Below are 72089 nucleotides of genomic sequence, written 5' to 3'. Positions count from 1 at the left end.
ATATCAGAATAGTAAACAGGAGAAAGAGATATTTGCAAAACAAATGATTACACAGCAAGATAAGAAAGATAGTGCTAAATACAGATCTGCTAAATACATAGCCAGATTAACTAAAATGCAGAGACAAAGAAACTATATATCAGCCATTAAACTAGGTTCATATAGAGCAAGTACGACCAATGAGGTGAAGCAGGTAATGTTTAAATATTTTAAAGAACTGTATACAAGTACTTCTGTGGATACTCAACGTAAATTGGAATTCTGGGAGCAAATAGAAACTAGGAAACTTGGAAAGACAGACAGAGATAGGCTGAATCTCCCGATACTGGAGGAGGAAGTAACGCAGACGATAAATCAGTTAAAAAGTAATAAGGCGCCGGGACCTGATATGATACCAGACGAATTCTATAAAATGTTATCCTCTGAGATTACGCTTTCTCTCACTAATCTTTTTAATAGCTATTTTTTAAAAGGGGAAATGCACTCTAAATACTTTGCGGCATCTTCTATCACATTAATTTTGAAAAAAGGTAGAGATTCGGAAAACCCTGGATCTTATAGACCGATATCATTGCTAAACAGTGACTATAAGATTTTAACCACTATCATAGCAAATAGACTTAAAAAAATTCTACATAAAATTATACACATAGACCAAGTAGGTTTTATGACTGGACGCAACCCAGCTAGAAATATCCGAAAAGTACTTATTACCCTAGACCAATGCTATCAAGAGGTTAAACAAAATCTAAGTAAAGATACTCCAGATTTAGCTGTATTGGCGATAGATGCTGAAAATGCTTTTGATGCCATAACCTGGGATCATCTATTCACAGCTTTAGAGAAGTTTGGAGTGCAAGGGAATATTGAATCTTTCATAAAACTCATATATAGGAATCCGATATATAACCTAATTATTAATAATGAAACTACACCAGATATTACGCTTAAAAAAGGCACAAGACAAGGGTGCCCATTATCACCCATGCTCTTTAATCTGTCAATAGAACCATTAGCTATCAGGTTAAGGAAAGAACTAGAAGGTATCAAAATTTTCCAACAGAAGATAGTATTATCGCTATTTGCAGACGACCTTTTACTTTTTATCTCAGATACCTCAAAGAGTATTAAGCAACTCTTGGAGATCATAAGTCAATTTAGCTCATTCTCGGGTTATAAAGTGAATGTAGATAAATCAGAGATTATGTGGCTTCGAGGCGCAAATCAGAATCATAAAGGATGCCCTTTCAGAGAAGTAGATCAAATCAAATATCTAGGCCTAATCATTACTAAAAACCCGAAACAATGGTATGATAAAAATATTACACCATGTCTGGATAAATGCATCGCAGACTGCAAAAGATGGAGAGAGCTGCCCATTAATATTACAGCTAGAGTGACGCTAATTAAAACAATAATCTTCCCACGTATACTATATCTTATGCAGAATATTCCTATTATAGATAAACAGAAAGACTGTGTTAGGTTTAATAGGATGTGTAGTAACTTTATATGGGCCGGAGGAAAAACAAGATGCTCAGCAGAAATATTAACTCTCCCATTTAAAGCTGGGGGATTAGCGTTACCCAACCTTCAACTATATAATTTAGCTGCTGTAGCGAAATATGCTGTAGATTGGATCATTGAGGGGGATTTTGTGACATATGGAGCACTAGAGGCAAATATATGTGCCCCATATATTCCTAAAGCACTTTTACACTGTGAGATAAAAAATCTCCCAAAAGGAATCTCGCAGAGGCCAACGTTTAATAACGTAATAGTGGCTTGGCATAAACTAGGTAAACTAGTATGAGTTAATATGTGCATATCCAGATATTTACCGATCTTAGGGAATCCGAAATTTAAAATAGGATGTAGTGGATATGGAGTCTTCCATAGATGGCGCAGGAAGGGCATCATTAATTTGGTACAGCTTGAGGATAATGCAATACATACAATTAAATCTTTTGAAGAATTAAGTAGGGAATATCAGCTTCCCAAGACAGACTTCTTTGCTTACCTACAAGTTAGACATTTTTACAACGAACAACAAGCCAGGCATGGGAAAAATTGGTCTTTAGGAGGGCTAGATAAAGTGATTAGAATCTTCACACAAAAGAAACATGCAATTAGGATGATTTATAATTTTCAAATGGATCATAAAATAGAAACACATTTACAGACGTTGGAAAACAAATGGGGGAGACTATATCCTCTGCAAACAAGGGCAGAACTACTAGACAGTCTCAGGATAGTAGTAAGGACAACTAAGGTTACTACTTGGAGAGAGTCGCATTTTAAGATAATTAATCAATTGTACATAACTCCTAGCAAAATAGCAAGGTGGTATAAAATATGGAGATAGTCTGCTATAAATGTAGTGCTAAAGATGCAGATATGGAACATTGCCTTTATAGTTGCCCAAAAATTCACCAATTTTGGCAACAGATACTATATTGGCTTAATAAGTGGTTAGATCAAAAACTTCAAATAAATAGTAAAATGGTGCTCCTTTTATATAAGGGAATAGACTGGCACGAGAATCCCCATTTGATTAATACAGCACTTCTCCAAGGCAGAGCACTGATATTAGCTAATTGGAAATCACCAAAAGCACATAGTATTATGCAATTTGTAAAAGAGATGATGAACCAAATGATACTGGAACAATATGAGATCCACATTGATGCGGAGAAACCTATCAAGAGGTTTTTCCGTAAATGGCTTAAAATAATTGAAGCCCAGTCAGTAAATATACAACTCCAAATTATTAAACCTTTAGTTAGATCTAATATAGTCAAAACCTGGATAATTAATAATGAGCTACCAAACAATTGGAGTAGGCTTCTATAAAATACCCCATAAGATATATTCACCCAGACCCCATGAGTCCTTACCTCTACCCTCAGCCACACCAGAAGCAAATACGAGGGTATACGTGAAAGAGTTTCACGCATCCTTCTGCAAATTCTTACTGTATTTATTTTAGTGTTTTTTTTTCTTCTGCTTGCTTTTTACTTTTGTTTTTTTTTTTAATTTTGTATTGTTTTTTTTTTGTACCCCAGATTGCTAAGTGGTGCAACAAAAGGGGAATCTCAAGAATGTTGGCTATAATTGAACGTGCTAGGAGGGCCAAGGAATTAGGATTATGGAAATTGTGCAACATAAATGCTGACTGCCCTTGTCCTCCTATCTATGTAATTGCAATTATATAAAATAATAAAAAGATTAAAAAAAAAAAAAAAATAAGTGCTGTCCAGGGTTTTGGACTTTCTTTTTCAAATAAAGATATCAAGAGAACGAAGAAAAAATGATAATAGGAGTAAATTAGAAAGTTGCTTAAAATTGCATGCTCTATCTGAATCACAAAAGAAAAAAATTGGGTTCAGTATCCCTTTAATGGGTTAGTAAAGCAAAAATGAAGGTGTCAACAGTGTTAGATGGATATTTTTTGCATGCGTCGAGTTGTGCTTGTATTATGAGTTGAAATTAAAAAGTTAGCATGTGAGTGAAGACCCAACACGTGCAAAAAGTTGAACTTTGAATATCGCGACCACGTTAACGTATTGTCCCATAGACTTCAATGGAGTGTGCAAACTGCCATGGATACCGGGCTACAAGGGTTAAACTCCCACCCCCCTACAACCTCACTGTCATGGATACTGGGCTGCAGGGGTTGAACTCTTACCCCCCTTTTTTGGTTGGAGTATAAGGTGACAGCCCAATTCAGTATTGCCTGTCCCAACCCCCCCTAGACTCAGAATGTTCGAGATTATTGCAACCTCCTGCTGTTATGTGTCTGTACATTCAGTCTAGGTGTGAGACACAGAGCAGGAGATTACACACAGCACAGACAATCGAATGCTGAGACCTCCTGCTGTTATGTGGCTTTCTGTTATTGTATGTCATCCATTGTCCTTTTGTGATTAGATAATCCAATGCTGAGACCTCCTGCTGTTATGTGTCTTTCTGCTATTGTGTGAGTCATCCATTGTCCTTTTGTGATTAGAATATTGTTTAACTAACCATTGTCTGATGTTTGTCTCATTGTATAATATTTGTTATAACTACCCCCCTTTTCGGTTGGAAATGTATAAAAGCTGTGTTTTCTGTGAAATAAAGCAGTTCTTACTTCACCTGAATGCTAGTCTGTCTAGTCATTTAGGTGGGCTCCTGCTAGAATCATTTTCTTGGGCTACATAGCTGGAGTCATCAGGGAGGAAGAAGGACCATGTAGGCGGAGCTACCCAGTTGGAGTAGCCAGGGTATCCGTCACAAACACCTTGCGTGCTTACCCGACCACCTGTGATATACCTTTAAGGTATATCCCGCCTTTAACAGGTTACTCCCTATTTATAGCACATTTGGGTCAGGCATTCCTTGTCTGGAAATTGCTGTTACTAGAGTGATTTTGTTTTTCTCTAGTTAATTTTGCTACTTGACTTTTCTCTCGTAATATATTCTCATTATTGGACTGTTACTTTCCCCCTGGTATTCGTTATCACTTATCATTTGTTGTAACGAACTTTTCATCTTTCACAACCTGTCTGTTCTTACCGACTTAACTTGCTTTTTGGATCACGAAGCCGCCGGAACTACTTACCGCTATCCGGAAGCCGCACTCACACTGTAGACGCCGACCGGACCGGTCGTCAGGTACAAGTTCTCTCCGCTCTAAAACGCTGCATATAATTTTATCCTAATTCTATGTTACTTACCTCAGGAATCTAAAATCATCATCTCAAAGTTTGCCTAATACCTGACGAAAGGATATGTGAATGGACTTGTATATATTTTAAGGTTGTATGTGTGAGTGCGTGAAGAGGATACATAATTAACAGAAGTTATATCTCGTCTGAAGTTAACTCATTAATCACCTGTGTGATCATATCTCATTCTGATCTGTTCTTTATCATTACTTGTCTTATTAATTATTGAAGTACTTATATTATCTAATCTGGAAAGACAATTCAGATTTAGACTCTGCGCTTAAATCTATAACAGTAACTCTCACTACTGACTAGTCAGGTTATTAAGACCATATTGCTTGACTATATTCAGGAAAAGAGATACAAACTTAATATTTTCACTGCAACAATATCTGCTACAGCAGATCATCACATAATTTCCAGACCACAGTGAATTAAGTTGTATACTGTTATAGATTTTCATACAATGGATCCAACTGAAATAAAAAATCAGTTTACTAATATCCAACAAAAATTAGATTATCTTGCAAGAGGGTTAACTGAGGTTCAAGCAGAAAATGCAGCACTAAAAACTATAGTCAAAGACTATGTAACTGCTAAACCTGACATACCAGAACCCCACATACAATACCCTCAAACTTTTACAGGCAAGAGACATGAATTCAGAGATTTTAAAAATGCTTGCCATCTTCTATTCTCCTTAAGACCACGTACCTACCATACTGACCGCATCAAAGTTTGCACCACTATTTCTTTTCTACAAGGTGAACCTAGAACGTGGGCAAACAGATATTATGAGAACAATGATCCCATACTGGATTCATTACAAGAATTTTTCCAAGCCATGTCTAACTTATATGTAGATACTGACACACAGATAATAGCTGAATCCAAGTTACGCTCACTTAAACAAGGGAAGCGTACAGTAGAAGAATATACTACTGACTTCCAAATGTGGGCAGTAGATTCTCAATGGAACCAGGTTAGCCTTAAAAATCAGTATAGGCTTGGTCTTTCTGAAACATTAAAAGATGAACTTTCACGTCAGGAGTTGCCAGATACTTTACTAGCTCTAATAAAATTAAGTACATCTATTGATAGAAGGCTTAGAGAAAGGCGTGCTGAAAGGGTCTCATATGACTCATCAACAAGGCGAACCATCACTTATAATTCAACTTCAGAAAAACCACAACTATATTCTACACCTATGGAAATTGGAGCGATTAAAGGACCTCTCACTCATGACGAAAAGATAAGGAGGAGGATAGAAAAATTGTGTTTATACTGTGCAAACAAGGAGCACTCTGTATCTGAGTGTCCAATACTTCAGAAACAAAAGAAGGGTAAGCATAAAGACCCAAATCTCATTTGTCATATCTCGGATGATAAACAATTGACATTAACTCTCTCTTTACAGTGGGATCAGGAAAATATCCTAACCAGGGCGTTGATTGATTCCGGGGCATCAGGAAGTTATATTGATTCTGTGTTTGTTGAAAAAAATAAAATACCCTTAGTGTGCAAGCAAACACCTGTGTATGTTAAGTCTATTGATGGAACTTTGATAAAAAAGGTCCTATTACACATCATACTGTACCTTTACTAGTTAAATCCAATACAGGTCACACAGAATACATAAAATTTGATGTAATACCTATTGCATTACATAACTTAATCTTAGGGTATACATGGTTACAACTACATAATCCGGTAATAAACTGGAAACACTCAGAACTTACACTAACCTCTTCTTATTGCAATAAAACTTGTTACCCTCATACTGTTATAGCTTCACTTGAAGAAGGAATACCAGGTTTGTATCAGGATTTGGCAGAGGTTTTCAATCTAAAGGAAGCAGAAAATTTGCCCCCACATAGGAGTTTTGATTGTCCTATAGACCTTGTTCCAGGGTCGCAGATACCACATGGGAAAATGTATCCATTATCACAAGAAGAACTAAAATTCCTGAGGACATATTTGGATGAGAATTTAAGAAAGGGATTCATTTCTCATTCAACTTCCCCAGCAGCAGCAGGCATGTTTCTAGTTAAAAATAAAGATAAATCGTTAAGACCTATAATTGACTACAGGGCTCTTAATGCCATTACGATAAAAAACAGATATCCTTTACCATTGATTCCAGAGCTCATAGAGCGATTGAAAGGAGCAAACATTTACACCAAGCTAGATCTGAAAGGTGCGTATAACCTTATTAGGATCAAAAAAGGGGATGAGTGGAAGACTGCATTTAGGACCAGATACGGTTTATATCAATACAATGTTATGCCATTTGGGTTAACCAACGCCCCAGCGACCTTTCAGCATTTCATTAATGAAATATTCTATGATTTACTGGATGTTTGTGTCATTGTATATCTAGATGATATACTTATTTACTCGAAGAATCCACAAGAACATGAAAAACATGTTCGATGGGTTTTAACAAGATTAAAAGAGCATAAACTATACGCAAAGCAAGAAAAATGTCTTTTTCATGTGAAGAAGATAAAGTTCCTAGGTTATATCATAACACCCAACAGGATTCAAATGGACCCCGAAAAAGTATCTGCTATATTGCAATGGCCTATACCAAAATCAATACGAGCTCTGCAAAGATTTATCGGATTTGCGAATTACTATAGAAAATGTATTGATCATTTTTCTAACATCTTTAAACCTTTGACTGAACTAACCAGTAAGAAACAAAGGTATAAATGGACAGAACAGGCACAGATAGCTTATGATTTCTTAAAAGAAAAATTTTCTAAAGCTCCACTGCTCCACATACCAGATAACAATCTTCAATATGTACTTGAAGTAGACGCTTCCAGTTCTGGAATTGGAGCCATCCTTTCACAATACAATAAGGAACAGACAGAGATGAACCCAGTTGGTTACTACTCCAGAAGATTTTCTCCTGCCGAAATTAACTATAGCATAGGAGATAAGGAGTTATTAGCCATAAAAACTTATCTTGAACAATGGAGGCATTTATTAGAAGGAACTGAGAAAACATTCAAAGTGTTCACAGATCACAAGAATTTAGAATACTTAAAGAAAAGCAAAACCTTGTCTGCTCGACAAGTAAGATGGTCCTTATTTTTGGACAGATTCAATTTTATAATTACATACAAACCTGGACACTTGAACGTAAAGGCAGACGCTCTATCTAGAATACAAGAAGAATCACATCATGATGCAATAGTTCCAATTATACCAGCTGAAAGATTCATTGGAGTACTAACTCCTCTGGAGAAGGAAATAATAAAGGTAATACAGAAAGAGGATGATTATCCTAAGAATTGTATTAAAAACCCAGAAACAGGTCTTTATTATCACAACGACAAGTTATATGTTCCGGAAGTAATGAGAACCAATATATTAAAAAACACTCACGACGAACCCTTATCTGGACATACAGGCATACAAAAAACAATAGAAAAAACAAGAAGAAGTTTCTGGTGGCCACAAATGGATCAAGACATCCAACAATATGTTACTTCATGCGATACTTGCGCTAGAAATAAAGTTGATCACAGGGGACCGATTGGATTGTTAAACCCACTGCCAGTTCCTGATAGGCCTTGGTCCACAATTTCAATGGATTTCATTGTAGACTTACCTTTATCACACCGATATAATACAATATTAGTAGTAATAGATCACTTAACAAAAATGGGACATTTTATACCATTGAAAAGCTTACCTAACGCTTACATCACTGCCAATGTTTTTCTAAACCATATTGTAAAGTTACATGGGCTTCCAATAACTATTATCACAGACAGGGGAACACAATTTACTTCAGCATTCTGGAGATCCTTATGTAAGTTGTTGAAAATAAACTCCAGGTATTCAACAGCATTTCACCCACAAACCAAAGGAATGACAGAAAAATTAAACCAAACGTTAGAGCAATATCTAAGGTGTTACGTATCCCATCTTCAAGATGATTGGATTAATTATTTACCTATGGCCGAGTTTTCATATAACAACTCAATTTCAACATCAACAAAAATGACTCCTTTCTATGTAACTTATGGATATCATCCAACTAACATATTGATTACCAATACTGAGGTGAATTCAACAGTTGCCAAAGACTACTCAAGTAAGCTACAGGAACGTTTAGCGTTGGTTAAAACTCACCTCATGGAAGCCAAGAATTATCAGAAGCGGTATTATGACATGCATCATAGACCTAGTACTCTATATAAAATTGGTGTAAAAGTTTTATTATCGATTAAAAACCTAAAGGTGCATGTACCTTCAAAGAAATTAGCAAACCAATTTATTGGCCCCTTTGTGATAGACAAAATTGTAAATCCTTCTACTGTCAGATTGGTATTACCACCTTCCTATAAGATACATCCCACATTTCATGTATCATTAATAAAACCATACAAAGCAACAAATAAGGATGAAAACCTTAAACCCCCTGCTATTCAAATAGATGATCAGGAGGAATATGAAATTGAGAGGATTTTGGATTCAAGAATTCGTGGTCGTCATCTGGAATACCTTCTGAAGTGGAGAGGTTTTGGACCTGAGGATAATTCATGGCAAAGACAATCTGAGATCCATGCACCACGTTTGATAGTGTTTTCACAAACGATACCCTTTGAAACCAACCATTGCTGATGTGGGGAGACCTTGAAGGGGGGAGTGTGTGATATACCTTTAAGGTATATCCCGCCTTTAACAGGCTACTCCCTATTTATAGCACATTTGGGTCAGGCATTCCTTGTCTGGAAATTGCTGTTACTAGAGTGATTTTGTTTTTCTCTAGTTAATTTTGCTACTTGACTTTTCTCTCGTAATATATTCTCATTATTGGACTGTTACTTTCCCCCTGGTATTCGTTATCACTTATCATTTGTTGTAACGAACTTTTCATCTTTCACAACCTGTCTGTTCTTACGGACTTAACTTGCTTTTTGGATCACGAAGCCGCCGGAACTACTTACCGCTATCCGGAAGCCGCACTCACACTGTAGACGCCGACCGGACCGGTCGTCAGGTACAAGTTCTCTCCGCTCTAAAACGCTGCATATAATTTTATCCTAATTCTATGTTACTTACCTCAGGAATCTAAAATCATCATCTCAAAGTTTGCCTAATACCTGACGAAAGGATATGTGAATGGACTTGTATATATTTTAAGGTTGTATGTGTGAGTGCGTGAAGAGGATACATAATTAACAGAAGTTATATCTCGTCTGAAGTTAACTCATTAATCACCTGTGTGATCATATCTCATTCTGATCTGTTCTTTATCATTACTTGTCTTATTAATTATTGAAGTACTTATATTATCTAATCTGGAAAGACAATTCAGATTTAGACTCTGCGCTTAAATCTATAACAGTAACTCTCACTACTGACTAGTCAGGTTATTAAGACCATATTGCTTGACTATATTCAGGAAAAGAGATACAAACTTAATATTTTCACTGCAACAATATCTGCTACAGCAGATCATCACACCACCTTTATTGAAGTGCGCGAAACCCAACATGAATTATGAATATTTCGCATTCCAATGTTCTTCACATAATATAATATGTTCTATTTATTCTTAAAGAAATATTTCTATATATCTGATGTTTTTTTGGTAAAATATATATCTATACCTATATATAGATGATTATATATAGGTATAGATATATACAGATGTATGTAGCAATATCTATTTAAAAATACTGTGTGAAGAACATTGGAATGTGAATTATTTACAGTAAATACAGTTAAACACTTTATTAAATATGAATATTGCATAAATATGATTTTTCATTTTCTCAGCTAAGGGCTCCAATGCACTTTTACACACACACACACACACACACACACACACACACACACACACACACACACACACACACACACACACACACACACACACACACACACACACACACACACATATATGTATGTGTGTGTATGTACACCCTGTTCCAAATTATTATGCCAATGATATCTTTCTCATTTACCTAAATAATTGATGTAAACAAGAGTCAGCATAATTCTCATGTTATCAACTATTAAGAGTACAATTCAAATTTTATTAAACAAACCTCCTAATGATAACAGTATTTTTTTTTTAAAATAAAAAAACTTACAATGCACTGTTCCAAATTATTATGCACAGTAAGTTTCAAAACACTTTATAGGTTGTAAAGAACTTAAATTGTCATTTGTTGTGTGTGCAGCATATTTACTGAAATCAAAAGCTATTTCAATCAAACTTTGAACAACATTTTAACTTTTTAAACCTTTTAACAGGTCACGTTACATTTTAACATAGGACCCCTTATTTGATAGCAGCTTCACAAGTCTTGCATCCATTGAACTTGTGAGTTTTTGGATAGTTTCTGCTTGAATTTGTTTGCAAGATGTCAGAATAGCCTCCCAGAGCTGCTGTTTGGATGTAAACTGCCTCCCACCCTCATAGATCTTTTGCTTGAGGATGCTCCAAAGGTTCTCAATAGGATTGAGGTCAGGGGAGGATGGAGGCCACACCATGACTTTCTCTCCTTTTATCCCCATAGCAGCCATTGATGCAGAGGTATTCTTTGCAGCATGAGATGGTGAATTGTCATGCATGAAGATGATTTTATTACGGAAAGCATAGTTCTTCCTTCTGTACCAGGGAAGGAAGTGGTCAGTCAGGAACTCCACATACTTTGCAGAGGTTATCTTTACACCTTCGGGGACACTAAAGGGGCCGACCAGCTCTCTTCCCATGATTCTGGCCCAAAACATGACTCCACCTCCGCCTTGCTGACGTTGCAGCCTTGTTGGAACAGGGTGGCCGTCCACCAACCATCCACTACTCCATCCATCTGGACCATCCAGGGTTACACGGCACTCATCAGTGAACAGGACTGTTTGAAAATTAGTCTTCATGTATTTTTCTGCCAAATGCAGCCGTTTCTGCTTGTGAACATTGGTTAGTGGTGGCCGAATGAAAGGTTTATGCACAGTTGCAAGACTCTGGAGGACTCTACACCTTGATGTCCATGGGACTCCAGAGGCACCAGCAACTTCAAATATCTGTTTGCTGCTATTTAATGGTATTTTAGCAGCTCCTCTCTTGATCCAATGCATGGATCTGGCAGAAATCTTCCTCAATGTGCCTTTATCTGCACAAACCCGTCTGTGCTCTGAATCAGCCACAAATCTCTTAATAGTGCTATGATCACGCTTAAGTTTTCGTGAAATATCTAATGTTTTCATACCTCGTCCAAGGCATTGAACTATTTCACTCTTTTTGGCAGCAGAGAGATCCTTTTTCTTCCCTATATTGCTTGAAAATGGTGCTCTGCTTAATAATGTGCAAGACCCTCCTTTAGTAGTTTTTCCTTTAATGGGGCTCACCTGGCAATCTAATTATCACAGGTGTCCGAGATTGTTTTCAGTGATCAAAAGAGCCCTGAGACACAATGCCATCCATGAGTTAAACTGATTTTTTTTTTTTTTTAATCTTTGTGACACTGAAATAGAATTTGCATAATAATTTGGAACAGGGTGTATATATATTTATATATATACAGTATACAACAGAAGTGAGTACACCCTAGTACAATATCACTAAAATGTTAAATGATTCAAAATTGTATAAGCTAACAGTAACTGCATTACGTCTAAGTTTTACAGTAGGGTATTTGCTCTTATGTAAAATTAAAAACTAACAGTTTAGATTTACTTTATTAAAAATACCGGCCCCAAAGTAGGAAATCAATGCAACAAAAGTCAGGGCACCTTTCATTACTGAGATTCAAATCTTTTATTTTTTTTCAATACTTTGCATGTCCACCTATCATGCTGGAATATTTGTCCTCTGCCAAACTTCTGGAGACTGGGAGTCATCTTGTCAGCCAGTATTTTGGTATATTGCAGGCATTCATGGTGCCATCTATAAATGTCATCTCCCCAACACCATTTGCAGTCATGCAGCCCCATATCGTCACACTCTCACCTCCATGATTCACTGTTGGGACTATGCTGACCTGACACCAAACATGCTGCACCCCATCTGAGCTGAAAAATTGTATCTTGGTCTTGGCCATTTTACCAAAGAATGTGCTCCCAGTATTCATCAGGCTTTTCATGTTGTTTATCAAAGTTTAATCTTGCAGTTTTGTGCCGAAGAGAAAGCAAGGGTTTTTTCCTTGGATGCTGTCCATAGAAGTTGACATTATGCAATGTCCTTAGCACTGTTTGAGCTGTCACAGAAACTCCAATTCTATTGAATCCCTAAGCCAAATCTGAAGCACTTGCCTTTATGCAAATCTGAAGCACTTGCCTGTTGCCTGTTTTTCAGAGCTAGATTGTGCAAGTAGTGCACTGTCTGTGGGGTCATTTTAGGAGGACAGCCACTGCGGCTCTGATTTTTGCACTGTGTATCGATCTATACCTCCTGATTACTGCTGCAACTGCATTTTGACTGATTTTTAGTTGGTCACCAATTTTCTTGTACCCTTTTCCATCTTTGTGAAGTCTCACAATCAGATTTTTCAATTCCTCTGGCAACTCTTTTCCGTGTGGAGACATGATGCAAACTTGCAGATAGACACAGCCCATTGTTCAAAACATTAGACTGTTCTGGTAACTATGCTCATGCAATTAGGCTAATTGGAAATCATAGGTGTACTAATTTTTGTTTCAGTGATCTAACTTGTGTGCCAGTGACCACAGGTGTATTCACTTTTGTTACATTAAGTTTATACTTTGGGGCCTGTATTTTCAATATAATCTTTCTAAAGTATTTGTTTTTGATTGTTTACAATAGGAAATACTCTACCTGTCAACTTAGAAATAAAACAATTATTGAGAGGTGATACAATTTTGAATAATTTGATATTTAAGTGATATTGCCCAGGGGTGTACTCACTTCTGTTGTATACTGTATCGGCAAGACTATGAGTTTGGCGTTAGCCTTAAAAAGCAGCGTTGAGAGGTCCCAACGCTGCTTTTTTCCTAACGCTGGTATTACGAGTCTGACAAGTACAGGCTCACCACTCACTTTACTTCCGCGACTCGAGGCTACCGCAAATCCCCTTACGTCAATTGCGTATCCTATCTTTTTAATGGGATTTGCCTAACGCCGGTATTACGAGTCTTGGAAGAAGTGAGCAGTAGACCCTCTCCTGTTAAGACTCCTACCGCATTTAAAAGTCAGTAGTTAAGAGTTTTATGGGCTAACGCCGGAACATAAAACTCTTAACTAAAGGGCTCAAAAGTACACTAACACCCATAAACTACCTATTAACCCCGCAAACACTAAAATAAATATGTTTAATACCTATGAACCCCTAATCTGCTGCCCCTAACATCGCAGACACCTACATTATATTTATCAACCGCTAATCTGCCACCCCCAACGTCGCCGCCACCACCTACCAACAATTATTAACTTCTAATCTGCCGACCGGACATCGCCACCACTTTAATAAATGTATTAACCCCTAAACCGCAGCACTCCCACCTCGCAAACACTAGTTAAATTTTATTTACCCCTAATCTGCCCCCCCCAACGTCGCCGACACCTACCTACATTTATTAACCCCTAATCTTCCGACCCCAACGTCGCCGCTACTATATTAAATTTATTAACCCCTAAACCTAAGTCTAACCCTAAGTCTAACCCCCCCTAACTTAAATATAATTTAAATGAAACAAAATAAATTTAACATAATTAAATAAATTAATCATATTTAAAACTAAATACTTACCTATAAAATAAACCCTAAGCTAGCTACAATATAAATTATAGTTACATTGTAGCTAGCTTAGGGTTTATTTTTATTTTACAGGCAACTTTGTATTTATTTTAACTAGGTACAATAGTTACTAAATAGTTATTAACTATTTAATAACTACCTAGCTAAAATAAGTACAAAATTACCTGTAAAATAAATCCTAACCTAAGTTACAATTACACCTAACACTACACTATCATTAAATAAATTACCTAAACTACCTACAATTAAATACAATTAAATAAACTAAATTACGAAAAACAAACAAACACTAACTTACAGAAAAAAAAGAATGACACGAATTTTAAACTAATTACATCTAATCTAATCCCCCTAATAAAATAAAAAATCCCCCCAAAATAAAACAAATTCCCTACCCTATACTAAATTACAAATAGCCCTTAAAAGAGCCTTTTGCGGGGCATTGCCCCAAAGTAATCAGCTCTTTTACCTGTAAAAAAAAAATACAATACCCCCCCAACATTACAACCCACCACCCACACACCCCTACTCTAAAACCCACCCAATCCCCCCTTAAAAAACCTAACACTAACCCCCTGAAGTTCACCCTACCTTGAGCCGTCTTCACCCAGCCGGGCACAAATGGTCCTCCAGAGGGTCCGAAGTCTTCCTCCGATCGGGGCAGAAGAGGTCCTCCAGATGGTAGAAATCTTCATCCAGGCGGCATCTTCTATCTTCATCCTTCCGGAGCGGGTCCATCTTCAATCCAGCCGACGCGGAGCATCCTCTTCAAATGAAGTCCTAACCAAGAATGAAGGTTCCTTTAAATGATGTCATACAAGATGGCATCCCTTGAATTCCGATTGGCTGATAGAATCCTATCAGCCAATCGGAATTAAGGTAGGAAAAATCCCATTGGCTGATGTAATCAGCCAATAAGATTGACCTTGCATTCTATTGGCTGTTCCAATCAGCCAATAGAATGCGAGGTCAATCCTATTGGCTGATTGGATCAGCCAATCGGATTGAACTTCAATCCGATTGGCTGATAGCATCAGCCAATAGGATTTTTCCTACCTTAATTCTATCAGCCAATCGGAATTCAAGGGGCGCCATCTTGGATGACGTCATTTAAAGGAACCTTCATTCTTCGTTAGGACTTCGTTTGAAGAGGATGCTCCACGTCGGCTGGGTTGAAGATGGACACGCTCCGCTCTGGAAGGATGAAGATAGAAGATGCCGCCTGGATGAAGATTTCTACCGTCTGGGGGACCTCTTCTGCCCAGATAGGATGAAGACTTCGATCCACTTGTGCCCGGCTGGGTGAAGACGGCTCAAGGTAGGGTGATCTTTAGGGGGTTAGTGTTAGTTTTTTTTAAGGGGGGATTGGGTGGGTTTTAGAGTAGGGGTGTGTGGGTGGTGGGTTGTAATGTTGGGGGGTATTGTATTTTTGTTTTACAGGTAAAAGAGCTGATTACTTTGGGGCAATGCCCCGCAAAGGCCCTTTTAAGGGCTATTTGTTATTTAGTATAGGGTAGGGAATTTTTTTTATTTTGGGGGGCTTTTTTATTTTATTAGGGGATTAGATTAGGTGTAATTAGTTTAAAATTCTTGTAATTTTTTTTCTCTGTAATTTAGTTTCCCCCCCCCCCGTAATTTAGTTTATTTAATTTAATTGTATTTAATTGTAGGTAGTTTAGGTAATTTATTTAATGATAGTGTAGTGTTAGGTGTAATTGTAACTTAGGTTAGGATTTATTTTACAGGTAATTTTGTACTTATTTTAGCTAGGTAGTTATTAAATAGTTAATAACTATTTAGTAACTATTGTACCTAGTTAAAATAAATACAAAGTTGCCTGTAAAATAAAAATAAACCCTAAGCTAGCTACAATGTAACTATTAGTTATATTGTAGCTAGCTTAGGGTTTATTTTATAGGTAAGAATTTAGTTTTAAATAGGATTAATTTATTTAATTATGTTAAATTTATTTTGTTTCATTTAAATTATATTTAAGTTAGGGGGGTTAGACTTAGGGTTAGACTTAGGTTTAGGGGTTAATAAATTTAATATAGTAACAGCGATGTTGGGGTCAGAAGATTAGGGGTTAATAAATTTAATATAGTTGCGGCGACGTTGGGGGGGAGAATTAGGGGTTAATAACTCTAATGTAGGTGGCGGCGATGTTGGGGGCAGTAGATTAGGGGTTCATAGGGATAATGTAGGTGGCGGCGGTGTCCGTAGCGGCAGATTAGGGGTTAATAATATAATGTAGGTGTTAGTGATAGCGAGGGCGGCAGATTAGGGGTTAATAAGTGTAAGATTAGGGGTGTTTAGACTCAGGGTTCATGTTAGGGTGTTAGGTATAGACATAGATTTATTTTCCCCATAGGAAACAATGGGGCTGCGTTAGAAGCTGGACGCTGCTTTTTTGCAGGTGTTAGGTTTTTTTTAGCCAGCTCAGCCCCATTGTTTCCTATGGGGAAATCTTGCACGAGCACGTTTAGCCATCTTACCACTACCGTAAGCAACTCTGGTATTGAGGTGAGATGTGGAGCTAAATTTTGCTCTACGCTCACCTTTTTGTGGCTAACGCCGGGTTTAAAAAAACCTGTAATACCAGCGTTGTCTTAAGGGAGCGGTGGGAAAAAAAGCCTTGTTAGTAACGCACCCCTGTTACCGCAAAACTCATAATCTCAGTGTTAGTTTATATATATATATATATATATATATATATATATGTACAGACAGTGCCCTCCACTAATATTGGCACATGGATATCAAACAATTGCAAACACAACACAGGTTAATCCCCCAAAAAACTATGTTAAATATGTGTGGCACAATTATTGGCACCCCTTTGATTTCATATGAGAAAAATATATTTGAAGTATATTCCCATTTATATTTTACATTTTTTAGTACACCTTGGTGACTAGGAACAGGACATTGTTCAACCATGACTTCCTGTTTCACAGGGCTACAAATATGAGGTAACACATAGGCCAAATTTCCTTAGTCATTCATTACAATGAAGAGGACGCGTGTCTATATTGTCTCAACGCACTGTGAAGAGGATGGCTCAATTGGCCAACATATATCCAAGGATTACAGCTTGCTAAATGCGGAAGTTAGTTGCATATTGGGGTCAGAATTCTCCAAAACTACAATCCAACATCACCTACATCACCACAAGTTGTTTTGAAGGGTTTTAAGAAAAAACTTCTACTCTAATCCAAAAAACAAATTCAAGCATCTTCAGTTTGCCAGACACTACTAGAACTTCAAATGGGATCGGGTTTATGGTAAGATGAACCCAAAATAGAGCTTTTTGGCAATAAACACCAGAGGTGGGTTTGGTGCACACAGAGAGGTAGCCATATGGAAAAGTACCTCATACCCACGGTTAAATAATGTTTTGGGGCTGTTTTTCTGCCAGAGGAACTGGGCATTTAGTCAGGATACATGGCACCATGACTCAACAGATATTAAATGAACGCCTGACTGCCTCTGCCACAAAGCTTAAAATGGGCCATGGTCGGATCTTCCAGCAGGACAATGAGCCAAATGTCAGTATATACCAGGGTTACAATACAACTTATTTATTATTATCTTTAAAATAACCTCCAATTAAAATGTATATATGAAACAATTGAAATTAATATTTATTCCTAAATTCTTAGATTAGTTATCCTTATAGACACCTTGAATTATATTTATGTAGAAACTAGATTATGAATCAATTATACACGCTTATTCCGTTACAATATTCTATACAACAGATCATAAAAAAATAGGGGTTAATAAGTGTAAGATTAGGGGTGTTTAGACTCAGGGTTCATGTTTAGACTCACGCTTATTCCGTTACAATATTCTATACAACAGATCATAAAAAAATATCTTTAAAATTAACCTTACTCATAATGAATCGCATTAAAATACCACAATAAAATACCTGAATATGGTCCCCTAACTTAACAATGCTTAATTAATAACTACCAGAGATTTAACCACAATAACCAATTTATGTACAGTTCTGAAAGAGTTCATAATAATGACGGACTTATAAATTTGGAGTTCAAAATCCTGTCTATCAAATAAGTTACTTAGCATTAAATATGACTGATTCTAATTTACACAGGACTATGGATATAAGCTTAAAACACCAAATATGCTCTTTAAATTACCAGCTGCAATCTAATTATAGCTTTAGAATACCTTTGATTTAAATAATTAAAAATATAGAGCAATCATATACATCACCAAGTAAACCAATTTGAAGTTCAGCTTTTTCAGATAAATCCAGTTCACCTCATAAATAAGAGAAGTATTTGCAATCGTGGAAAAAGAAGGTTAGGTCGCTTATAGTGACTGTGTTCCAAAGGCAGCAAGGTTAGCTCAGTCAAAATTTGGCAGAAAAGACAAAAGACCCCTTTTTCGCCCATGCATCAGGCTTTTATCAAATGATAAGGCCGCCTCTATTTTGTAATCATTGGTGAACATTTCTCTGATTGGCCCTCGGATCTGAACATTTCATTGGCTTATTGGGAAATGTATAGGTTTTAACATCTAACCTTTACAGTGTTTATTAAATACACTTTAGTTTCCAGCATTAAAGGGACATTATACACTAATTTTTTCTTTGCATAAATGTTTTTTAGGTGATCTATTTATATAGCCCATAAAGTTTTTTTTTAATAAAAAAAATGTATAGTTTTGCTTATTTTTAAATAACATTTCTCTGATTTTCAGACTCCTAACCAAGCCCCACAGTTTTAGGAGAATACCGTTAGCTACCTACTCCAGCTTGCTCCTGTTTGTGTAAAGGGTCTTTTCATATGCAAAAGAAGAGGGAGGGGGGAGTGTCTTATTTCCCACTTGCAGTGGGCTTTCCAGCTACCTTTTCAACAGAGCTAAACTGAGAGCTTCTAAGTAATTTTTTAAACAGTTTTATACTGGATTTTTATATCAGTATCTGTGCATCTTATTCTTTATATTAGTGTCTATTACATGCAGTTATATGAAAATGAGTGTATACTGTCCCTTTAATAACTTATATGCTCAATATAGATGGAGTTATTTTATACTATTTACAATGAGTATTTTCATACTAAACATGAGTACATTCCACTTCATTATGGCACTTAAGAGGATTTTAATACTTTTAGCATGGATCTAATTAGTATTTCAGTTCATTTAATATAGTGGTATATATATATATATATATATATATTATATATATATATATATATATATATATATATATATATATACACGTATTGCATTTCCTTGTCACCATTTTATATCATAGACATACCTTGTAAGTAGCAATCAGATGTAATTTCATATAGCTATATTTACATTGTATTATTATCCCATATTTATATAAATATATCATATCTGTATATCTCTTGCCGAGTGTATAAAAACATATGGTATAATTTACAGTACCGATTACATATGCACCTACTAGATGTCTGAAAGATGTAAGAAAATGTTATCCATTTTGAAACAAGTTGTTTAAACATTTTACAATGACTATATAGCTACTTAAATTAATCAAATACTTATCTAATATGTTACTGTTTGGCATTTCTTCTCAGATCTACAATTATACATTTATACAATTTATTTGGACAGTCTGCGGCACATATTAAATATTTGTAAACTATATAGATAGTTTGTTCAAGCTTAAATCTTCTAGACCTTTATGCTTTCAAAGTACACATTTTGCTATTTAGGTTTAAGTTGTCACCCAGTCTGGGGAGGATGTTTATTGAAAACTCAGCATGTACCAATTTGTATCGAAGTGTGAATGGTCACTTTCCCTGTAAAACTGGTTATTCTCTGCATACACTTAAGCTTTAAATAGTTGAATATTGTAGCCCTCTTGGCTGCTTATCCACAGGGGCTAGTTATCTTCACTAATTGAACAAATTTTTCCCTTTTGTCCTCAACTTGTCTTAAGCAGTGAGGGGACAGGGGCTGTAGTGAGACCAATTCATATCAAATTAGATATTAGCTAAAATTAAATATTAAATTATTAATTATCTGTCACATGTACCCTGACATAATTCCCCCTTCCAATTTCAATATATGTAGGACACATGTGTTTGAATTGGCTCAAAGTCAGTGGTACTTGGTGAGTGTATTGACAGTATGCGTCATAGACAGTGTTATTATGAAGAGAGCCCGTTATTATTCAATTCACATATTTATGCTCATTAGCTAGGCATGTTTAAACTACAATATTTCTTTAGTGTATTTGGAGAATATGACACTTCATTCTCCCTCTATGGCTTGAAGTTAGGATCTAGGATGGCACACTCGCAACTGGTTAATATGGACCAATTTATCCATAAAAGTATCATTTTTAGGTATCTTAATTTTATAGGCAACTGGAGATATTTTGTCAGTAATGACAAAAGGACCCTTTCATGATGGAAGAAATGTCTTCTCCTGATCTCTTCCAAAGTTATAAAGATAAACTTTATCATTTATTTCATATTCCTTTTTGGAAGTTTTGAGATCATAGGTTTGAGCAGCAGTTGCGGTCTTTTCTATGTTCCTTTGAGCAAATGCAAAGGCATATTGCAGGTGATTCCCATATTGCACGTTCTCCACATATTGATGGGTATTGGCAGCATTTATCAAGTTCTGGTCTGATGTACGGTACAATAGATGTTAAGGTAGAACCATTCTTCTACCAGTCATCAATGCAAAAGGTGACATCTTAGTAGCACTACTTGGAGTTGCTCTTAATGCCATTAGGACTAGAGTTAATTTTACATCCCAGTCTTTACCTGTTTCACTCACAAACTTTTTGAGGATTTTCACAATGGACTGGTTGTAACGGTCTACACCACCAATAGAGGCAGCTCTATATGCAATATGGAGCTTCCTTTTAACCCCTAGTATTTTCCACATCTTGGTCATCACTTTGCTAGTGAAGTGGGTTCCCCGATCGGATTCGATTCCCTGGGGTAAACCAAATCTGGAAAACACATGGTTGATGAGCAATGCTGCACATGTTTCAGCACTATTGTTAGGTGCACTGATGCACTCTACCCATTTAGTGAATAGGCATGTCACTGTTAACATGTATCTGTTACCTCTATATGACCTAGTTACTGGACCAATAAAATCAATTTGGATATCTGACCATGGCATTACCATCCCCCTTTTCTGCAATGGTGCTCTATGCGCTGGCGCAGTGGGTTGGAACTGTGGACAGATTAAACAACCTTGACAGTAGGTTGTTTTAACATGTGCGACCAAAAGGGATAGTCATGCAATATTTCAATATTTGTGGAAACATCATGGGCATGTTGAAGCATGAGACCTCTGAACTGAGTAGGTACCACCCATTGCTGGATGCCAGTTTTGGAGGTTCTGATTAACAAACCATCCTGTTACTTGAATTGTGATTTGGATTTCATTAAGATTCTAAGATCTTCCTTGCCAATACCGTCCTCTTTTGAGATGGGGTTGTTTTCAGGATCTTCTATGTGTTTATAGAAGATTCCTATAATGGGGTATTCTTTTTGACTAGTGATCAGGTCCTCACTAGGAGAATTCTGACTCCATTGTACCAGGTTAGGCTCATTTTGTTGTTTAGCCTGGTTTCTGGTAGTGGCTTGTACCTGAATTGCACCTATTAAGTGGTCAATATTGAGGAGCTCTCCAGTTATGGCTCCTTGTTTGGCTAATGAATCTGCAAGATCATTGCCTTCCTTATCAGGACCTAGAATCCTGGAATGACCCTTGGTCTTTTTCCAGTGTATGGTTAACCCATTGAAAACCACTAGATTATCAATCTCGCAGAACAACTTGCCATGTTTGACTGGTTTGTTGTTAGTTTTCTGCATGCCAATTTTTTTTCAGGTATTCAACAAAACTGTCACGCACATAATTTGAGTCAGTAATGATTAAAAATTCATGAATACCTTGTTCAATAGCCATCTTAATGGTTTTTAGAACAGCAGTTAGTTCTGCAACTTGACTGGATCTTGGTCCAATGTTAAAACCTACAGAAATATTTGGGAATCCATTTGCCCAAGTTATACCAATGCCAGCTACTAATCTGCACTCATTTTCAATACTGGCATGGTAAGAACAACTGTCAACATATACCCAAGGTAATGATTGACACTGGTCCTCATTATATATTTTATATGGGAAAAGCAATTGTTTCTCCAGGAAATGATCTTCTAAAACTCCTCCCCATGATCTTTAGCAGTACAGTCATGGAGCTCGGCAAGCCCCTGTGCGACTTGATTCTTTTTATTTTGCTTTTTATTTTGCTTATAGCGAATTTCTAAAGGCCAGCCTTGTAAGGAAAGAGTCCAAGCTGTTATGTGGCTATTAGACAAGTTCCCCTCTCTTATTCTCTCACTTTACAGATATAGCAAAGGCTGGTGGGGCGTTTTGTACATTAATGTTCTCACCCTGTAAATAGCTGCGGAAATTTTGTAGAGTCCATACCGTAGATAAGAGGGCTTTTTTGCAATCACTACATTTTATTTCTACTGGGGATAAAGTTTTGCTTGCATAAGCAATGACTTTGCTTAAATTATCACGCTTTTGGTATTAAACAGCACTCATGCTTATATCTGTGTAACCTGTCTCTAAGTAGAAAGGTTTACCCCCTTCAGTGTATGCTAAGCAAGGTGCTTGAGTGAGTTTTCTCTTCAGCTCTCTGATGGCTGTCTCTTGAGCCTCACCCCAGTGCCATTCACCTCCTTCTTTAGAAGAAGTAGCAGTGGTTTAGCTAATTCCGCATAATTATCAATACATTTGCGATAATAATTGATCATACCCAGGAGTAATCTCAATTCCTTTAAGCTAGTTGGGTTCTTAGAATTTATTATAGCTTCCACCTTTTTCTTCTGAGGATTTAACCCTTCAGAAGTAACTTCATGTCCCAAGAAGTTTACACGAGTGCGGCACCATTGAGCTTTTTGTAGGGATAATTTGACACCTGCCCTTTTAAGTTGGCTGAGGACGTGTTTAAGTTCTGTGATGTGTTTTTCAAAGTCTGTGCTTTTGATTAAAATATCATCAACATAAGATGAGGTCCCCCTTTCCAGTGCATCAGGCATAGCCTTATGCATGAATACAGCAAATTCATGTCCTGAATTTATGTATCCAAACGGAAGTCTTTGGAATGCATACTGGACCTTTTGGAATGAGAAGGCCAGCTTATACTGGTCCTCCTCATGTACTTTTATGGTCCAATATCCCTTTGCACAATCAATGGCAGTGAATATTTTGGATCCCTGCATCTGTGCTAGGCACTGATCAATATATAGCACAGGCTAGCCAGACATGTATACTCGTTTGTTTAGCTGTTTTAAGTCAGCACACAAACGCCATTGTCCATTGGGCTTAAGATCACCTAGAATAGGATTGTTATAAGAGCTATGCACCTGTCTGATAATACCTCTTTCTTCCAAGTTACTTATTATTTCTGCAAGAGAATCATATGAGGCTAAAGGAAGTCTGTATTGTTTAACAAAGACAAGCGGTGCATTGGGCTCTGTTTGAATTCTTGCAATGTGCAGGTCTGTAGTCCCACAGTTATAAGAATCCTTAGCAAAAATATCCTTGGGCTCCATCAGTAGAGATTTGCTCTTCGACTATTTGCTGAAAACCTGGAAAGATTTCAGGCTGTCCTATCTCATAGGCTTCTTCCAATCTAGTGGTGAGATCCCCTTGATTATAATTTACATTGCCCTAATGATTCTGGGTATTGGGGTATTCTTGCTCTTTGATTGGCTGATCAAATACTAGGGAGGTTTCTTCAATTTTACAGATGCCTTCCTCTGAGTCTTCCTCTGGAATCTAAAAGTGTAATAACTCGATTCCAGTGCATATCCTATGGTAGATCCCTTGGATAAGGTGATATCCTGTGGGGTCATGTTCTGCACAATAACATGTATTGGAATATTTCCAATATTTACCATGGGAGTATGGGTCACCCAGATTTTTCATTCTATGGGAGATGCATATTAATGTTTCAGAAGTTTTTAATTTCTGACCTATTTTTTATCTGTAAGGATAAGAGGACTTTATCAGCCCCAACAGGGATTACAACATCATTAGACATCTGCATATGGCATTTGCTGGTTTGATTTCAGGGCTGCGTTTTCATCCTGAAATACTTCAGGGTCCCCCTTTAACCTTCTCCAGAGGCAAAGATTAATCAAATCTATTTGTATAACATATCTATGTAAGAGATCATTGCCAATGCATATTTGATTATGGGGATTATTTAAAACTAAAAACATGTGCTTTGCTGATTTATTACCTATAGAGATAGCTAATAAACATTTACCTGTGACATTATAGCTTTTGGACTTGTCATCCAGGTCATGGACCAAGTGGTCTTGGGGGGGAAAGATATTTAATCACCTTAGGTTCAGTTATCTGTGCCAATAAGCCTTCGCTTATGTAGCTAGCTTCCTGTTTTCAGTTTAATTTGGTATACTTGGTTTTCCCAAGGTCATGCACTTGCATAGGGATAAATAGATCATCTTTAACTTTCTCTATTTCTGTGTGGAATTGAGAGTGATCTCCCCCTTTAGTGGATTTAGGGTCCCTTGTGGAGAGATATGGTTAATACTTTGCCGTCTAAGGAAATATTGGCTATCTTTCCAGGCAAAATTTTAAAGTATTACCATCAGAATCACTTAGGGGAATCTGATTATGCATTTGTAGGATAGTGATTTCCGGTACAGAGTTATTCCTGAAATGAATCTCCACAGCATCTGGCTTCTCTTCCACCACGTGACAGTTATGTCTGGTGCGAGACATGCCGGACCGCTCATAATTAATAGGTCTTTTTACTTGTGACCAAATTACATTATTTATGCAATCAATTATGGTGCTTAATCGCTTCAGGAGATCACTACTTATTATTAAACGATTAGTTGGCAGATCCACTATAATGACAGGGTGTCTTATTACCCTGTTCCCCAGTTTTAGCTTTAAACATGCAGTACTGTAGACTTTGAAAAAGTCACCCTGAACACCTATTAGTGAACCATCAAATTCTTTTAGTTTAGGTTTGTGGGGTGTCAGCTTATTTAGCTGTGTGTAGTACCTGTGGGACAAAATAGTTGCCTGAGATCAAGTATCAATTAATCCCATGATAGGGTTGGAGACTGAATCCTGGAGCTCAGCTAATACATAATATCTTCCTGCAGTTTCTACCATTTCACACATAAAATTTACATGCTTACACAATTGTGGGCTTCGCCACATTTTACCTGTATCAACCACTTTACCTGATGCAGAAGAATTTTCATTCTTACCAGTTTTTTCCTCTATAATAGGGCTGACAGGGTTCCTGTGTACTGCATCTGTGGGAATAAGGTTAGGGGACAACTGCAAAAAAAGAGGTTTGTTAGAGCTTCCAGGCTGAGGTTGCTCGTCAGCACAGCTAAATCGTCCGTTCCTGGTCTGTAGGGAGAGAACATGATTAGTACCATTATTAACATTTATTATTTAATTTGGTATATATCTGCCCTCTCTCTCAGGTAATACCTTATATTTATGACTGTGCCTGTGGCCCACTGATGGCCACTGGCTGTACCCCTAAAAAAGGATTATTAGGGATCTGAACCATCAGAGCTTGACTCATATTAGTAAATAGTGTACATAATTGACGTAACTGTGTACTAAGTTAGCCCACTTGACTATACAAGCTCTTTTTACCCATGGACCAATTTTTTGATATCCCAGGGTACTGATTCCTGGATCCTTGGGATCCCTCAGAATCATAGCTATTGTTTCTATGTTGACGTGGTTGTCTTTGGGGTTCAGCGTTATTATCTTGGGGAGCACTATTTACTTGGGGTGTCTGGTTACCCTGAGAGTATTTTTGCCACTTTTTACGGGAGTACCAATTACCTTGTGGGTGTTCATCTCTTTGGGGATAATTATTTATCTGGGTATGCCCCCCATTTTGAGTGTATTCTCTCTGCGCTTCGGCCCATGTTGGGGGAGGGGCAGAGTTAAAACTTTGTGGGGAAGGCCTGTTTTCTCGGGCCACCTCCGCATAAGTCTTATTTTTAGACTACAAATTGAGGGGGCTAGGTGACACCCTAGTTTCTGCCACAATTTTGGGGCTGGGCCATGGTTCCCTTTTAACCCCCTGTTCACTGGACTGCTGAATAGACTATAACTTAGTACTCTCTTTGATTAGCCAGTCCAATGAGAAGTTCTCATCAAAATCTCTAGCCAAATTAAGTTTGATGTGTGCGGGCAATGCTTCGTAAAATAAATTCACAAATTCTGAGGTTTCAAATATGAGGTAGTCTTCGGCCATACAGGGAGTGCAGAATTATTAGGCAAATGAGTATTTTGACCACATCATCCTCTTTATGCATGTTGTCTTACTCCAAGCTGTATAGGCTCGAAAGCCTACTACCAATTAAGCATATTAGGTGATGTGCATCTCTGTAATGAGAAGGGGTGTGGTCTAATGACATCAACACCCTATATCAGGTGTGCATAATTATTAGGCAACTTCCTTTCCTTTGGCAAAATGGGTCAAAAGAAGGACTTGACAGGCTCAGAAAAGTAAAAAATAGTGAGATATCTTGCAGAGGGATGCAGCACTCTTAAAATTGCAAAGCTTCTGAAGCGTGATCATCGAACAATCAAGCGTTTCATTCAAAATAGTCAACAGGGTCGCAAGAAGCGTGTGGAAAACCAAGGCGCAAAATAACTGCCCATGAACTGAGAAAAGTCAAGCGTGCAGCTGCCAAGATGCCACTTGCCACCAGTTTGGCCATATTTCAGAGCTGCAACATCACTGGAGTGCCCAAAAGCACAAGGTGTTCAATACTCAGAGACATGGCCAAGGTAAGAAAGGCTGAAAGACGACCACCACTGAACAAGACACACAAGCTGAAACGTCAAGACTGGGCCAAGAAATATCTCAAGACTGATTTTTCTAAGGTTTTATGGACTGATGAAATGAGAGTGAGTCTTGATGGGCCAGATGGATGGGCCCGTGGCTGGATTGGTAAAGGGCAGAGAGCTCCAGTCCGACTCAGACGCCAGCAAGGTGGAGGTGGAGTACTGGTTTGGGCTGGTATCATCAAAGATGAGCTTGTGGGGCCTTTTCGGGTTGAGGATGGAGTCAAGCTCAACTCCCAGTCCTACTGCCAGTTTCTGGAAGACACCTTCTTCAAGCAGTGGTACAGGAAGAAGTCTGCATCCTTCAAGAAAAACATGATTTTCATGCAGGACAATGCTCCATCACACGCGTCCAAGTACTCCACAGCGTGGCTGGCAAGAAAGGGTATAAAAGAAGAAAATCTAATGACATGGCCTCCTTGTTCACCTGATCTGAACCCCATTGAGAACCTGTGGTCCATCATCAAATGTGAGATTTACAAGGAGGGAAAACAGTACACCTCTCTGAACAGTGTCTGGGAGGCTGTGGTTGCTGCTGCACGCAATGTTGATGGTGAACAGATCAAAACACTGACAGAATCCATGGATGGCAGGCTTTTGAGTGTCTTTGCAAAGAAAGGTGGCTATATTGGTCACTGATTTGTTTTTGTTTTGTTTTTGAATGTCAGAAATGTATATTTGTGAATGTTGAGATGCTATAATGGTTTCACTGGTAAAAATAAATAATTGAAATGGGTATATATTTGTTTTTTGTTAAGTTGCCTAATAATTATGCACAGTAATAGTCACCTGCACACACAGATATCCCCCTAAAATAGCTATAACTAAAAACAAACTAAAAACTACTTCCAAAACTATTCAGCTTTGATATTAATGAGTTTTTTGGGTTCATTGAGAACATGGTTGTTGTTCAATAATAAAATTAATCCTCAAAAATACAACTTGCCTAATAATTCTGCACTCCCTGTACTGTACGCACTTTTTAGTACAGAAAGGAATTCTATAGGGCTTTGACTGGTACTACATTTTAAACCATACATAGCTATTTTCGCAGCTGTTTTAGTGCGATATTGCCCAAACTCCTTGTTGCACTTTTGTTTTTTTTCACTCCAGGAATGAAAATTCATATCCTTTAGTGAAGCAAAGAACTTGTGATTTTTACCTTTAAATACCCAGGGCAGAAATTCAATTTTTGACTGCTCACTAGTAACATTCATTATGGATAAAGCATTTTCAAAGGCCTCTAAGTGGTCAATTATAGAATTGGTTCCCTTGTTGGAAAATGTAGGCACTTTAGGGGTGTCATATACCTTATTAGATGTATCTTGGGCCTTCCTAGGGACCTTAGTTTTGAGGCTGGAGCGCCCCCTATCTGCCCTATATTTACTATGGGGAGACCCCTTACATGCATTAGTATTATATGGGCTATCTGGGTAGCTGGCTCCGCCCTCTGTCTCACTACTCGAGTTGCCCTCCCCCTGTGAAGTATAGCAGTTCCCTGAATTTATAACATGAGGTGACTGTCTATGTGGGAAGTGTCGGGATATCTGTAAATGTTGTTAAATAATATATATATATATATATATATATATATATATATAGAGAGAGAGAGAGAGAGAGAGAGAAAGAGAGCAATACTTATTGAGTGAAGGGGACTCTCAGGATTTTTGAATTTGCAAAAAAGATATTTATTTCAAATAATAACTATTCTTCATAGTCGACGTTTCGGCTTTCTTAGAAGCCTTCTTCAAGACAAACAACATCTGTAGAATAAAAGAAAAAACAACCAATATATACAAACACACTTTTACAAACTAAAGTGAAAAAATATACACCCCACACCACTTTGCTGTACGAATCCTTAATCTATGTGGGTCAGAATCTGTCGAAGAAGTTCCCATAAATATTTACTATAAGATCCTTAACCTTAGGAGGAAGGAAGTTGATTACAAATTGCATGTGAATTACTTGACGGATTACTTTAAGAGAAAAATGATTCCGCGTGGTTTTAGAGTCAGAAATTAACCAACTATCGGAAGAAGCAACAATAAATTCTGCCGCAAGTGGTGTTACATTGCTAACAAGTATTCATTTGATTGGATCCTGCTAGTAATCGAGGAGGTCACATGCCTAAAGAAACTTGTGATGGATGAACTGTAGTGATGTCGCAAACCTAAAAATTTCGATTCGCGAACGGCGGACGCGAACTTCTGCAACTGTTCGCAAACGAGCGAACCGGGCGAACCGCCAATGACTTCAATAGGCAGGCGAATTTTAAAACACACAGGGACTCTTTCTGGCCACAATAGTGATGGAAAATTACATAGTTGATGCAGATAATCCATAAAGGGCATAAATCACCTAACATTCCTAAATTGTTTGGAATAACGTGCTTTAAAACATCAGGTATGATGTTGTATCAATCGGGAAGTGTAAGGGTTACGTCCGCTTCACATTGACAGACCAAACTCCCCTTTTAACGCACCGCAAACAACCGCAAACAGTCCATTTGCACAACCGCAAACTCCCCATTGCCACAAGATAGATAGATTTGATAGATAGATAGATAGATAGATAGATACATAGATTAGATAGAAAGATCAATAGATGCAATAGATACATTTGATAGATACGATAGATAGATTTGATAGATCAATAGATAGATTTGATAGATAGATAATTTCCCAGACAGAGAATTACAAGACGTGCGGTCTGGGACCATGGTAAGTTTCCCAGAGGCAGTTGCGGCGCCTGAGGCTCTGATTAGAACAGAGCACTCTGGAACGTACCTGCCCTCGGCCGAAATCGGAACATTCTTTAGCTTTCTATCTGTCGGCCAAATGACCTTCTGCCAAATGTCCGTCTGCCAAATGTCTGTCTGCCAAATGTCTGTCTGCGTTTTGTCAGAGCACCGCGTGCAATCTAATGTGCCAACAGATATGAGTGGTCTGTCAAGTAGTACTATTATTATCAGTTTAATACCTGTTACGTCCCCTATCAGGGTACGTGTATATGGCATGGATTTTAGGAAACGGGAGATGGAAAAAGATGCTTGGTCGGTCCGGCCACGAGATAGATAGATTTGATAGATAGATAGATAGATCCATAGATTAGATAGATAGATCAATAGATGCAATAGATACATTTGATAGATACGATAGATAGATAGATTTGATAGATCAATAGATAGATTTGATAGATAGATAATTTCTCAGACAGAGAATTACAAGACGTGCGGTCTGGGACCCATGGTAAGGTTACTTCCTTTTGCACAATCGAGTACAGGTTGAGGTTTGCCTTTTGTGCAAAGAAATTTCTTCTGGGTACCTTCCACTGCGGTGTCCCCTATCAGGGGACATGTATATGGCATGGATTTTAGGAACCTGGAGATGGAAAGAGATGCTTGGTCGGTCCTCCTACTTTAAATTGGGGGCACTGCGCGTGCAATCTACTGTGCCACCAGATATGAGTGGTGTGTTAAGTAGTACTATTCTTATCACTTTAATCCCTGTTACGTCCCCTATCAGGGGACGTGTAAATGGCATGGATTTTCGGAAACCGGGATATGGAAAAAGATGCTTGGTCGGTCCTGCCACGAGATAGATAGATTTGATAGATAGATAGATAGATAGATACATAGATTAGATAGATAGATCAATAGATGCAATAGATACATTTGATAGATACGATAGATAGATTTGATAGATCAATAGATAGATTTGATAGATAGATAATTTCCCAGACAGAGAATTACAAGACGTGCGGTCTGTGACCCATGGTAAGGTTCCCAGAGGCAGTTGCGGCGCCCGAGGCTCTGATTAGAACAGAGCACTCTGGAACGTATCTGCCCTCGGCTGAAATCGGAACATTCTTTAGCTTTCTATCTGTCGGCCAAATGTCCGTCTGCCAAATGTCTGTCTGCCAAATGTCTTTCTGCCAAATGTCCTTCTGCATTTTGTCAGAGCACCGCGTGCAATCTACTGTGCCAACAGATATGAGTGGTCTGTCAAGTAGTACTACTCTTATCAGTTTAATACCTGTTACGTCCCCTATCAGGGTACGTGTATATGGCATGGATTTTAGGAAACGGGAGATGGAAAAAGATGCTTGGTCGGTCCGGCCACGAGATAGATAGATTTGATAGATAGATAGATCCATAGATTAGATAGATAGATCAATAGATGCAATAGATACATTTGATAGATACGATAGATAGATAGATTTGATAGATCAATAGATAGATTTGATAGATAGATAATTTCCCAGACAGAGAATTACAAGACGTGCGGTCTGGGACCCATGGTAAGGTTACTTCCTTTTGCACATTCGAGTACAGGTTGGGGATTGCCTTTTGTGCAAAGAAATTTCGTCCGGGTACCTTCCACTGCGGTGTCCCCTATCAGGGGACGTGTATATGGCATGGATTTTAGGAACCGGGAGATGGAAAAAGATGCTTGGTCGGTCCTCCTACTTCAAATTTGGGGCACTGTGCATGCAATCTACTGTGCCACCAGTACTATTCCTATCACTTTAATCCCTGTTACGTGCCTTTTTTTTGTTTTGTTTTTTGAAGCCACAGTACAGCACCAGAGGCCAGAAAAATTTGGCATGTAGCAGCGGCCAGAAAAATTGATGTTTGTTTCCCTGGCAGAAAGTGCCCTAAAACATTGCGGCTTGAACACTAGTTGGTGGTGGATAAATCAAGCAAGTCATCCGGCATTCGAAGATAACATACAGCAGCTTGTGGACCAATTATAGCCCAAGGCAGATCATCTCATTAGGCCTTTTTTACTTGAATGTATCGCCCAATGTCAGTCCCTTCGGGATCCATCCCTCATTCATCTTAATAAAGGTGAGGTAATCTAGACTTTTTTGACCTAGGCGACTTCTCTTCTCAGTGACAATACCTCCTGCAGCACTGAAGGTCCTTTCTGACAGGACACTTGAAGCGGGGCAGGCCAGAAGTTCTATAGCAAATTGGGATAACTCATGCCACAGGTCAAGCCTGCACACCCAGTAGTCAAGGGGTTCATTGCTCCTCAGAGTGTCGAGATCTGCAGTTAAGGTGAGATAGTCTGCTACCTGTCGGTCGAGTCGTTCTCTGAGGGTGGACCCCGAAGGGCTGTGGCGATGCATAGGAGTTAAAAAGCTCTGCATGTCCTCCATCAACAACACGTCTGTTAAGCGTCCTGTCGTTGCCGGCGTGGTCGTGGGAGTCGGAGGATTACTTTCACTTCTTCCCCTGTTAGATTCCCGTTGTGCTGTGACATCACCTTTAGACGTTGTGTAAAGCATACTTTTTAATTTATTTTGGAACTGCTGCATCCTTTCCGACTTGTGGGAATTTGGTAACATTTCAGGCACTTTTTGCTTATACCAGGGGTCTAGTAGCGTGGACACCCAGTACAGCTCGTTTTCCTTCAGTTTTTTTATACAAGGGTCACTCAACAGGCACTACAGCATGAAAGACCCCATTTGCACAAGTTTGGATGCCGAGCTACTCATGTCCAATTCCTCGTCCTCAGTGATCTCACTGAAAGTATGTTCTTCCTCCCAGCGACGTACAACACCACGGGTACCAGATAGGTGACAACGAGCACCCTGGGATGCCTGTTGTGGTTGGTCTTCCTCCTCCTCCTCAAAGCCACATTCCTCCTTTGACTCCTCTTCCTCACAATCCTCTTCCAGCGTTGCCGCTGGTCCAGCAAGCGATGCTGATAAGGCTGTTTCTGGTGGTGATGGTGACCACAACTCTTCCTCTTCACGCTCATCTACGGCCTGATCCAGCACTCTTCGCAGGGCACGCTCCAGGAAGAAAACAAATGGTATGATGTCACTGATGGTGCCTTCGGTGCGACTGACTAGGTTTGTCACCTCCTCAAAAGGACGCATGAGCCTACAGGCATTGCGCATGAGCGTCCAGTAACTTGGCAAAAAAATCCCCAGCTCCGCAGAGGCTGTCCTAGCACCCCGGTCATACAAATACTCGTTAATGGCTTTTTCTTGTTGGAGCAGGCAGTCGAACATTAGGAGTGTTGAATTCCAACGTGTCGGGCTGTTGCAAATCAAGCGCCTCACTGGCATGTTGTTTCGCCGCTGGATATCTGCAAAATTCGCCATGGCCGTGTAGGAACGCCTGAAATGGCCACACACCTTCCTGGCCTGCTTCAGGACGTCCTGTAAGCCTGGGTACTTATGCACAAAGCGCTGTACGATCAGATTACACACATGTGCCATGCACGGCACATGTGTCAACTTGCCCAATTTCAATGCCGCCAACAAATTACTTCCGTTGTCAGAAACCACTTTGTCGATCTCCAGTTGGTGTGGAGTCAGCCACTGATCCACCTGTGCATTCAGGGCGGACAGGAGTGCTGTTCCGGTGTGACTCTCTGCTTTCAGGCAAGTCAACCCCAAGACGGCGTGACACTGCCGTATCCGGGATGTGAAATAGTACCTGCGGAGCTGGGGGAGTGCCGTTGATGTGGAACAAGACGCAGCAGCAGAAGAGGACTCAGCCGAGGAAGAGGTTATGGAAGAGGATGGAGTAGGAGGAGTAGAGGAGGTAGCAGCAGGCCTGCCTGCAAGTCGTGGCGGTGTCACCAACTGCTCTGCAGAGCCACGCATTCCATGCTTGGCAGCCATCAACAGGTTTATCCAATGCACAGTGTAGGTGATATACCTGCCCTGACCATGCTTTGCAGACCAGCTATCAGTGGTCAGATGGACCCTTGCCCCAACACTGTGTGCCAGAAATGCCATTACTTCCTTTTGCACAATTGAGTACAGGTTGGGGATTGCCTTTTGTGCAAAGAAATTTCAGCCGGGTACGTTCCACTGCGGTGTCCCAATAGCTACAAATTTTTTGAACGCCTCAGACTCTACCAGCTTGTATGGTAAAAGCTGGTGGGCTAAGAGTTCAGACAAGCCAGCTGTCAGACGCCGGGCAAGGGGGTGACTTTGGGACATTGGCTTCTTACGCTCAAACATGTCCTTGTCAGACACCTGACTGTGGGCAGATGAGCAGAAACTGCTATGGAAGAGAGACGGAGTGGCGGATGGTTGAGAGGGGGCAAGGAGGACAGCAGTGGTTGACGTGGCTGAAGATGCTGGACCAGGAGGAGCATGGCGGCTTTGAGTTTGTGTGCTGCTTCTACTCATGTGTTCATCCCATCGGCGTTTGTGATGTGAGATCATGTGCCTTCGCAAAGTAGTTGTACCTAGGTGGGTGTTGGACTTCCCACGACTCAGTTTCTTTTGGCACAGGTTGCAAATGGCATCGCTGTTGTCAGAGGCAGACACACACAAAAATGCCACACTGCTGAGCTCTGCGATGACGGCATTCTGGTGGTGGCAACAGCATGCGTTGATTGGCGTGCTGTCTGGCTGACCCCGGGTGCCGATGCATGCTGTCTGACTGTGCCACTAGCTCCTTGCGACGACCTCCCCCTGCTTCCAAATCGTCTCCTCCTCCTCCTCTCTGTCTCCCCATCTGAACTTTCCCCCTCTTCTTCTTCTCTTCTAGCGGGCACCCACGTGACATCCATGGACGCATCATCATCAACCGCTTCACTTGTATCTGACAAATCAACAAAGGAAGCAGCAGCGGGTACAACATCATCATCATCACACCGTACGTCCATGTCTGTAATGCTGCCTGACTGAGACATATCACTGTTATCTACATCCTCTGTCAATGATGGTTGCGCATCACTCATTTCTTCAAACTGATGTGTCAATAACTCCTCTGACAGATCAAGTGAAGCGGCTGTGGTGCTAGTGTTGGTGGTGGCGGCAGGCGGGCGAGTGGTCACTTGAGAGGTGCCCGAAGCTAAGCTGGAGATGGATGGTGCATCAAGGTTCCGAGCGGAAGCTGTAGAAGATTGGGTGTCCTGTGTTAGCCAGTCAACTAGGTCCTCCTCAGAACTTTTCACGTTCATGGTACGTGGCCTCATTATTGTAGGGTCAAAGGGAATCACAGGACCACGACGGCACCTGCGGGGTGGCCTGCCTCTGCCTGTCATTTTTTTTTTTAAATGTACACTTACACTAAAATATGAGTGGTGCCACTGGGCAAGTGGGCACAGTATACGCTGTGAGCCTGACACCAAAAAGCAGACTGATGTTTCACAATTCAAAAAGTTTATTTTTTTAAAATGTACACTTACACTACTATTAAACAAGATATGAGTGGGGGCACTGGGCAAGTGGGCACAGTATACGCTGTGAGTCTGACACAAAAAAGCAGACTGATGTTTCACAGTCAAAAAAGTTTTTTTTAAAATATTTACGCTACTGTTACAACAGATATGAGTGGTGGCACTAGTTGGCAAGTGGGCCTGGCACACACGCTGGCAGGCAGGCAACTGCAATTAGATTACACTAGCAGACTGATGTTTCACAGTCAAAAAAGTTTTTTTTTAAATATTTACACTACTGTTACAACAAATATGAGTGGTGGCACTAGTTGGCAAATGGGCCTGGCACACATGCTGGCAGGCAGGCAACTGCAATTAGATCACACTAGCAGACTGATGTTTCACAGTCAAAAAAGATTTTTTTTTAAATATTTACACTACTGTTACAACAAATATGAGTGGTGGCACTAGTTGGCAAGTGGGCCTGGCCCACACGCTGGCAGGCAGGCAACTGCAATTAGATTACACTAGCAGACTGATATTTCACAGTCAAAAAAGTTTTTTTTTTTAAATATTTACACTACTGTTACAACAAATATGAGTGGTTGCACTAGTTGGCAAGTGGGCCTGGCACACACGCTGGCAGGCAGGCAACTGCAATTAGATTACACTAGCAGACTGATGTTTCACAGTCAAAAAAGTTTTTTAAAAAAATATTTACACTACTGTTACAACAAATATGAGTGGTGGCACTAGTTGGCAAATGGGCTAGACACACACGCTGGCAGGTAGGCAACTGTATTAGATTACACTAGCAGACTGATGTTTCACAGACAAAAACGTTTTTTTTAAAAAAAATATTTACACTACTGTTACAACAAATATGAGTGGTGGCACTAGTTGGCAAGTGGGCCTGGCACACACGCTGGCAGACAGGCAACTGCAATTAGATTACACTAGCAGACTGATGTTTCACAGTAAAAAAAAGTTGTTTTTTTTAAATATTTACACTATTGTTACAACAAATATGAGTGGTGGCACTAGTTGGCAAATGGGCCTGGAACACATGCTGGCAGGCAGGCAGGCAACTGCAATTAGATTACACTAGCAGACTGATGTTTCACAGTCCAAAAAGTTTTTTTTTTAAATATTTACACTACTGTTACAACAAATATGAGTGGTGGCACTAGTTGGCAAGTGGGCCTGGCACACACGCTGGCAGGCAGGCAACTGTAATTAGATTGCACTAGCAGACTGATGTTTCACAGTCAAAAAAGTGTTTTTTTAAAATATTTACACTACTGTTACAACAAATATGAGTGGTGGCACTAGTTGGCTAATGGGCCTGGCACACACGCTGGCAGGCAGGCAACTGCAATTAGATTACACTAGCAGACTGATGTTTCACAGTCAAAAAAGTTTTTTTTTTTAAATATTTACACTACTGTTACAACAAATATGAGTGGTGGCACTAGTTGGCAAGTGGGCCTGGCACACACGCTGGCAGGCAGGCAACTGCAAATAGATTACACTAGCAGACTGATGTTTCACAGTCAAAAAAGTTTTTTTTTAAATATTTACACTACTGTTACAACAAGTATGAGTGGTGGCACTAGTTGGCAAGTGGGCCTGGCACACGCTGGGAGGCAGGCAACTGCAATTAGATTACACTAGCAGACCGATGTTTCACAGTCAAAAAAGTTTTTTTAAAAATATTTACACTACTGTTACAACAAATATGAGTGGTGGCACTAGTTGGCAAATGGGCCTGGCACACACGCTGGCAGGCAGGCAACTGCAATTAGATTACACTAGCAGACTGATGTTTCACAGTCAAAAAAGTTTTTTTTTAAAATATTTACACTACTGTTACAACAAATATGAGTGGTGGCACTAGTTGGCAAGTGGGCCTGGCACACACGCTGGCAGGCAGGCAACTGCAATTAGATTACACTAGAAGACTGATGTTTCACAGTCAAAAAAGTTTTTTTTAAAAAAATATTTACACTACTGTTATAACAAATATGAGTGGTGGCACTAGTTGGCAAGTGGGCCTGGCACACACGCTGACAGGCAGGCAACTGCAATTAGATTACACTAGCAGACTGATGTTTCACAGTCAAAAACATTTTTTTTTAAATATTTACACTACTGTTACAACAAATAAGAGTGGTGGCACTAGTTGGCAAGTGGGCCTGGCACACACGCTGGCAGGCAGGCAACTGCAATTAGATTACACTAGCAGACTGATGTTTCACAGTCAAAAAAGTTTTTTTTTTAAATATTTACACTACTGTTCCACAGATATGAGTGGTGGCACTTAGCAAGTGGACCTGGCACACACGCTGGCAGGCAGGCAACTGCAATTAGATTACACTAGCAGACTGATGTTTCACAGTCAAAAAAGTTTTTTTAAAAATATTTACACTACTGTTACAACAAATATGAGTGGTGGCACTAGTTGGCAAGTGGGCCTGGCACACACGCTGGCAGGCAGGCAACTGCAATTAGATTGCACTAGCAGACTGATGTTTCACAGTCAAAAAAGTTTTTTTTAAAATATTTACACTACTGTTACAACAAATATGAGTGGTGGCACTAGTTGGCAAATGGGCCTGGCACACACGCTGGCAGGCAGGCAACTGCAATAGATTACACTAGCAGACTGATGTTTCACAGTCAAAAAAGTTTTTTTAAAAATATTTACACTACTGTTACAACAAGTATGAGTGGTGGCACTAGTTGGCAAGTGGGCCTGGCACACCCTGGGAGGCAGGCAACTGCAATTAGATTACACTAGCAGACCGATGTTTCACAGTCAAAAAAGTTTTTTTTTAAATATTTACACTACTGTTACAACAAATATGAGTGGTGGCACTAGTTGGCAAATGGGCCTGGCACACACGCTGGCAGGCAGGCAACTGCAATTAGCAGTGACGTGCACTCATAAGAGGCAGGTGAGGCAGTGCCTCCCCTGGCCAATCTATGTATTACACCCTTTTTGTACAAATTAAAAAAAAAATCCTTTTTTTTTTTTTCAATATATATTTTTTTAATAAACAGGTGACCCCCCCTACCCCCCCACCCCTCCACCAAATTTATTTAATTTGTTATGTGCATTGTGCAAAAAAAACTTTATAATACATGTATTAAATACAATACATACATTCATATTGCGCAATAATAAACTGGAGGCTAGCTATCCTTATATTGCGCAATATGAAATGTATTGGTAACTATGGGCCGCTGAGAGACTGCTGCTGCCATCAAGAGGATAATCAGTGCTAATGCAGCAGTGCTCTCAATGCGGCCCATGCTCCCACACCGGAGGCTCGCCTCGGGAGCAAGTTGGCCGTCTCAGCCAATCAGATCTCAGTATTGCCCGCAACTGTGTCTGAGTCTCTGGGCGGGCTGCCGGAATTGAGGCGCGCGTCGTCAGCGTCTGTCACGTGCCCGGCGTCATCTCAGCCTCAGACTACTAGTGAGACGGAGAGTCGGACATCGAGCAGCAGCACTGAGTATTCTTTTACTAACACTAGCTACGTAGTAAAAAATCTACAGTCTTAGACGACGGATTATTTGATCATCTCTTAGGTAGGTAGTAGGTACTACCTCTAAACTACTACTTTGTTGACAAAAAACAAACAAGTTTAAATGTTTTGCATTGGCCACACAATTTGGAAATATCACTGAAGGTTGCAACAAATAGTCAAGGGTGAAATAAATCGTTTAGAAACTGCATCCAGGACCAAGCTACCAAGCTGTATTATAATATATCTAGCACTGCTCTGGCTAAGAAGTAATAGGTACACATGCACAAATATGCATTGCATTAGGAAGAGTATGACAAGGACATCAACAAGCAAAAGTCTCAATTATGCGCTGGCCTGTCATGTATGCACAGAATTACCTGATAATGCATATTATTCCAAAATATATCTAACAATGGAAGCACAGGTATTTATACTTATGTTTCTCAAATGCTCTGCCTGGCATTTCTACTTCTGATGATAAATCAAACTGCAGTGATCCTCTGGGCCAGGGCAGACACTTGCTGGGCAGATTTTCTGCAGATGTGGTATGAAATGGCCATGTTGAAGGGTAGTTTCAAAAGTCTGTCACTTGACTCGACAGGATGAGGGCAGAAAGACAAAGATGACATAATTATGGAATGCATTACCACAATTCTAAAGTAGAATGGAAGCCAAAAGTTAGCCAAATTAACCACTTGAAATAAGGAAAGCTTAAAGCAAGAATTAAGCACAATCAGAGTAATAAAGTGTCTCAAAACTATTCACAACATAGTGAATCTGGATGAACATTACAAAATACTCAATTGACAAAATATGAGAACTGTAAAGAAGAGCCACATCAATTATATTAGGAAATAACACAGATAAGCCCAATGGCCCCTTTAACCAGCAAAGGCCCAGTGTTAAACTCCTAAACTCCTGACACAATCATTCAGTATCTTCTGATTCAGTGACTTAAATAATGTGTCATTCTTTCAAAAGTAACACATCAACTTGCTCTCTGAGTTAACAAAGATAACCTTTCTCTTCTATGCTCAATACTAACCATAGATGTTCTCCACCTTTTCTAAATTTTCCATTCACTGCTGAAAAATCTTTTTTTAATACTTATTCACTTTACTTCTGCTAACTCTGACCTCATGACTCATGCATCCTTGTTCAGCTTAGGAGTCTCATCAGCACCAAATACACCCCATTATCAGCAGGGAGCCATACATAATTTTCACTAATTGCCACCTTCCTTTGAAATATACAAGCTTAGAATATATACATCAGTTATCTTTTCGTACAAGTCCATCTCACAATATTTATCAAGCATAATTGCCTACTAATTTCACCTTTCATTTAGCAATAGTATTGCTACTTTCATCTATGACAACTGCTCTTTCAACTTTTAACGTTCAGCACCTACTAGATATCCCCCAAACCTTGCCCTCTTCGCCTTCACCTCTCTATTAACCAAGCACCTACTCTCACGACTCTTACCACTTAGTATCCACCTGTACAATAAACTCCCTACTTTCATCATCAAGAAGACATTCTCACCATCTCCACCAAGCACCTGCTGTCTTCACCTTTCAATACAAGACAAGGATCTATACTCTTGTCCTCACCATTCATCCCTCAGTATGGAGATAGGTCACAGTATGGATTTATTTTTTTTATTTTTATTTGTGTATTTATATATCTGCTAATCATACATACATTCAGTATCCTTAGCTCCAAGTCTCCATTATTCACCTGTTCCACAACTATTTACTGTTAAGTATGCAACAAACTTCATCACCATTAAATTTTACACATCTTCTCCCACCAACCTATAACTCAACATCCACCAAGAATCTAGGCTTACAAGCTTCGACTTTCAGTAAGGCTGAGTTTGCATTAATGAAAATTATTAACATGAAAAAATATAAATGTAAATAATGTATGTATGTATGTATATATATATATATATTTTAATTTACACCCCTATAATCAAAATTAAAAGGGCCTGACCATCTAAAACTCTCTGCTCTGGCGAGATTATCTTAAAAGCCTTGTCTGCGCTGTGAGGTCCCTCAAAATTTTTTAGAAAGGCAAAGTTATGCAGAGTTCTGGATATGAAGAAGAGACACATATAATATGTTTAACCCCCCCCCCACACACACAAATTTCCATGATTTCTCTTCTTGTCATCAAGTTTTTGATCATCTGGCACAAAAACAGAAATATGTTTTTTTAAGCAGTGCTGTTCCACTATTGTAACATTCAGTACACTTTGCTACTAGTGGAATTTGGAAATATGTTTAAAACATTTATTAATTTTGCATGAAGATCTTTTGCAACTCAGAGATTAATTTATGATTCACATTCAGCAAAAATATATAACCTCCACGTCCCTTTAACAATTCTTTTGCATCTATATTTTTATTTAGCTCTACCTTTTTTTACTCAGTATTTTTTAACATTAAACTTCATAATGTATGAGGTGTATCGCCATAAAATATACTAAATGTGGGGTGTGTTATTGAAACTATTCCACTGTGGAATAGTTTCAATAACACACCCCACATTTAGTATATTTTATGGCAATACACCTCATACATTATGAAGTTTAATGTTAAAAAAATACTGAGTAAAAAAAGGTAGAGCTAAATAAAAATATAGATGCAAAAGAATTGTTAAAGGGACGTGGAGGTAATATTTTTGCTGAATGTGAATCAGAAATTAATCTCTGAGTTGCAAAAGATCTTCATGCAAAATAAATGTTTTAAACATATTTAGAACTGTCATTTTGCTAGCAACATTTGTGTTGTTTTACAATTCAGTTACAAACTTCTTAAACAGCCTTTTGAGTATTGTTTATCTTACCTCGATGTGGCCAATACACAACATATATAAAAAGAGCTCCTACATATCACAAAACCACTAAACATATATAGATATGCTTTTCAACAAAGGATATCAAAAGAATGAAGAAAATCAGATATCCTTTGTTGAAAATCATATCTAAATATGCTCAGTAGCTACTGAGCATATTTAGATATGCTTTTCAACAAAGGATATCAAAAGAATGAAGAAAATCAGATATCCTTTGTTGAAATTCATATCTAAATATGCTCAATAGCTTCTAAGCATATTTAGATATGCTTTTCAACAAAGGATATCAAAAGAATGAAGAAAATCAGATATCCTTTGTTGAAAATCATATCTAAATATGCTCAGTAGATACTGAATGGTGGCTGCATATAGATATTGGCTCGCCCATGTGCAATTGCTATTTCTTCAACAAAGGATATCTAAAGAATGAAGGCTTATCCAATTCCTAGACACTGCCTCACCAGCCTCTGAAGTCACCGCACATCACTGGCAATTAGATTACACTAGCAGACTGATGTTTCACAGTCAAAAAAGTTTTTTTAAAAATATTTACACTACTGTTACAACAAATATGAGTGGTGGCACTAGTTGGCAAGTGGGCCTGGCACACGCTGGGAGGCAGGCAACTGCAATTAGATTACACTAGCAGACCGATGTTTCACAGTCAAAAAAGTTTTTTTTTAAATATTTACACTACTGTTACAACAAATATGAGTGGTGGCACTAGTTGGCAAATGGGCCTGGCACACACGCTGGCAGGCAGGCAACTGCAATTAGATTACACTAGCAGACTGATGTTTCACAGTCAAAAAAGTTTTTTTAAAAAAATATTTACACTACTGTTACAACAAATATGAGTGGTGGCACTAGTTGTCAAGTGGGCCTGGCACACATGCTGGCAGGCAGGCAACTGCAATTAGATTACACTAGCAGACTGATGTTTCACAGTCAAAAAAGTATTTTTAAAAAAATATTTACACTACTGTTATAACAAATATGAGTGGTGGCACTAGTTGGCAAGTGGGCCTGGCACACACGCTGGCAGGCAGGCAGTTAGATTTCACTAGCAGACTGATGTTTCACAGTCAAAAACATTTTTTTTAAAATATTTACACTAGCAGACTGATGTTTCACAGTCAAAAAAGTTTTAGATTACACTAGCAGACTGATGTTTCACAGTCAAAAAAGTTTTTTTAAAAATATTTACACTACTGTTACAACAAATATGAGTGGTGGCACTAGTTGGCAAATGGGCCTGGCACACACGGTGGCAGGCAGGCAACTGCAATTAGATTACACTAGCAGACTGATGTTTCACAGTCAAAAACGTTTTTTTTTTTAAATATTTACACTACTGTTGCAACAAATATGAGTGGTGGCACTAGTTGGCAAGTGGGCCTGGCACACACGCTGGCAGGCAGGCAACTGCAATTAGATTACACTAGCAGACTGATGTTTCACAGTCAAAAAAGTTTTTTTTAAAATATTTACACTACTTTTACAACAAATATGAGTGGTGGCACTAGTTGGCAAGTGGGCCTGGCACACGCTGGGCAGGCAGGCAACTGCAATTAGATTACACTAGCAGACCGATGTTTCACAGTCAAAAACGTTTTTTTTAAAATATTTACACTACTGTTACAACAAATATGAGTGGTGGCACTAGTTGGCAAGTGGGCCTGGCACACGCTGGGAGGCAGGCAACTGCAATTAGATTACACTAGCAGACCGATGTTTCACAGTCAAAAAAGTTTTTTTTTAAATATTTACACTACAGTTACAACAAATATGAGTGGTGGCACTAGTTGGCAAATGGGCCTGGCACACACGCTGGCAGACAGGCAACTGCAATTAGATTACACTAGCAGACTGATGTTTCACAGTCAAAAAAGTTTTTTTAAAAAAATATTTACACTACTGTTACAACAAATATGAGCGGTGGCACTAGTTGTCAAGTGGGCCTGGCACACACGCTGGCAGGCAGGCAACTGCAATTAGATTACACTAGCAGACTGATGTTTCACAGTCAAAAAAGTATTTTTAAAAAAATATTTACACTACTGTTATAACAAATATGAGTGGTGGCACTAGTTGGCAAGTGGGCCTGGCACACACGCTGGCAGGCAGTTAGATTTCACTAGCAGACTGATGTTTCACAGTCAAAAACATTTTTTTTTAAATATTTACACTAGCAGACTGATGTTTCACAGTCAAAAAAGTTTTAGATTACACTAGCAGACTGATGTTTCACAGTTAAAAAAGTTTTTTTTAAAAATATTTACACTACTGTTACAACAAATATGAGTGGTGGCACTAGTTGGCAAATGGGCCTGGCACACACGGTGGCAGGCAGGCAACTGTATTAGATTACACTAGCAGACTGATGTTTCACAGTCAAAAACGTTTTTTTTTTAAATATTTACACTACTGTTGCAACAAATATGAGTGGTGGCACTAGTTGGCAAGTGGGCCTGGCACACACGCTGGCAGGCAGGCAGGCAACTGCAATTAGATTACACTAGCAGACTGATGTTTCACAGTCAAAAAAGTTTTTTTTTAAATATTTACACTACTGTTACAACAAATATGAGTGGTGGCACTAGTTGGCAAATGGGCCTGGCACACATGCTGGCAGGCAGGCATGCAACTGCAATTAGATTACACTAGCAGACTGATGTTTCACAGTCAAAAAAGTTTTTTTTTTAAATATTTACACTACTGTTATAACAAATATGAGTGGTGGCACTAGTTGGCAAGTGGGCCTGGCACACACGCTGGCAGGCAGGCAACTGCAATTAGATTACACTAGCAGACTGATGTTTCACAGTCAAAAACATTTTTTTTAAATATTTACACTACTGTTACAACAAATATGAGTGGTGGCACTAGTTGGCAAGTGGGCCTGGCACACACGCTGGCAGGCAGGCAACTGCAATTAGATTACACTAGCAGACTGATGTTTCACAGTCAAAAAAGTTTTTTTTTTAAATATTTACACTACTGTTACAACAGATATGAGTGGTGGCACTTAGCAAGTGGGCCTGGCACACACGCTGGCAGGCAGGCAACTGCAATTAGATTACACTAGCAGACTGATGTTTCACAGTCAAAAAAGTTTTTTTTTAAATATTTACACTACTGTTACAACAAATATGAGTGGTGGCACTAGTTGGCATGTGGGCCTGGCACACACGCTGGCAGGAAGGCAACTGCAATTAGATTACTCTAGCAGACTGATGTTTCACAGTCAAAAAAGTTTTTTTTTAAATATTTACACTACTGTTACAACAAATATGAGTGGTGGCACTAGTTGGCAAATGGGCCTGGCACACATGCTGGCAGGCAGGCAACTGCAATTAGATCACACTAGCAGACTGATGTTTCACAGTCAAAAACGTTTTTTTTTTAATATTTACACTACTGTTACAACAAATATGAGTGGTGGCACTAGTTGGCAAGTGGGCCTGGCCCACACGCCGGCAGGCAGGCAACTGCAATTAGATTACAGTAGCAGACTGATGTTTCACAGTCAAAAAAGTTTTTTTAAAAATATTTACACTACTGTTACAACAAATATGAGTGGTGGCACTAGTTGGCAAATGGGCCTGGCACACACGGTGGCAGGCAGGCAACTGTATTAGATTACACTAGCAGACTGATGTTTCACAGTCAAAAACGTTTTTTTTTTTAAATATTTACACTACTGTTGCAACAAATATGAGTGGTGGCACTAGTTGGCAAGTGGGCCTGGCACACACGCTGGCAGGCAGGCAACTGCAATTAGATTACACTAGCAGACTAATGTTTCACAGTCAAAAAAGTTTTTTTTTAATATATACACTACTGTTACAACAAATATGAGTGGTGGCACTAGTTGGCAAATGGGCCTGGCACACATGCTGGCAGGCAGGCAGGCAACTGCAATTAGATTACACTAGCAGACTGATGTTTCACAGTCAAAAAAGTTTTTTTTTTAAATATTTACACTACTGTTACAACAAATATGAGTGGTGGCACTAGTTGGCAAGTGGGCCTGGCACACACGCTGGCAGGCAGGCAACTGCAATTAGATTGCACTAGCAGACTGATGTTTCACAGTCAAAAAAGTTTTTTTTAAAATATTTACACTACTGTTACAACAAATATGAGTGGTGGCACTAGTTGGCAAATGGGCCTGGCACACCCGCTGGCAGGCAGGCAACTGCAATTAGATTACACTAGCAGACTGATGTTTCACAGTCAAAAAAGTTTTTTTTTTAAATATTTACACTACTGTTACAACAAATATGAGTGGTGGCACTAGTTGGCAAGTGGGCCTGGCACACACGCTGGCAGGCAGGCAACTGCAAATAGATTACACTAGCAGTTTGATGTTTCACAGTCAAAAAAGTTTTTTTAAAAATATTTACACTACTTTTACAACAAATATGAGTGGTGGCACTAGTTGGCAAGTGGGCCTGGCACACGCTGGGAGGCAGGCAACTGCAATTAGATTACACTAGCAGACCGATGTTTCACAGTCAAAAACGTTTTTTTAAAAATATTTACACTACTGTTACAACAAATATGAGTGGTGGCACTAGTTGGCAAGTGGGCCTGGCACACGCTGGGAGGCAGGCAACTGCAATTAGATTACACTAGCAGACCGATGTTTCACAGTCAAAAAAGTTTTTTTTTAAATATTTACACTACTGTTACAACAAATATGAGTGGTGGCACTAGTTGGCAAATGGGCCTGGCACACACGCTGGCAGACAGGCAACTGCAATTAGATTACACTAGCAGACTGATGTTTCACAGTCAAAAAAGTTTTTTTAAAAAAATATTTACACTACTGTTACAACAAATATGAGTGGTGGCACTAGTTGTCAAGTGGGCCTGGCACACATGCTGGCAGGCAGGCAACTGCAATTAGATTACACTAGCAGACTGATGTTTCACAGTCAAAAAAGTATTTTTAAAAAAATATTTACACTACTGTTATAACAAATATGAGTGGTGGCACTAGTTGGCAAGTGGGCCTGGCACACACGCTGGCAGGCAGGCAGTTAGATTTCACTAGCAGACTGATGTTTCACAGTCAAAAACATTTTTTTTAAAATATTTACACTAGCAGACTGATGTTTCACAGTCAAAAAAGTTTTAGATTACACTAGCAGACTGATGTTTCACAGTTAAAAAAGTTTTTTTAAAAATATTTACACTACTGTTACAACAAATATGAGTGGTGGCACTAGTTGGCAAATGGGCCTGGCACACACGGTGGCAGGCAGGCAACTGTATTAGATTACACTAGCAGACTGATGTTTCACAGTCAAAAACGTTTTTTTTTTTAAATATTTACACTACTGTTGCAACAAATATGAGTGGTGGCACTAGTTGGCAAGTGGGCCTGGCACACACGCTGGCAGGCAGGCAGGCAACTGCAATTAGATTACACTAGCAGACTGATGTTTCACAGTCAAAAAAGTTTTTTTTTAAAATATTTACACTACTGTTACAACAAATATGAGTGGTGGCACTAGTTGGCAAATGGGCCTGGCACACATGCTGGCAGGCAGGCATGCAACTGCAATTAGATTGCACTAGCAGACTGATGTTTCACAGTCAAAAAAGTTTTTTTTTAAATATTTACACTACTGTTACAACAAATATGAGTGGTGGCACTAGTTGGCAAGTGGGCCTGGCACACGCTGGGAGGCAGGCAACTGCAATTAGATTACACTAGCAGACCGATGTTTCACAGTCAAAAACGTTTTTTTAAAAATATTTACACTACTGTTACAACAAATATGAGTGGTGGCACTAGTTGGCAAGTGGGCCTGGCACACGCTGGGAGGCAGGCAACTGCAATTAGATTACACTAGCAGACCGATGTTTCACAGTCAAAAAAGTTTTTTTTTAAATATTTACACTACTGTTACAACAAATATGAGTGGTGGCACTAGTTGGCAAATGGGCCTGGCACACACGCTGGCAGACAGGCAACTGCAATTAGATTACACTAGCAGACTGATGTTTCACAGTCAAAAAAGTTTTTTTAAAAAAATATTTACACTACTGTTACAACAAATATGAGTGGTGGCACTAGTTGTCAAGTGGGCCTGGCACACATGCTGGCAGGCAGGCAACTGCAATTAGATTACACTAGCAGACTGATGTTTCACAGTCAAAAAAGTATTTTTAAAAAAATATTTACACTACTGTTATAACAAATATGAGTGGTGGCACTAGTTGGCAAGTGGGCCTGGCACACACGCTGGCAGGCAGGCAGTTAGATTTCACTAGCAGACTGATGTTTCACAGTCAAAAACATTTTTTTTTAAATATTTACACTAGCAGACTGATGTTTCACAGTCAAAAAAGTTTTAGATTACACTAGCAGACTGATGTTTCACAGTTAAAAAAGTTTTTTTAAAAATATTTACACTACTGTTACAACAAATATGAGTGGTGGCACTAGTTGGCAAATGGGCCTGGCACACACGGTGGCAGGCAGGCAACTGTATTAGATTACACTAGCAGACTGATGTTTCACAGTCAAAAACGTTTTTTTTTTTAAATATTTACACTACTGTTGCAACAAATATGAGTGGTGGCACTAGTTGGCAAGTGGGCCTGGCACACACGCTGGCAGGCAGGCAGGCAACTGCAATTAGATTACACTAGCAGACTGATGTTTCACAGTCAAAAAAGTTTTTTTTTAAAATATTTACACTACTGTTACAACAAATATGAGTGGTGGCACTAGTTGGCAAATGGGCCTGGCACACATGCTGGCAGGCAGGCATGCAACTGCAATTAGATTGCACTAGCAGACTGATGTTTCACAGTCAAAAAAGTTTTTTTTTAAATATTTACACTACTGTTACAACAAATATGAGTGGTGGCACTAGTTGGCAAATGGGCCTGGCACACATGCTGGCAGGCAGGCAACTGCAATTAGATTACACTAGCAGACTGATGTTTCACAGTCAAAAAAGTTTTTTTTTTTTAAATATTTACACTACTGTTACAACAAATATGAGTGGTGGCACTAGTTGGCAAGTGGGCCTGGCACACACGCTGGCAGGCAGGCAACTGCAAATAGATTACACTAGCAGACTGATGTTTCACAGTCCAAAAAGTTTTTTTTTAAATATTTACACTACTGTTACAACAAATATGAGTGGTGGCACTAGTTGGCAAATGGGCCTGGCACACATGCTGGCAGGCAGGCAACTGCAATTAGATCACACTAGCAGACTGATGTTTCACATTTAAAAACGTTTTTTTTTAATATTTACACTACTGTTACAACAAATATGAGTGGTGGCACTAGTTGGCAAGTGGGCCTGGCCCACACGCCGGCAGGCAGGCAACTGCAATTAGATTACAGTAGCAGACTGATGTTTCACAGTCAAAAAAGTTTTTTTAAAAATATTTACACTACTGTTACAACAAATATGAGTGGTGGCACTAGTTGGCAAATGGGCCTGGCACACACGGTGGCAGGCAGGCAACTGTATTAGATTACACTAGCAGACTGATGTTTCACAGTCAAAAACGTTTTTTTTTTAAATATTTACACTACTGTTGCAACAAATATGAGTGGTGGCACTAGTTGGCAAGTGGGCCTGGCACACACGCTGGCAGGCAGGCAACTGCAATTAGATTACACTAGCAGACTGATGTTTCACAGTCAAAAAAGTTTTTTTTTTAAATATATACACTACTGTTACAACAAATATGAGTGGTGGCACTAGTTGGCAAATGGGCCTGGCACACATGCTGGCAGGCAGGCAGGCAACTGCAATTAGATTACACTAGCAGACCGATGTTTCACAGTCAAAAAAGTTTTTTTTTAAAATATTTACACTACTGTTACAACAAATATGAGTGGTGGCACTAGTTGGCAAGTGGGCCTGGCACACACGCTGGCAGGCAGGCAACTGCAATTAGATTGCACTAGCAGACTGATGTTTCACAGTCAAAAAAGTTTTTTTTAAAATATTTACACTACTGTTACAACAAATATGAGTGGTGGCACTAGTTGGCAAATGGGCCTGGCACACACGCTGGCAGGCAGGCAACTGCAATTAGATTACACTAGCAGACTGATGTTTCACAGTCAAAAAAGTTTTTTTTTAAATATTTACACTACTGTTACATCAAATATGAGTGGTGGCACTAGTTGGCAAGTGGGCCTGGCACACACGCTGGCAGGCAGGCAGGCAACTGCAAATAGATTACACTAGCAGACTGATGTTTCACAGTCAAAAAAGTTTTTTTTAAAATATTTACACTACTTTTACAACAAATATGAGTGGTGGCACTAGTTGGCAAGTGGGCCTGGCACACGCTGGGAGGCAGGCAACTGCAATTAGATTACACTAGCAGACCGATGTTTCACAGTCAAAAACGTTTTTTTAAAAATATTTACACTACTGTTACAACAAATATGAGTGGTGGCACTAGTTGGCAAGTGGGCCTGGCACACGCTGGGAGGCAGGCAACTGCAATTAGATTACACTAGCAGACCGATGTTTCACAGTCAAAAAAGTTTTTTTTAAAATATTTACACTACAGTTACAACAAATATGAGTGGTGGCACTAGTTGGCAAATGGGCCTGGCACACACGCTGGCAGACAGGCAACTGCAATTAGATTACACTAGCAGACTGATGTTTCACAGTCAAAAAAGTTTTTTTAAAAAAATATTTACACTACTGTTACAACAAATATGAGTGGTGGCACTAGTTGTCAAGTGGGCCTGGCACACACGCTGGCAGGCAGGCAACTGCAATTAGATTACACTAGCAGACTGATGTTTCACAGTCAAAAAAGTATTTTTAAAAAAATATTTACACTACTGTTATAACAAATATGAGTGGTGGCACTAGTTGGCAAGTGGGCCTGGCACACACGCTGGCAGGCAGGCAGTTAGATTTCACTAGCAGACTGATGTTTCACAGTCAAAAACATTTTTTTTTAAATATTTACACTAGCAGACTGATGTTTCACAGTCAAAAAAGTTTTAGATTACACTAGCAGACTGATGTTTCACAGTTAAAAAAGTTTTTTTAAAAATATTTACACTACTGTTACAACAAATATGAGTGGTGGCACTAGTTGGCAAATGGGCCTGGCACACACGGTGGCAGGCAGGCAACTGTATTAGATTACACTAGCAGACTGATGTTTCACAGTCAAAAACGTTTTTTTTTTTAAATATTTACACTACTGTTGCAACAAATATGAGTGGTGGCACTAGTTGGCAAGTGGGCCTGGCACACACGCTGGCAGGCAGGCAGGCAACTGCAATTAGATTACACTAGCAGACTGATGTTTCACAGTCAAAAAAGGTTTTTTTTTTAAATATTTACACTACTGTTACAACAAATATGAGTGGTGGCACTAGTTGGCAAATGGGCCTGGCACACATGCTGGCAGGCAGGCATGCAACTGCAATTAGATTACACTAGCAGACTGATGTTTCACAGTCAAAAAAGTTTTTTTTTTAAATATTTACACTACTGTTACAACAAATATGAGTGGTGGCACTAGTTGGCAAGTGGGCCTGGCACACACGCTGGCAGGCAGGCAACTGCAATTAGATTGCACTAGCAGACTGATGTTTCACAGTCAAAAAAGTTTTTTTTAAAATATTTACACTACTGTTACAACAAATATGAGTGGTGGCACTAGTTGGCAAATGGGCCTGGCACACACGCTGGCAGGCAGGCAACTGCAATTAGATTACACTAGCAGACTGATGTTTCACAGTCAAAAAAGTTTTTTTTTTTAAATATTTACACTACTGTTACAACAAATATGAGTGGTGGCACTAGTTGGCAAGTGGGCCTGGCACACATGCTGGCAGGCAGGCAACTACAAATAGATTACACTAGCAGACTGATGTTTCACAGTCAAAAAAGTTTTTTTTAAAATATTTACACTACTGTTACAACAAATATGAGTGGTGGCACTAGTTGGCAAGTGGGCCTGGCACATGCTGGGAGGCAGGCAACTGCAATTAGATTACACTAGCAGACCGATGTTTCACAGTCAAAAAAGTTTTTTTTTAAATATTTACACTACTGTTACAACAAATATGAGTGGTGGCACTAGTTGGCAAATGGGCCTGGCACACACGCTGGCCGACAGGCAACTGCAATTAGATTACACTAGCAGACTGATGTTTCACAGTCAAAAAAGTTTTTTTTTTAAATATTTACACTACTGTTACAACAAATATGAGTGGTGGCACTAGTTGGCAAGTGGGCCTGGCACACACGCTGGCAGGCAGGCAACTGCAATTAGATTGCACTAGCAGACTGATGTTTCACAGTCAAAAAAGTTTTTTTTAAAATATTTACACTACTGTTACAACAAATATGAGTGGTGGCACTAGTTGGCAAATGGGCCTGGCACACACGCTGGCAGGCAGGCAACTGCAATTAGATTACACTAGCAGACTGATGTTTCACAGTCAAAAAAGTTTTTTTTAAATATTTACACTACTGTTACAACAAATATGAGTGGTGGCACTAGTTGGCAAGTGGGCCTGGCACACGCTGGGAGGCAGGCAACTGCAATTAGATTACACTAGCAGACCGATGTTTCACAGTCAAAAAAGTTTTTTTTTTAAATATTTACACTACTGTTACAACAAATATGAGTGGTGGCACTAGTTGGCAAGTGGGCCTGGCACACACGCTGGCAGGCAGGCAACTACAAATAGATTACACTAGCAGACTGATGTTTCACAGTCAAAAAAGTTTTTTTTTAAATATTTACACTACTGTTACAACAAATATGAGTGGTGGCACTAGTTGGCAAGTGGGCCTGGCACACGCTGGGAGGCAGGCAACTGCAATTAGATTACACTAGCAGACCGATGTTTCACAGTCAAAAAAGTTTTTTTTTAAATATTTACACTACTGTTACAACAAATATGAGTGGTGGCACTAGTTAGCAAATGGGCCTGGCACACACGCTGGCAGACAGGCAACTGCAATTAGATTACACTAGCAGACTGATGTTTCACAGTCAAAAAAGGTTTTTTTTAAAAATATTTACACTACTGTTACAACAAATATGAGTGGTGGCACTAGTTGTCAAGTGGGCCTGGCACACACGCTGGCAGGCAGGCAACTGCCATTAGATTACACTAGCAGACTGATGTTTCACAGTCAAAAAAGTATTTTTAAAAAAATATTTACACTACTGTTATAACAAATATGAGTGGTGGCACTAGTTGGCAAGTGGGCCTGGCACACACGCTGGCAGGCAGGCAACTGCAATTAGATTACACTAACAGACTGATGTTTCACAGTCAAAAACATTTTTTTTTAAATATTTACACTACTGTTACAACAGATATAAGTGGTGGCACTAGTTGGCAAATGGGCCTGGCACACACGCTGGCAGGCAGGCAACTGCTATTAGATTACACTAGCAGACTGATGTGTCACAGTCAAAAGTTTGTTTTTTTAAAATTTACACTACTGTTACAACAGATATGAGTGGTGGCACTGCAGGCAGGCAACTGCAATTAGATTACACTAGCAGACTGATGTTTCACAGTCAAAATTACACAGGCAAAAAAAACAAAAACGACTGATGTTCTAGCCCTAGAAAGGGCTTTTTGGGGTGCTGTCCAAGCAGCAGAGATCAGATGAGTCCTTCAGGACTGTAGTGGACACTGAATACACTAGCCTAGCTATCAATTTCCCTAAAAAATCAGCAGCAGCTACACTGTCCCTCCTCTCACTAACAATGCAGGATCAGAATGAATTTAAAATGGCTGCTGCCCAGGAGCTGGGAGGGTCTAGGAGGGAGTGTCTGCTGCTGATTGGCTGTAATATGTCTGCAGACTGTGAGATACAGGGTCAAAGTTTACTCAATGATGACGAATAGGGGTGGATCGAACATCGCATATGTTTGCCCGGCGCTGCGAACGCAAACAAGCTATGTTCGCCGGGAACTAATCGTCGGTGAACAATTCGCGACATCACCAATGAACTGTCAACCATAGCAATTGAAGAGGAACGCATACTTAGAGATGAAAGTAGTGAAGATTGGCTCAATAAGCTGAGAACACAACTAGAAAAATATAAAAGGGAGCTTATCAGCTTTAAGAATAAGAAATTAAACTCTGTTGAAATTGACTACAGGGAAAAGAATGTTTATCAATGGCTCTCTGGCAAAAATAACCCATATAGACGCAGAAGGAATGGCTTAGACAGAACACTTTGACCAACACTGTCGACACAAGTGGAGGTGAGTCGAGCGGCTCTGATAATGCTACTGGAGGTATGAGCAGACCTCAGTATAGTGATAGAGTACTTACCAGATCTCAAAGAAAGCCTCCCACGCTGCCAAAAACGACAATGGACCAACAAAAAAAGACACAGGCCAGCAAATAGGAGAGGAGGCTGGTGGAAAAAAGCCTCCAAAAAATTAAACAGTGGTGAGGGGTAGTGATCAACATAAGTAGTCGACCATTGGATAAAGATGAAGTTAATGTTTTGAACAAGGGCCTGAGCTTTGTACCCACCCCTAAAGTCAGTATCTTTGATCATCTGGTTGATCTCCATAAGCTACAAAGATCACTAAAGTTGAAGGATCATTTCAAACATTCTACTCATCCTAAGCCTAGGTCGAAGTTTTCTAAATCTTCTGATTTCGAACCTAAAAACACTCACCCTACCATAAGAACTTTTACCAACATCTGTATCAGGGACATCGAACAAGCGTGCAAGAACCAAGCACCACATAGAACTAATTTGAATAAGGAAGAGTGGAGTGCATTGGAAAGACTTAAAAAGATGATACAATCATTATCCGCCCGGCTGATAAGGGTGGGGCTGTAGTGATCTTAGACTACAAGGGGATATGGGAACGCGCTGTACAAAACAGCATATGAGAGGTAAAGAACTATATAAGGAATGTGAATTACACAAGAGTATAATAAAAAAGTTTATATTTGTTTATAATTGTATTACAATAAGCGATGCCGGCATCTGATACAAAGTAAAATAGTACAATTAAAATAGGATAAGAATCAACATAAAATATAAAACATCAGTGTGTAGTGCTGTAAGTAACTATAAAAATAATAATATGTTGCAAAGTAACACAATGTTAAAATTTAAACAGAGTCAATGTTACCGTCCTTTCACAATCAGGCCAGTGATTAGAGTGTCTGATCCAGCTGTTTATATGAATGCAGGTATGACTTGGAAAATTCCCTCTGCGTTGTTTTTAAAACAGCGAAAAACTTGCAAGAATCTTCTGGCTTGTATCCAATGACTGTGAGTTAAATTTCAAAGACACATTCACAGCCGTATTTGCGGGATGTCCCGTGCTGTGGACCGGTTCCGGTCAGGAGGTCAAAGTGCAGGAGTGATGATAAGCAACGACAGACTTCGTTTCTTTGAAGTAAAAATGAATCAGACTGCTTTTAACAAATGTGGGTCATGGGTGGGAATTACGCATATAGAGTCAATTCATATATTAAAGAGGCTCAATGCACTGCACCTACCGCATATGTAAGTCAAGCAGTTGTATTGCAAGTGAAGTTTGTAACAGTGTCCATATTATTCAGATTCCAGTGCTGGACAGAAGAAAGTAGATCATGGGTATGATGGTATTTCCAGGAAAAAACAACTCTGTGAATTAGAGTTGGTCTCAACCACCTTACCTACTACTTAATTTCACAAGTTATGAGCAAATTTCTAAGCGTTTCAGCCTAGTCAGGCCTTTATCAAGATCTTAGACTACTCCTACTATAGGACTGAGCTATTGAGTCAATTGAATGATGGCTCCACCTATCAGAGACTGGCATTTAATCCCACCACTTCTTATAAAAAGATGTTGGACAATAGCCTAATGATTTTGTTCAACAGTGGCCACATTGACAGAAATATCCTGGAATTCTTGACGGTGGAATATCCCAAGTATCCTATAATTTACACTATCCCAAAAATACATAAAGATGTAACAAAACCTGCGGGACAACCTATTGTGTCTGCTGAAGGATCGGTATTTCAGAATTTATCTATTTACATTGATTCTCATCTGCAGGATTTAGTCAAGAGAACAGAAGCATTTCTTTTAGATTCCATCCAACTGATTCAACTTCTACAAGATAGAACATTTTCAATAAACTGCATTCTGGTTACACTTGACGTCAATAGCCTCTACACGGTTATTCCACACAACATTGGTGTAGAGGCGGTCAGACAGTTTCTGATATCCAGCAATGAATATGATGGTCCCCGGTTGAGGTTCTACTAGACTGGCTCCGGATGTGTCTCACACACAACTACTTTAGATTCGAGGACACGTACTATCTTTAACTGGTTGGTACGGCCATGGGATCAAGCATGGCCCCTTCCTATGCGAACCTCTTCATGGCATGGTTTGAGAAACAATATATCTTTCTTGAGTGAAATCCCAATGTCTTACTATATCGTAGGTACATTGACAATTTATTTGTTGTCTGGGGTGGTACTCATGATGAATTTGCAGAATGGATACACTATCTCAATAATGCCGAACAATCGATTAAGCTCAAGAGTGAGAGTGATGAAGCTGAAATACACTTTTTGGATTTATGTATTTTTAAATCAATCACCGATGCCGGTTGTAGGCTTAACACCCCTCTGTACTGTAAACCAACCGATCGTAATACCCTGTTACAGAGTGACAGTTTTCATCCAGCACAGCCAAAGACTGGTATCATCAAATCCCAGTTCCTCAGGGTTTTTCGTAACAATTCAGACCCAACAAAGAGATCCATACAACTTAATGAAATGAAGTTGAAATTTCTGGAAAGGGGTTACAATCTGAAGAAAGTGACCGATATAATGGATGAGGTTACCCATCTGGATCAGGCTACTCTTATTCAAAGGAAACAAAAACCTGATGAAGAATCCAGTAATCCACAAATAAATCTTGTTACTGGGTTCAGTCCAGCCACCAAGCAAATTGGGGAAATAGTCAGTAGAAATTGGCATCTCATCAAAGGAGATTTAATGCTACCTTTCAAGGAAACACCACCTCCCAGAGTAGTACATAGGAGTGGCTGTAGTCTCAGAATTTTATTGATGAAGACTGATCCCTGGCGTAGCACTAAGACCTGGTTGGCCAAGATGAAGTTGGGCTGCTATAAATGCGGTAATTGTGTTACGTGTAATTCTTTGCTGACTGGACAAAAGTTCCATCACCCACATTCCACCAAAACATACCTGATTAGACATTGACTTACCTGTACATCCCAGTTTGTGGTATACTTCCTTACATGCCCTTGTGGGAGATATTATGTAGACAAAACCAGTACCACCTTCCGAGAAAGATTGGCAAACCATAAGAGTGCCATCAGAGCCGCATTGAAAGAAGGACTTTCTGACCAACCAGTAGCCCAACATTTTCTGGAGTCTAATCATCCAATATCCTCCTTAAGAGCTATGTTGATTGATATGGTTGTCCCGCCTAGGAGAGGTGGCGACAGACACAAAGAACTGTTATGTTGTGAGAGTCGGTGGATATACAGGCTTAATACACTTAATGTACACTTGGACTATTCAGTATTTTATTGATTTTGTGTGTGTAAATTACAATCCGGCTAGTTTTATGTTTTTTGCAGATTTATTATTTGGTATATGATATAACCATGTGTATTTCCATTATTATTTTTGCCTATTCTATTTTAGTTTATTTGTAATTTTATTTTTGTATTATTATTTTTAATTTATTTTGATTATTATTTTCTACATTATTATTTTTATCTATAACTCCCTTTCATGTTTATTTTTTGCAATTGTCCTTCCTTTTACTGCTTTCTGTTTATTTTACCATAGTCATAACACAGTACTAATGTACACTTTGTCACCTCTGTGTTGCTTGGGCGATGATATATACACCTGATCATCATTTGACAGTTACCAGTTTTTTTGGGTCATTTGACCCATTTAAGGTTATTACTTTGTATAAGTCCATTGTGTGGTTGTGCTAAGTGCTGCCCTAATGTGCTGGTGATACATTTGAGGTCATGATGGCCGGTGTGTATTTTGTCTAAGGCAGGAAGCAAGAGGTTTAGCACAGCTCCCTATTGGTCTCATTGTCACTTCATATTAGAAGGATTCCATAGTGATTTCCATGATATATCACTGCTTAGGGTGGTTTTGTTATACTGTTATACTTTTGAGTTGGATATACCACACGCCATATTTAGTTTATTCCTGACATAGGTGTATATAGCACACTTTATGTGTGTGATGATTGCCTAGCAACAGTGACGCTAACTAAACTCGCTATATGTCACATTTTCTTCCTCTCTCTCTTTGGAGTCAGCGAGTAGGCGCTTTATTGATTATACGTCATTAACTTCAGTCTCTGTGTTTAGTTCATGGCCGTGTTCTCAAGGTAGTGTTTTCTGTTGTGATCGTGAGCGGAGTGCGCATGTGTGGTATTTTTTTCGTTTTCGGCTCTCTGATAGCATCCACAGTGTTACAGCTGTGTTGGTTACATAGCTGCACACACCTCCAAATTGTACCAATAGAATGGGCTCCCTGCCATTTTTAAAGCCTCTCCAGTGTCCCAGTTGATACTACGCTGTTTCCTGTTTGTGGAGCACGGCTATATGCCGACATGAGGTAATGATGTTTATTTTACTATCTGAGATATGACTTCTATGAGGTATTATAAGATTTGGCTGGCTCTTTCAATTTTGATTGTTTCTCCGTATTGAGGTGCCGTTGTATATTGTAATTTGCGGCCACGTTTGATATTTGCTGATTAAATGTACCAATTTGGTCTGAAGGTTCAGTGTTCTCCTTCATTACTAGAGATGTTGTTACATTTGAAATGAAAATATTATTTCATTATTTCTCTAGCGGGTATGTGTTGTTTGGGGTTTTTAGGGGTTTGTTCCTTTGTTGGAATTTACTCTCTAGTTGCCAGCTCTTAAGGTATAGCATTAGTAAGTCTAGGTTGTTATACATGTTACACAGTAACTTTGCTGTTTCCTGTTGCTACTGGTTTATACTGTAGCTCTCTAATTTGGAGAGCTGATAAATTAATTATGTTGCTTATTGTGATATTATACCTGGTTTTTACATGTGTAAATGCAGCACCTGATTAAATTACTATCTAAGGTTTGGACCATAGTTGTTTAAATATTGGTTTGCTGAATATGACATTAAAAAGGTGTATTGGTTTGATATATCTTGCGGTATATACCCATGATAGCATAGCTACATGGATAATATTAACAGTGGTGTATACATTTTTGGCATTTCCTGTGTTTTCTGCTCTGTCTACAAGTTATGAGATATGGCTATGAGTATACATCAGTAGTGGCCACATGTAATATTTAGTATTTTGGTGTTCCTCATGCTAATAATATTTAGGGTCTTGGGCCCCTGAGTCCTGTTTTTTAAGTCTTACTTGTCGTGGTACCGTTCAGTTTTTTACCACGTTTAACTTAAAAGCGTGCTTTTGATTTATTTCAAATATTATAATTAGTGATCGTTTTTCAGTTTAGGTTTGTATGCATTTCCATTTAACGTTGCTTGACTTACTCTGATACCCATTCTCTGGAAGTAACTTACTAATTCCTGATTGACTTGATTAGGTGTCATCCTAAAGGTGTTTCCCTCTGTTTGTGAACTATTCTGGTTTAGTAGGTAGTGTGGTTTAGGGCTTGGCTTGGTGACAATGGACTAGAACACAAGTTTATCCTTTTACATGATTTTAAAGTAATAAATAAGTGGTGTTGGGTGTATATTTTTCACTTTAGTTTGTAAAAGTGTGTTTATATATATTGGTTGTTTTTTCTTTTATTCTACAGATGTTGTTTGTCTTGAAGAAGGCTTCTAAGAAAGCCGAAACGTTGACTATGAAGAATTGTTGTTATTTGAAATAAATATCTTTTTTGCAAATTCAAAAATCCTGAGTGCCCTTCACTCAATAAGTATTGCTCTATATGTTCCTCAAGGACTGCACCCAGATGTGTGATAGAGAACCAAGGTTGGAGTGCTGGAACACCTGCTATTTCTTTTATATATATATATATATATATATATATATATATATATATATATATAATGCAATATATATATGGTTGTGTTATTTGTAAAACCCCAGATGAAACTGGCTACAGCAGTTTTATTTACTCTACCAAATGATTCTTGGCTGTGTAAACCAACGCTCTCTCTCATTCATAAATGGAATTGTTTGCATAGTTATATCAAAAAGAACAACATTGGTCCTAGAACTATAAGAGATAAGGTCACATCTAAAGAGCCTTTGATCATGGTCTCAGAAGAAAGGTAACTTCTAATTGTTGTTGGATAGCCTTCCCAGGAACCCCTGTGTATAAACAGACATGATGTCTAAGATTTTCCTTTGAGGCCTAATGAGATTCGGAGAACCAGTTTGGCTGGAGAGATGACTAAATATAACCTAGGTATTAAATTGTCCCTGTTGTGTTGAATCCACAAATTCTAGACATTGCATCTAGATGAAGATTAGCTAAGCAGAGACACATGTTTTGCATTATAACTTGTAAATTCATTTTTGAATCACAACTTATGTTTAAATCTCAAACATTAAATATATGCCTTAGACTGTATTAAATGTCTATATATGGATCTGGGGAAATGCAATTCAGATTGTAAAGGAGTAAATAACAATTGTAATAATCCCCCTTTAAAATATGTAACATATTTATATATTTTTTGTTCTGTCTTCCAGACATCTAAAGGACAAATTGGGATACATATGATGAGTTAATAAATAGCAATACAGTCAATTTAAAATGTCCAATTTTAGTAACCTATTCCTTTATATTTTTCAGGCACCTAATAAGTACACATATTATTGGTATTTTAAATAATATCCTATGTGTTTTGTACTCTCAAAGAGATAGATATAATTATATGAAAATGACATATGTTTGCTGATCTCAAGGTATGTTATGTCATATTAAGATGATTCTGGGGAAAGCAAATGATCGACAATGTAATTGCTTATTGGTATGATCGCTAGAAAAATGCTTGTATTTAGTATTGGAGTAATCAGAAAAATTACATATTATCCCATCTATAATTAAAATTTTAAGTGATTAATGCTAAAAGTTATAGTATGTTAAATAATCACTATATAGGGAGATATTTGGATTAGCAGTGATTGATGGTGAGACTGTATTTGCTGGTTGTCTGCTGCCCCCTAGGGGATTGGAACTGGTATGACAGCCAAATAAATTGTCTATTAGAACACATGCAGAGCCAGTCAGGGAGGCGTCTTCCAAAATAACCTATGAGATGTTCAGATCCAAGGGCGAATCACAGACAAGCTTCTGAAGGGCCTATCATATTGTTTAACCAATGATTAAGATAATATAAGCTGAATGCAAGAGGAGGGAAGAGGCTGGCTAACTTTTTGCTGAACTCTGGACTGATAACTTGCTGCGTTGGGACACAGGCACTTTAAGCAAATTGGGCTACTTTTTATTATCCATATTTCAATACCCTTATTTCATATGAGGTGAAAAAAGAAGTTCTGGAAGCTGAATTATTGATTTGGTTATTTTGGTGAAGTATATGCAATTGATAAATCTATATTTTAATATTTAAAGCAAAGATATTTGGTAACTATAACTAAATTGCAGTTAGTAGATTTAAAAGGTCACTTTGTATTTTAGCTTGCATTCATAGTCCTGTGTAGTCTTAACTAGTCACTCATGTATGCTAAGTAATTAATTTATTTGTTAGATAAATATCCTTTGTGTTGCATATTTCTTAGTCAGGCCCATTATTGTAAGTAAATCTTTCTGGTGTGTGTTATGTTATTGGTAACTATATTATATTTTAGAACTTGCCTTAATTGTAGCTAAAATGAGTTTATTTCAGCTCAGAGAAATTGACTGCTAAAGCATCTTGTCATATCGGTTAACTAGGCACTCTTAAGTTGGTGACCCATATTGTCGTATTTCATAGTGGTGATGTAAGGCAATTCAATTGTGAATAAGGTTAATTCTAAAGATATATTTGGTTTGCTTTGTAAAGAATATTATAACAGTTTAAGTTTGTATAGTTTGATTCATATCTGGTTTCCTATAACTATAATTCAATGTGTCTATAAATTTTAACTAATATAAAGAATTTATGAATTTACATTAATTTTAATTGTTTTGTATATGCATTTTATTGGGGGTTTGTTTAAAGAATAATTATTAAATATATTGTATTATAACCCGGCCATATACTGACATATTATTTGGAGGCACACTGCTTTAGATATTATTAATATTTATCACATTGATATAATATATTTGTAGTAAATAGAAATTATTATTGAAAAAGAAATATATTAAAATTAATTTTTGAAAAATTGATAAAAATGTTTTTTTAATTTTTCATATCTCAAAATTAATATTAATATTTTTGAAAATATTTTTTTTCTTCTTATTGGTCAAAATTGTATTAGCATTTTAATTTAACTAAATACTAAGCCAATATAATAATGTCTGTTACAAGAAGTGAATCAATTAATTCTATACATAGGCATCTATTTATCAAAGTGTTTACTTTTTTGCATTCAACGGCACCAATACGCTTGCCTAAGATTGCCTAACATAACTGCCGCGGACCTGAATACGTTCTCCAAAGTTACCAAAAAGCTGTCAGAAAGCCACACACCAAGTACGGTGCGATGAGCTGCGGACTGTTGTTAACTAACAGTCATCGATCTCGCTGCTCTTCTGCTTTTTTACAGCTTTCTTGGTACCCTGTCACTAAACACCCACACTATACTAAACTGTTTACCCCTTATTCCGCCACTCCCGGACCCCGCCACAACTCTAATAAAGTGTTTAACCCCTAAACCGCCGCTCCCGGACCCCAATACAACTAAATACAATTATTAACCCCTAAACCGCTGCTCCCGGAGCTCACCGCCACCTACATTATACTTATTAACCCCTAATCTGCCGCCCCTACACCGCCGCAACCTACATTATATTTATTAACCCCTAATCTGCCCCCCTACACCGCCGCCACCTACCTATATTTATTAACCCCTAATCTGCCGCCCCCAACGTCGCCGCCACTATATTAAATTTATTAACCCCTAAACCTAAGTCTAACCCTAACCCTAACACCCCCTAACCTAAATATAACTTAAATATATCTAAATAAATATTACTATCATTAACAAAATAATTCCTATTTAAAACTAAATACTTACCTATAAAATAAAACCTAAGATAGCTACAATATAACTAATAGTTACATTGTAGCTAGCTTAGGGTTTATATTTATTTTACAGGCAACTTTGTATTTATTTTAACTAGGTAAAATTGTTATTAAATAGTTATTAACTATTTAATAACTTCCTAGTTAAAATAAATACAAATATACCTGTAAAATAAAACCTAACCTAAGTTACAATTACATCTAACACTACACTTTAATTAAATAAATTCCCTAAACTAAATACAATTAAATACAATTAAATGTATTTTATCTAAAGTACAAAAAAACAAGCACTAAATTACAGAAAATAATAAAATAATTACAAGATTTTTAAACTAATTACACCTAATCTAATCCCCCTAACAAAATAAAAATGCCCCCCCAAAATAAAAAAAGCCCTACCCTACACTAAATTACAAATAGCCCTTAAAAGGGCCTTTTGCGGGGCATTGCCCCAAACTAATCAGCTCTTTTACCTGTAAAAAAAAAAATTACAACCCCCCAACATTAAAACCCACCACCCAAGTAACCAACCCTACTCTAAAACCCACCCAATCCCCCCTTAATAAAACCTAACACTAACCCCTTGAAGATCACCCTACCTTGAGAAGTCTTCACCCAACCGGGCCGAAGTCCTCCACGAAGTTGGCAGAAGTGGTCCTCCAGACGGGCAGAAGTGGTGCTCCAGATGGGCAGAAGTCTTCATCCAGGCGGCATCTTCTATCTTCATCCATCCGGCGCGGAGCGGCTCCATCTTCAAGACATCAGACATGGAGCATCCTCTTCTTTCGACGTCTTCTTGATGAATGAATGTTCCTTTAAATGACGTCATCCGAGATGGCATCCCTTGAATTCCGATTGGCTGATAGAATTCTATCAACCAATCGGAATTAAGGTAGGAAAAATCCTATTGGCTGATGCAATCAGCCAATAGGATTGAGCTCGCATTCTATTGGCTGTTCCAATCAGCCAATAGAATGTAAGCTCAATCCTATTGGCTGATTGAATCAGCCAATAGGATTGAACTTCAATCCTTTTGGCTGATTGCATCAGCCAATAGGATTTTTCCGACCTTAATTCAGGATTGGCTGATAAAATTCTATTAGCCAATTGGAATTCAAGGGACGCCATCTTGGATGACGTCATTTAAAGGAACATTCAGTCATCAAGAAGACGTTGAAAGAAGAGGATGCTCCGCGTCGGATATCTTGAAGATGGAGCCGCTCTGCGCCGGATGGATGAAGATAGAAGATGCCGCCTGGATGAAGACTTCTGCCCTTCTGGAGGATCACTTCTGCCGTCTGGAGGACCACTTCTGCTGGCTTCGTGGAGGACTTCGGCCCGGTTGGGTGAAGACTTCTCAAGGTAGGGTGATCTTCAAGTGGTTAGTGTTAGGTTTTTTTTAAGGGGGGATTGGGTGGGTTTTAGAGTAGGGTTGGTTGTGTGGGTGGTGGGTTTTAATGTTGGGGGGGTTGTAATTTTTTTTTACAGGTAAAAGAGCTGATTACTTTGGGGCAAAGCCCCGCAAAAAGCCCTTTAAAGGGCTAATTTTTTTTGTACTTTAGATACATTTTTTTAATTGTATTTAATTGTATTTAGTTTAGGGAATTTATTGAATTATAGTGTAGTGTTAGGTGTAATTGTAACTTAGGTTAGGTTTTATTTTACAGGTATATTTGTCTTTATTTTAACTAGGAAGTTATTAAATAGTTAATAACTATTTAATAACTATTGTACCTAGTTAAAATAAATACAAAGTTGGCTATAAAATAAATATAAACCCCAACGGTTAGATAACGAGTTTTGTCTGTAAGGCTGTGCGGTGCTTACGAGCAGTTTATGCTCACCGCTCACCTACAGACAACGCTGGTATTATGGGTTTTTTAAATTGCGGCGTTAGCCGCAGAAAAGTGAGCGAAGAGCAAAATTTTGCTCCACATCTCACCTCAATACCAGCGCTGCTAATGGTAGCGGTGAGCGGGCTAAACATGCTCGTGCATGATTTCCCCATAGGAATCAATGGGGCAGAGCCGGCTGAAAAAAACCCTAACACCTGCAAAAAAGCAGCATTCAGCTCTTAACGCAGCCCCTTTGATTCCTATGGGGAAATACAGTTTACGTTTACACCTAACACCCTAACATGAACCCCGAGTCTAAACACCCCTAATCTTACACTTATTAACCCCTAATTTGCCACCCCCAACATCACGGACACCTGCATAGTATTATTAACCCCTAATCTGCCGCTCCGGACACCGCTGCAACCTACATTATACTTATGAACCCCTAATCTGATGCCCCCAACATCGCCACAACCTACATTATATTTATTAACCCCTAATCTGCCTCCCCCAATGTTGCCGCAACCTAACTACACTTATTAACCCCTAATCTGCCGTCCCAATGTTGCCGCCACAATAATAAATATTTTAACCCCTAAACCGCCGTACTCCCACATCGCAAACACTAGTTACATTTTATTAACCCCTAATCTGCCGTCCCCAACATCGCGGCCACCTACCAACATTTATTAACCCCTAATCTGCCGTCCACAACGTCGCCGCCACTATATTAAATGTATTAACCCCTAAACCTAAGTCTAACCCTAACCCCCCTAACTTAAATATAATTTAAATAAATATAAATAAAATTACTACAATTAACTAAATAATTCCTATTTAAAACTAAATACTTACCTATAAAATAAACCATAAGCTAGCTACAATATAACTAATAGATACATTGTAGCTAACTTAGGCCTAGATTTGGAGTTCGGCGGTAAAAGGTCTGTTAACGCTCCGCGGGCTTTTTTCTGGCCGCACCATAAAATTAACTCTGGTATCGAGAGTTCAAACAAATGCTGCGTTAGGCTCCAAAAAAGGAGCGTAGAGCATTTTTACCGCAAATGCAACTCTCGATACCAGAGTTGCTTACGGACGCGGCCGGCCTCAAAAACGTGCTCGTGCACGATTCTCCCATAGGAAACAATGGGGCTGTTTGAGCTGTAAAAAAACCTAACACCTGCAAAAAAACGAAGCGTTCAGCTCCTAACGCAGCCCCATTGTTTCCTATGGGGAAACACTTCCTACGTCTGCACCTAACACTCTAACATGTACGCCGAGTCTAAACACCCCTAACCTTACACTTATTAACCCCTAATCTGCCGCCCCCGCTATCGCTGACCCCTGCATATTTTTTTTAACCCCTAATCTGCCGCTCCGTAAACCGCCGCAACCTACGTTATCCCTATGTACCCCTAATCTGCTACCCCTAACACCGCCGACCCCTATATTATATTTATTAACCCCTAATCTGCCCCCCACAACGTCGCCGACACCTGCCTACACTTATTAACTCCTAATCTGCCGAGCGGACCTGAGCGCTACTATAATAAAGTTATTAACCCCTAACCCGCCTCACTAACCCTATCATAAATAGTATTAACCCCTAATCTGCCCTCCCTAACATCGCCGACACCTAACTTCAATTATTAACCCCTAATCTGCCGACCGGAGCTCACCGCTATTCTAATAAATGGATTAACCCCTAAAGCTAAGTCTAACCCTAACACTAACACCCCCCTAAGTTAAATATAATTTACATCTAACGAAATAAATTAACTCTTATTAAATAAATTATTCCTATTTAAAGCTAAATACTTACCTGTAAAATAAATCCTAATATAGCTACAATATAAATTATAATTATATTATAGCTATTTTAGGATTAATATTTATTTTACAGGCAACTTTGTAATTATTTTAACCAGGTACAATAGCTATTAAATAGTTAAGAACTATTTAATAGTTACCTAGTTAAAATAATAACAAATTTACCTGTAAAATAAATCCTAACCTAAGTTATAATTAAACCTAACACTACCTTATCAATAAAATAATTAAATAAACTACCTACAATTACCTACAATTAACCTAACACTACACTATCAATAAATTAATTAAACACAATTCCTACAAATAAATACAATTAAATAAACTAGCTAAAGTACAAAAAATAAAAAAGAACTAAGTTACAGAAAATAAAAAAATATTTACAAACATAAGAAAAATATTACAACAATTTTAAACTAATTACACCTACTCTAAGCCCCCTAATAAAATAACAAAGCCCCCCAAAATAAAAAATTCCCTACCCTATTCTAAATTAAAAAAGTTACAAGCTCTTTTACCTTACCAGCCCTGAACAGGGCCCTTTGCGGGGCATGCCCCAAGAATTTCAGCTCTTTTGCCTGTAAAAAAAAACATACAATACCCCCCCCCGACATTACAACCCACCACCCACATACCCCTAATCTAACCCAAACCCCCCTTAAATAAACCTAACACTAATCCCCTGAAGATCTTCCTACCTTGTCTTCACCATCCAGGTATCACCGATCCGTCCTGGCTCCAAGATCTTCATCCAACCCAAGCGGGGGTTGGCGATCCATAATCCGGTCCAGAAGAGGCTCCAAAGTCTTCCTCCTATCCGGCAAGAAGAGGACATCCGGACCGGCAAACATCTTCTCCAAGCGGCATCTTCGATCTTCTTCCATCCGGAGCGAAGCGGCAGGATCCTGAAGACCTCCAGCGCGGAACATCCATCCAGACCGACGACTGAACGACGAATGACTGTTCCTTTAAGGGACGTCATCCAAGATGGCGTCCCTCGAATTCCGATTGGCTGATAGGATTCTATCAGCCAATCGGAATTAAGGTAGGAATTTTCTGATTGGCTGATGGAATCAGCCAATCAGAATCAAGTTCAATCCGATTGGCTGATCCAATCAGCCAATCAGATTGAGCTTGCATTCTATTGGCTGTTCCGATTATTTAAGGGGGGTTTGGGTTAGATTAGGGGTATGTGGGTGGTGGGTTGTAATGTTGGGGGGGGGTATTGTATGTTTTTTTTTACAGGCAAAAGAGCTGAAATTCTTGGGGCATGCCCCGCAAAGGGCCCTGTTCAGGGCTGGTAAGGTAAAAGAGCTTGTAACTTTTTTAATTTAGAATAGGGTAGGGAATTTTTTATTTTGGGGGGCTTTGTTATTTTATTAGGGGGCTTAGAGTAGGTGTAATTAGTTTAAAATTGTTGTAATATTTTTCTTATGTTTGTAAATATTTTTTTATTTTCTGTAACTTAGTTCTTTTTTATTTTTTGTACTTTAGCTAGTTTATTTAATTGTATTTATTTGTAGGAATTGTGTTTAATTAATTTATTGATAGTGTAGTGTTAGGTTAATTGTAGGTAATTGTAGGTAGTTTATTTAATTATTTTATTGATAAGGTAGTGTTAGGTTTAATTATAACTTAGGTTAGGATTTATTTTACAGGTAAATTTGTTATTATTTTAACTAGGTAACTATTAAATAGTTCTTAACTATTTAATAGCTATTGTACCTGGTTAAAATAATTACAAAGTTGCCTGTAAAATAAATATTAATCCTAAAATAGCTATAATATAATTATAATTTATATTGTAGCTATATTAGGATTTATTTTACAGGTAAGTATTTAGCTTTAAATAGGAATAATTTATTTAATAAGAGTTAATTTATTTCGTTAGATGTAAATTATATTTAACTTAGGGGGGTGTTAGTGTTAGGGTTAGACTTAGCTTTAGGGGTTAATCCATTTATTAGAATAGCGGTGAGCTCCGGTCGGCAGATTAGGGGTTAATAATTGAAGTTAGGTGTCGGCGATGTTAGGGAGGGCAGATTAGGGGTTAATACTATTTATGATAGGGTTAGTGAGGCGGGTTAGGGGTTAATAACTTTATTATAGTAGCGCTCAGGTCCGCTCGGCAGATTAGGAGTTAATAAGTGTAGGCAGGTGTCGGCGACGTTGTGGGGGGCAGATTAGGGGTTAATAAATATAATATAGGGGTCGGCGGTGTTAGGGGTAGCAGATTAGGGGTACATAGGGATAACGTAGGTGGCGGCGCTTTGCGGTCGGAAGATTAGGGGTTAATTATTTTAAGTAGCTGGCGGCGACGTTGTGGGGGGCAGGTTAGGGGTTAATAAATATAATACAGGGGTCGGCGGGGTTAGGGGCAGCAGATTAGGGGTACATAAATATAACGTAGGTGGCGGTCGGCAGATTAGGGGTTAAAAATTTTAATCGAGTGTCGGCGATGTGGGGGGGCCTCGGTTTAGGGGTACATAGGTAGTTTATGGGTGTTAGTGTACTTTAGGGTACAGTAGTTAAGAGCTTTATGAACCGGCGTTAGCCAGAAAGCTCTTAACTCCTGCTATTTTCAGGTGGCTGGAATTTTGTCGTTAGAGCTCTAACGCTCACTTCAGAAACGACTCTAAATACCAGCGTTAGAAAGATCCCATTGAAAAGATAGGCTACGCAAATGGCGTAGGGGGATCTGCGGTATGGAAAAGTCGCGGCTGAAAAGTGAGCGTTAGACCCTTTAATCACTGACTCCAAATACCAGCGGGCGGCCAAAACCAGCGTTAGGAGCCTCTAACGCTGGTTTTGACGGCTACCGCCGAACTCCAAATCTAGGCCTTAGGGTTTATTTCTATTTTACAGGCAACTTTATATTTATTTTAACTAGGTACAATAGTCAGGATGGATAAAAATCAATAATTTAAAAAAAAAATCAAAAAAATCAGCTTTTTTGGATTTAAATATGATTTTTTGGATTTAAATCTGATTTTTTTAGATAATAATTAAAAAAATGAATGGGACAAGCACTGTCTCCAGCTAATTTTTTTGGCAAATATTGTCAATATCCAGTATCAGGGTCAAAACTTAAGTGCTGAGGAAGAGGAGTTAGCTATGACATGGGTATCCAGCAATCATCCATCTGTAATGCCAACTATAATAAACTAAGGGGGATCCATTCAAGAAATATATGTTTGCTGAAGATATTTTAAAGAAAGTCACACCAGTGAACTGGTGGAAGTCACTTAAGCACTTGGATTTAGAGACTGTTCAAGTAATGATTTCTCTTTTAACAGCAGTAGCTTCTTCTGCAGGCGTTGAAAGAATATTCTCTTCCTTTGGACTCATCCATTCTAAATTGAGAAATCGTTTGGGATCTGATAAAGCAGGAAAGCTTGTTTTTCTTTTCCAGATTTTGAACAAAGAAAAAGCTGAAGATGATGAGTGAGCTACAGAGGACAGTATTTAAGTTTTTCATGTGTAGGCTGGGCTGACAGTCTCACACCTAGATGTAGAATTCTGCGTTAGAAGGGGTGCGTTAGCTACGCGTGTTTTTTTCCCCCCCGCACCTTTTAAATAATGCTGGTATTGAGAGTTCTCTGAAGGGCTGCGTTAGGCTCCAAAAAGGGAGCGTACAGGCATATTTACTGCCACTTCAACTCTCAATACCAGCGTTGCTTACGGACGCGGCCAGCTTCAAAAAGTGCTCGTGCACGATTCCCCCATAGGAAACAATGGGGCAGTTTGAGCTGAAAAAAAAACAAAAAACGCTGCAAAAAAGGAGCGTTCAGCTCCTAACGCAGCCCCATTGTTTCCTATGGGGAAACACTTCCTAAGTCTGCACCTAACACCCTAACATGAACCCCGAGTCTAAACACCCCTAACCTTACACTTATTAACCCCTAATCTGCCGCCCCCGCTATCGCTGACCCCTGCATTACACTTTTAACCCCTAATCTGCTGCTCCGGACACCACCGCAACCTACATTATAGCTATGTACCTCTAATCTGCTGCCCCTAACATCGCCGACCCCTATATTATATATATTAACCCCCAGGGCCGCCACTAGAAATTTTGGGGCCCCTGACTTAACCATTGATCAGGGGCCCCCCCCCCTCCTTTGACGTGCAAATTTTTGACCAAGTGACTAAAACGTATATGCACTTTATTCTTAAGTGTCTATTTAAATTGGAATTGTTGTAAAGGTAGTAACATACAAACTCATACACTGAAACACACACACACACACACTCACACATAAGGATTCACATATAGACACTCTAGCAGACACGCAAAGAAACACACTCAGACACAGACACTCAACACTTGTTTACATTGACCTGACAAGTAATGAGGTAAACTACAGTTTTGTGAAAAAATGAGAGATTTAGAAAACAAAATATGATTATATTTTTTGCAAAGGAAGATGCCAACTAAATGATGACAACAGCATGCAGTGGCTGAAAGGAAGGGCTCTGAACTGCCTAAACAATAATTTAAAGGTTAAATGGTGGATTGGTGATTTCCGGGAAGGTCTTATTAGTCTCAAAGTCTGTAAAAAGATGTGAATAATCAGTAGTAAGGTCAAAATGTCCTAAAAAGGAACAGACAATGTTTATGTGCATAGTGGTTTAGTGCATACTCAGAAATCCTCTTAAATGCTGATACTTTACTCCTTGTAATAGCAATACCCATGCTCAATTAGCACTCTGCTGTAGTACCCACTGGTGGCTGCAAAAATGTAAAAAAAAAAAAAAAATTTTTAAGTTCTTGCCTCATGGGGCCCCCCTGGCCCATTGGGCCCCTGACAGGAGTCACCTCTGTCACCCCCTGATGGCGGCCCTGTTAACCCCTAATCTGCCGCCTCAAACGTCGCCGCTACCTTACCTACACTTATTAACCCCTAATCTGCCGACCGGACCTCGCCGCTGCTCTAATAAATGTATTAACCCCTAAAGCTAAGTCTAACCCTAACCCTAACACCCCCCTAAAATAATTACAAAATTACCTGTAAAATAAATCCTAACCTAAGTTACAATTAAGCCTAACACTACACTATCAATAAATTAATTAACTAAACTATCTACAATTATCTACAATTAAATCAACTAAACTAAATTACAAAAAAAACAAACACTAAATTACAAAAAATAAAAAAAGATTACAAGAATTTTAGACTAATTACACCTACTCTAAGCCCCCTAAAAAAATAACAAAGCCCCCCAAAATAAAAAAATGCCCTACCCTATTCTAAAATAAAAAGTTTACAGCTCTTTTACCT

This window comes from Bombina bombina, chromosome 1 (assembly GCF_027579735.1).
Source record: "Bombina bombina isolate aBomBom1 chromosome 1, aBomBom1.pri, whole genome shotgun sequence".
Taxonomy (NCBI): domain Eukaryota; kingdom Metazoa; phylum Chordata; class Amphibia; order Anura; family Bombinatoridae; genus Bombina; species Bombina bombina.
The sequence above is the reverse complement of the archived record's forward strand: the minus strand, read 5'-3'. Positions refer to the sequence as shown.